Source organism: Bacillus rossius, chromosome 6 (assembly GCF_032445375.1).
Source record: "Bacillus rossius redtenbacheri isolate Brsri chromosome 6, Brsri_v3, whole genome shotgun sequence".
In the NCBI taxonomy this organism is placed as follows: Eukaryota; Metazoa; Arthropoda; class Insecta; order Phasmatodea; family Bacillidae; genus Bacillus; species Bacillus rossius.
Genome location: NC_086334.1, coordinates 53,483,894 through 53,555,982, shown reverse-complemented (window position 1 = coordinate 53,555,982; position 72,089 = coordinate 53,483,894). Strand labels below are relative to the sequence as shown.

The window sequence follows — 72,089 nt, the reverse complement described above, 5'->3', positions numbered from 1 at the left end:
TTAACGAAATTAAACTATATACTCAAGAAAAAAAAATTTTTTTTTAAAAATTTGGAATAATTTAAAATATAAAATATTCCGTTTTCATTACTTGAATTTCTAAGTATAAACGTTGGGTTTCTAACAGTCTACTGTCCCCTGAGATTCAATCGTGGCAACCTTTATTTAAAACCCAACTATAAAGAAAACTTACTCATAAAAAAATTATATAATATATGTACTGAACTCCTCCTTCTCAGAATCCTGGTTACGGGCCTGCTCCTGACTGCCACCCCTGTGAACAACTGCACGGAATTCATTTGTCCTATGAACCAGAACCACTTTCATGTGATATACAGAAAGTCTGAATGCAGGTTCATCACGTTGAAATAAGTTGAAAACATATAACACGACTTACAGTATAAAGTGCTTCCCAAGACTGGTATATTGTCTTTGGAATTAGAGCTATAAATAATATTTATTGTAAACAATATATAAAGTAAAAGTATTTTAGATATAACAATGAGCTTAGGGAATATATTTAACTGAATAAAGTTCTACGAAAATCACGAATTTTGCCACTATATCAAAATTTTTTCGTTGAAATAATTGTGGGTAGTTACACGCCACAAAAAAAATAATAATACATGAGTCACCCCCAAATATTTCAATGAAATAATTAGGTTACAGCGGTAAGTTTTGCTGATGTAGTATTGTACTCAATTAAACATTATCCAGACGGTCAGTGTTTCACTATAAAAAAATTATTATTCGCAATAAATGTTGTCCAGCCTCTACTTCAAAGACGTGTACCTTGTGAAGCACTTTAGACCACGAGTCGTATAGATGACTTAAACTTGTTGTGTCGCGATGAACCTTCAAGCCTAAGTTTGTCGGTCAAATTCAGACTCATTCTGTATAGCTGTTGCCTAGGTTAGAGTTATTTCACCCTTTTACCTGTGTCTCTCGTATAATGAATGTATTAATACAGTAGACACAAAAAAAAGGGTTTTCTTTCGTTTTCGTTAGATTTTGGGCAGGGAATACAAAAAAAAGATAGCCCTGGCATTCTAGACATCGCGTCTGTGCTCACAAGTAACATTCTTTGGCAATTTTTTTTGACGTGATAACGACTTATAAATCGATGAAATCCGGCTGCACGCACGAAAAAGCATGACTCATTCTCACGTTCCGCCTGAGCCGAGCGTGCAAGAACCGGCCAAACACCGTGTGAGAAAATCTTCTATAAATCAAACAGGTTAAGACGGGCTTTTAAAAAGCAGCAATTTAAATTTTTTTGATTTATTTGTCCAATTTCGTCATTTCAAACTAACAATTTATTGACATCGATTTGATTTCAGTTTATTTCTATAACTAATTGTTCGTGATTATATCTAAACAAATTATTTAAATTAAATTTTCAAAAACTGTAAATAATATAAGAAAATTAAAAATGTATGCAATTTTTCATCGATGTTTTCTTATGACGTTATCACGTAAAATTATCGTCCGTAAACCGACTTTACAGACAACCCCATTTTTTTTCTTCATATCGTGTGCTTGGTTCCTATCGTACAACGTGTGATGGTGAAGTATGGTGCAGAGAACGGCGGAGTGAGAATGCGGTTGTGTTGCAGGTAGTGGTTCTGTCAGCGACGCTGCTGCTGTCGGGGCCGGCGCGGGGCAAGCAGCAGCCGCAGCTCGCGGCGGGCCCCTCCTCGTGGAACGACGTGGGCGACCCCCCTCCGGCGGTGCGCCTGGACCCCGAGCTGCGCAGAGCGCTGCTGCGAGCCCTCACCCAGCTGGAGCTGGAGGCACAGACCCGCGGCGCCGGGGAACAGCCGCCTCCCGAGCACCGCGACGACCAGGTGCAGGAGAACCTCAAGCGCGACCTCAAGCAGCTCATAGAAAACTTCCAGACCGACGACGCCTTCAAAAACGCGGAGACGGAGGCAGACGTCGCAGGGGATCAGAAAACGCCGGACGTCGAGAACAGCTACGGCGAAGGCGTGTCCGACAAATACCGAGATGACCTCGGCGAGAGCAAGTACCCGGAACAAGAAAACTTTCAGCAAGTGACTGATTACGTCACCGACGAAAATTCAGCATCGCCAGGATTCTCAGCTCCGGATGAGGAATCGCCAGGATCATCAGAAGCTCAAGAGAATTTGAACGAGCCCACTCAAGCGGCCATATTTTACCAGAATGTGGGACCCGAAGATCAGGAGAAGACGAGCGAGTTGCAGCAAGAGGCCGAGAACGATCCTCACCCCAATGATGTGGTCGCATCGTCAGCTGAGACCCAAAACGCAATGGAGGCTCTACCTCGGGAGACTGCACCTGCAGATATCCTAGTCACGCCCACCGCGTCTTCGGCAGTGACCAAACCAGGAGCCGACGAGGGCGATGTTTCCATATTCCAAGCTCCGCTGGTGGCGGCGTTCACTCTGCACCAGGACGAGAACGGCCTTCCGACCAGCGTGATTCCCCTCCTCGCCCCGCAGCCCACCGCGGCGACGGCGCCGGGTCTCGGGCAGCAGCGGCTGCTGCTGCTGCGGGAGCGCGAGCTGCTGCACAAGACCAGGCTGCTGGAGCAGCAGCTGGCGCAGTTCCAGCAGCAGAGGCTGCAGCAGCAGGTGTTCCTGCAGCAGCAGTCCTCGAGGAGGCCCCAGCGCCAGGAGACGGGCACGGGGATCGTGGACTTCCAGCAGAGCATCGAGTTCCCGCAGCAGGGCGGCCCGTTCTTCCAGCAGACCCCGGGCTTCTCCACGCTGCTGCCCTCGGCGCAGGAGAACGGGCTGGTGCCCCCTCCTCCTCCTCCAGGCTTCTTCCAGCGCCAGGCGCCGCCGTCGCCCGCCAGCCTGCAGGGGCTGCTGTACCGGGCCGGCGTGCCCGGCGCGCCCCCAGAGGACCTCAGCATCGTGTCCAAGGTGCTGTCGCTCAACCACCTGCGCCGGCGGTCCTCTCCGTCCGACAGCTCCTGAAGAACAACACCCTTGTCCTGGGACCATACATGATGTCAGTGTACAAAAAACATATAGTTGTAAGATATATTACTTGTTATTAATTTAATTTAGTATTTATGTTGTAGCCTACTAGCAGATTTTTCAGTTTATCAGTGACACGTCAAGATAACTGTTATACAATTTTTTGAAAAATTTGGGTATTTAGCAAACTGATTACAATTACCTAGTTTAAATAAACTGTTTTTATTTTTTTAAGAAACACGGACGTAATTTTTAAGCTGTTATATATATATATACCAAGTTTAGTGGCGTTAATAATTTGTACTTTTCTACTCATCTGGATTAATGCCGTTACACAATATGTTGTTTTAGTCTCTAACCCAGGAATGATATGTAATGAATCTTGTGCCAATACATTACATGAAAATTACCAGATGGCATAATCAGGCTAAAAAAAAAATTCTAATCCGTTGTAGTATGTTTGCTTGCCAGTAGGTATTTTTATATGTCATTAAATTAATTTTATTATGTGTTAAATCGTGTCACAATACTGAGTTATTAACATTGTATTCATATAACATTAACAAAGAACGATCAAAACTATGCTGCTCCAGTTAAATTTTTTGTATTTGATGTATTAATATTTTGTAAATAAAGTTATTTCTTAAGATTTTTATTCCTGGGCCGTGATCTGTATTGCGATGGTGTGATTTATTCCTTAAATATTAGTTTAGTAACGCGTTGATTGAAGTCTGTCCCAGTCCTTGTTGCTGAAGGAGTCTTGCTGGATCCGCGTCACAGTGGTTGTTATAACCGTCGTTTCGTCGTGCATTTCAGTATCTTCAGGGTTGGTGTTTGGGTGTGCACATCTATATATTCATGCTGTATAGTTAACAACTTTTCTTTGAGTGTCAATTTAAACTTACTGCACCCAAATTCCTGACGGCAAAAGTGTTTTTAATAATATTTTATTTTCAATCATGTGCTACTCGTTGGAATTCACACACAAAAAAAATTAATTTACATTTACACTAAAATCTTTATTGTAGGTATAACTTCAAAATTAACTAACAAGTTTTACTATTTCTTTTTTTAACTACATGGAGGTAAAATAATATATAATTTTTTTATAATAAAACGTTTTTCATAACTCAATTAAATAGGCCCTACATATATTACCTCATAAATAGTGTGCTGTGCTACTGGCAACATAAAGTTATTTAGATCACACTACTACACTGTTAAAAATTTTCACCTTAAATTTACGAAGAACTCTGATTACACATTATTCAGGGATGTTCGTAAACACATTATCTTCGACGATAGGCCTACTTCACATACTTTGAAAACTTATCCACAAGTATATTCTTGCTATACAAGCAAGTAGTATAGGAATGGGGCTCCGGAAACTGGCGCTGGCGCGTGGTGCCGGTGCCGGTGTCCGCCATATTGGATTGTGACGTCACGGCGGCCATCTTGGAGGAGTGTAACGGGACATAGCGTAACGGGACAAGTTTGACCTTGACCTTTGACCCTCAAAATTCGCCAAAATTGGGCAAAATTTGCCCAAAATTCCTCAAAAATCGGCAAAATTTCAATTTCTTAGGAAAAAAAATCCACCAAAAAATCTCAAAAAATTCCACAATTCAAAAATTAGGATTTCGAAAATCCTCAAAAGTCGTTTTGCCTTAGAAAGAACCCAAATTACTTAAAGAGGCTTAAGCATCCATGTCTACAGCCTCTGATAAGCCTCTGACGTCATCATGGAATATGTCATTTTGAATAAAGACGTCACCGTTGCAATTATCGTTATGGTCGCCATCTTAAAATTTGGACGCCATCTTGAAAATCTTTAATTATTATCCGATTTTAATGGAAAAAATTCCAAAATTCATCAAAAAATTAACTTATTCGAATTCTGATTGATTATATCGATTACCGTCCTCGGTTCGAACCCGGTGAGTGCAAAAAAAACTAAAAATGGCGACAGGCTCCTTCCTCAATGGTGGATGCAGGCAGACTGACTCCTACCACTTTTTTTTTAAAGCATATATATCGTCACCTAGTATGACGTCATGTCTGCCATCTTGAAAATCCATAATTTTAATGCTAGAGATTCGGGAAAAATTTAAAAATCATTAAAAAAATTAACTAATCGAATTAAATAATAAAAAAATCCTTATAACCACCGTTGCACTTTTCGTAACGGCCACCATCATTTAATCAAGAAACTGGAGGTCACCATCTTGTTTTCATCCGCTAGAGTGTGCTGATACCATGTTAGTATACTTAACCGGTCACCACACCTTTAACCTTGACCTTGAAATTTGACCTTGACCTTGATATTTTACCTTGACATTTGACCTTGTCCTTGAAATTTGACCTTGACCTTGAAATTTGACCTTGACCTTGATATTTGACTTTGACCCTGAAATTTGACTTTGTCCTTGTCGACCATCATGGATTAGACATTTTATGTTCAGTACATGCTACCAGGAGCTACCACCTGCTGGAGTACGCCATCTTGTGTGTGTGTACTTGTATTATAGAGTAAATTTCCATCTGGATAATTTTATTCTAACCCGCTACAGTGCAGTAATCATTCATTATAGAGGTGCCCCCCGCCATCTTGAAATACGGCCGCCATCTTGAAATCATGTAATAATGTAGCTAGAAAAGCGGGAAAAAATCCAAAATTCATTAAATAAATCACTCATTAACTTACATATTGATTCGATCGATTCCTGTCCTCGGTTCGATACCCGATCGATGCAATAATAATTAATATTATGTAAAAAATAATAATTTCAATAAACCGTGTTCAACATCCGTAAAGAGACTCTAAATCCTCTACGACCATCATCCTATCAGACATCAAGACCAACATATTGGTAATTCATAATTTTAATGCTAGAAATTCGGGGAAAAATCCAAAATTCATTAAATAAATTTGTAATCCATATAATGATTGATTGGATCGACTAAGGTCCTTGGTTCGATCCCTAGCCGATACAAAACAACTTTAATTAAAAAAATACTAAAAAAGTGTTAGGTTTGAGAAAATAAAAACACCACAAGTTCTTTTAAAAAAATTTTATTACATAAATTCAATACACTACTACAAGTACAAAAAAAACACTGACAAATTAGCAAAGCCTTTTGGATTCCTCGATTCAAACAGTCTTCTTATTGTACGGACTAAGCCTTTTACATGACTTTAAATGTCTATCCGATCCGGTCATCACCACAGCCACAGACGGACTGAAGTCCATATCACCAGGGTCTCACTTATATAGACTCATCAGCCGGTACAACACAAGAGTCAAAACAATAACCATGTTCATTATACGCGCACTTAACTTTCTCGGAGCATTTTTTATAATAAAGATGTAAGCTATCAAGACGTGAAATTAGTTTTTTGCACTTATTGCACTGAAATTGTATTCTTTTAACATTACTAGAACAACTGCTTCTTTCATGTCTGCGAGCATTTGAGGTGATAGTAAATGATGCGTCACAGTATTTGCACTGACGCAATGCTGATGATGAAACTTCGGATGATGGTGGAACAGCACATATCGAAGTCTCCTCCAGTGTTGTCAGAGGCGTTGCCAACGGGATCTGCTCCAACATCGTCGGCGCTGGCGTCATGGTTCCCGTAGTCGATGGTACATCCTCCATCGAGTTCGACGTTAAAGTCGGTAAAGATGCCATCGAAGTCTCAAGAACAGGCAATTACACGACTTATGCACCAGAAGAAACAAACTAGGTGATCCGTACACCGTCGACGGCAGTAACAAACTGAGCGTCCTGCTGTCTAGGACTCGCTTATATACATGCACCGGATGGAATAATACGCTAGTCAAATCAAGAACAATTTATTATAATACTAGAGTCAAAACAACATTAAAAAAATAAAAGCACCATCAACAAAAAAAAGGCAGCACATTTGGAAGCACCGACAACGAAAAAGGCAGCACCATCATCGAAAAGGCCGCACATTTGTCATTGGCTCCAATATTCATTGGCTCCAATATTCATTGGTTCCATCAGTCTACTGATTCTATCAGTCTAGTGACTCCAACAGTCATTGACACCAACAGCCTTTTTCTTCATCAGCTCCAATGATATTTGGCTAGAATGCTACGAGTCTAAGAGACTATGAGGCTACAATTCTACGAGTGTACAAGACTCCTCCAACTACCTTCAAGTGTATAAAGCTCCAAATGCTCCAACAGCTCCAACACGCAATGTACGCAATGTACGCGCAATACATGCAATTTACACACAGGAAACGGAACGTTCACACAGTACACACAGGAAACGGAACGTACACACAGTACACACACAGGAAACGGAACGTACACACAGTACACACAGGAAACGGAACGTACACACAGTACACACAGGAAACGGAACGTACACACAGTACACACAGGAAACGAAACGTACACACAGTACACACAGGAAACGGAACGTACACACAGTACACACAGGAAACGAAACGTACACACAGTACACACAGGAAACGGAACGTACACACAATGACTACACTTCGTTCGCGCAGTATAAGCATTTAATGAGAACGAAGCACGTTTGGACGGAAATTCTATAAAACGAAAGCTCATTTAACGAAAAGGAGGCGCATTCTCTCGTTCATTCAACTTGGTAGGATGCAATCGTCAATGATAAGTTAGGATATAATCTCTCCAACAGTCTATGAATCCAACAGTTTATATTTCCATTAGCCATCGACTCCAACAGTCATTGACTCCAACAGTCATTGGCTCCAACAGTCATTGCCTCCAACAGCTCCAAATGGCTCGAACAGCTCCAAATGGATCCAAATGCTCCAAACGACCTCCAAATGCTTGACATCTCCAAATGGCTCCAAATGCTCCAAACAGCCTCCAAATGGCTACAACAGACTCCAAATGCTTAACACATCTCCAAATGGCTCCAAATGCTCCAAACGGCCTCCAAATGCTTGACAGCTCCAAATGTCTCCAGCAGCTCCAAATGCTCCAAATGGCTCCAACAGCTCCAACAGCTCCAAATGGCTCCAACAGCTCAAAATGCTCTAAACAGTCTCCAAATGGCTCCAACAGCTCCAACAGCCTCCAAATGCTTAACTCAGCTCCAAATGGCTCCAAATGTTCCAAACGGCCTTCAAATGCTTGACAGCTCCAAATGCTCCAAATGGCTCCAACAGCTCCAAAAGGCTCCAAATGCTTCAAAAGACTCCAAATGCTCCAACAGCCTCCAAATGCTTAACACAGCGCCAGATGCTTCAAAAGGCTCCAATTATCGCATCTGTCTTCGTCGGCATTTTCTCTTTTGCTCCCACTGCTCCAACAGCATTATGTTATATGATTCCATGGATACTTTGTTACGTAGCTACAGGTCTACGAGGTTCCAATGCATCATGTTTACGAAGCTTCCAGGACACGAGGCTACATGGCTACGAGACTACATGACTCTAACTGATTACAATAGCACCACTCAGTGGTGAGAGTAAGGTTATCTAATGCAAAGCAAATTGATGTAAGTAGTTCTGACTGTCATCAACAGATGTAGCCACGTGTTGCTTGCAGGTAAATATTAATTAGTTATTTTATGTGGGATGCGGGATGCTCACTAACGATCGCAAAAGAAGGAGGGCTTCGCTAGACACCAAGGAGAAGGAAGTTCGTCTTACATGTTAATGCTTCGCTGATGTCTCATGGCATATTATTTGACTGAGTAATGGTTGTTTATTTCTTTAATTCCACCTGGTAAAATTATTGCAAGTGTCAATTTATTAGCAGAAATTCACTAATTAAATGTAGCTCTGAATAAAATGACATGACTCATTAGGTAAATATCCTTCATTCAGAGATCGATTTCACACAAATAATCAGCAGCACTCAGAGAAAATCATTAGATGTCTAGCCAGGAATAACCAGAAGCACTTGGAGAAAACCATCAAATTATTAACAAGAATAATCATGAGCACACGGAGAAAACGTAATGACAAGAATAATCAGGAGCACACGGAGAAAACATAATAACAAGAATAATCGGGAGCACACGGAGAAAACCACCACACGTTTTCTCCGTGTGCTCCCGATTATTCTTGTTATTATGTTTTCTCCGTGTGCTCCTGATTATTCTTGTCATTACGTTTTCTCCGTGTGCTCCTGATTATTCTTGTTAATAATTTGATGGTTTTCTCCAAGTTCTTCTGGTTATTCCTGGCTAGACAAATGATAATTTTATCTGAGTGCTGCTGATTATTTGTGTGAAATCGATCTCTGCATGAAGGATATTTACCTAATGAGTCATGTCATTTTATTCAGAGCTACATTTAATTAGTGAATTTCTGCTAATAAATTGACACTTGCAATAATTTTACCAGGTGGAATTAAAGAAATAAACAACCATTACTCAGTCAAATAATATGCCATGAGACATCAGCGAAGCATTAACATGTAAGACGAACTTCCTTCTCCTTGGTGTCTAGCGAAGCCCTCCTTCTTTTGCGATCGTTAGTGAGCATCCCGCATCCCACATAAAATAACTAATTAATATTTACCTGCAAGCAACACGTGGCTACATCTGTTGATGACAGTCAGAACTACTTACATCAATTTGCTTTGCATTAGATAACCTAACTCTCACCACTGAGTGGTGCTATTGTAATCAGTTAGAGTCATGTAGTCTCGTAGCCATGTAGCCTCGTGTCCTGGAAGCTTCGTAAACATGATGCATTGGAACCTCGTAGACCTGTAGCTACGTAACAAAGTATCCATGGAATCATATAACATAATGCTGTTGGAGCAGTGGGAGCAAAAGAGAAAATGCCGACGAAGACAGATGCGATAATTGGAGCCTTTTGAAGCATCTGGCGCTGTGTTAAGCATTTGGAGGCTGTTGGAGCATTTGGAGTCTTTTGAAGCATTTGGAGCCTTTTGGAGCTGTTGGAGCCATTTGGAGCATTTGGAGCTGTCAAGCATTTGAAGGCCGTTTGGAACATTTGGAGCCATTTGGAGCTGAGTTAAGCATTTGGAGGCTGTTGGAGCTGTTGGAGCCATTTGGAGACTGTTTAGAGCATTTTGAGCTGTTGGAGCCATTTGGAGCTGTTGGAGCTGTTGGAGCCATTTGGAGCATTTGGAGCTGCTGGAGACATTTGGAGCTGTCAAGCATTTGGAGGCCGTTTGGAGCATTTGGAGCCATTTGGAGATGTGTTAAGCATTTGGAGTCTGTTGTAGCCATTTGGAGGCTGTTTGGAGCATTTGGAGCCATTTGGAGATGTCAAGCATTTGGAGGTCGTTTGGAGCATTTGGATCCATTTGGAGCTGTTCGAGCCATTTGGAGCTGTTGGAGGCAATGACTGTTGGAGCCAATGACTGTTGGAGTCAATGACTGTTGGAGTCGATGACTAATGGAAATATAAACTGTTGGATTCATAGACTGTTGGAGAGATTATATCCTAACTTATCATTGACGATTGCATCCTACCAAGTTGAATGAACGAGAGAATGCGCCTCCTTTTCGTTAAATGAGCTTTCGTTTTATAGAATTTCCGTCCAAACGTGCTTCGTTCTCATTAAATGCTTATACTGCGCGAACGAAGTGTAGTCATTGTGTGTACGTTCCGTTTCCTGTGTGTACTGTGTGTACGTTTCGTTTCCTGTGTGTACTGTGTGTACGTTCCGTTTCCTGTGTGTACTGTGTGTACGTTCCGTTTCCTGTGTGTACTGTGTGTACGTTCCGTTTCCTGTGTGTACTGTGTGTACGTTCCGTTTACTGTGTGTACTGTGTGAACGTTCCGTTTCCTGTGTGTACTGTGTGAACGTTCCGTTTCCTGTGTGTAAATTGCATGAATTGCGCGTACATTGCGTACATTGCGTTTTGGAGCTGTTGGAGCATTTGGAGCTTTATACACTTGAAGGTAGTTGGAGGAGTCTTGTACACTCGTAGAATTGTAGCCTCATAGTCTCTTAGACTCGTAGCATTCTAGCCAAATATCATTGGAGCTGATGAAGAAAAAGGCTGTTGGTGTCAATGACTGTTGGAGTCACTAGACTGATAGAATCAATAGACTGATGGAACCAATGAATATTGGAGCCAATGAATATTGGAGCCAATGACAAATGTGCGGCCTTTTCGATGATGGTGCTGCCTTTTTCGTTGTCGGTGCTTCCAAATGTGCTGCCTTTTTTTGTTGATGGTGCTTTTATTTTTTTAATGTTGTTTTGACTCTAGTATTATAATGAATTGTTCTTGATTTGACTAGCGTATTATTCCATCCGGTGCATGTATATAAGCGAGTCCTAGACAGCAGGACGCTCAGTTTGTTACTGCCGTCGACGGTGTACGGATCACCTAGTTTGTTTCTTCTGGTGCATAAGTCGTGTAATTGCCTGTTCTTGAGACTTCGATGGCATCTTTACCGACTTTAACGTCGAACTCGATGGAGGATGTACCATCGACTACGGGAACCATGACGCCAGCGCCGACGATGTTGGAGCAGATCCCGTTGGCAACGCCTCTGACAACACTGGAGGAGACTTCGATATGTGCTGTTCCACCATCATCCGAAGTTTCATCATCAGCATTGCGTCAGTGCAAATACTGTGACGCATCATTTACTATCACCTCAAATGCTCGCAGACATGAAAGAAGCAGTTGTTCTAGTAATGTTAAAAGAATACAATTTCAGTGCAATAAGTGCTAAAAACTAATTTCACGTCTTGATAGCTTACATCTTCATTATAAAAAATGCTCCGAGAAAGTTAAGTGCGCGTATAATGAACATGGTTATTGTTTTGACTCTTGTGTTGTACCGGCTGATGAGTCTATATAAGTGAGACCCTGGTGATATGGACTTCAGTCCGTCTGTGGCTGTAGTGATGACCGGATCGGATAGGCATTTAAAGTCATGTAAAAGGCTTAGTCCGTACAATAAGAAGACTGTTTGAATCGAGGAATCCAAAAGGCTTTGCTAATTTGTCAGTGTTTTTTTTGTACTTGTAGTAGTGTATTGAATTTATGTAATAAATTTTTTTTAAAAGAACTTGTGGTGTTTTTATTTTCTCAAACCTAACACTTTTTTAGTATTTTTTTAATTAAAGTTGTTTTGTATCGGCTAGGGATCGAACCAAGGACCTTAGTCGATCCAATCAATCATTATATGGATTACATATTTATTTAATGAATTTTGAATTTTTCCCCGAATTTCTAGCATTAAAATTATGAATTACCAATATGTTGGTCTTGATGTCTGATAGGATGATGGTCGTAGAGGATTTAGAGTCTCTTTACGGATGTTGAACACGGTTTATTGAAATTATTATTTTTTACATAATATTAAACATTATTGCATCGATCGGGTATCGAACCGAGGACAGGAATCGATCGAATCAATATGTAAGTTAATGAGTGATTTATTTAATGAATTTTGGATTTTTTTCCGCTTTTCTAGCTACATTATTACATGATTTCAAGATGGCGGCCGTATTTCAAGATGGCGGGGGGCACCTCTATAATAAATGATTACTGCACTGTAGCGGGTTAGAATAAAATTATCCAGATGGAAATGTACTCTATAATACAAGTACACACACACAAGATGGCGTACTCCAGCAGGTGGTAGCTCCTGGTAGCATGTACTGAACATAAAATGTCTAATCCATGATGGTCGACAAGGACAAAGTCAAATTTCAGGGTCAAAGTCAAATATCAAGGTCAAGGTCAAATTTCAAGGTCAAGGTCAAATTTCAAGGACAAGGTCAAATGTCAAGGTAAAATATCAAGGTCAAGGTCAAATTTCAAGGTCAAGGTTAAAGGTGTGGTGACCGGTTAAGTATACTAACATGGTATCAGCACACTCTAGCGGATGAAAACAAGATGGTGACCTCCAGTTTCTTGATTAAATGATGGTGGCCGTTACGAAAAGTGCAACGGTGGTTATAAGGATTTTTTTATTATTTAATTCGATTAGTTAATTTTTTTAATGATTTTTAATTTTTTCCCGAATCTCTAGCATTAAAATTATGGATTTTCAAGATGGCAGACATGACGTCATACTAGGTGACGATATATATGCTTTAAAAAAAAGTGGTAGTAGTCAGTCTGCCTGCATCCACTATTGAGGAAGGAGCCTGTCGCCATTTTTAGTTTTTTTTGCACTCACCGGGTTCGAACCGAGGACGGTAATCGATATAATCAATCAGAATTCGAATAAGTTAATTTTTTGATGAATTTTGGAATTTTTTCCATTAAAATCGGATAATAATTAAAGATTTTCAAGATGGCGTCCAAATTTCAAGATGGCGACCATAACGATAATTGCAACGGTGACGTCTTTATTCAAAATGACATATTCCATGATGACGTCAGAGGCTTATCAGAGGCTGTAGACATGGATGCTTAAGCCTCTTTAAGTAATTTGGGTTCTTTCTAAGGCAAAACGACTTTTGAGGATTTTCGAAATCCTAATTTTTGAATTGTGGAAATTTTTGAGATTTTTTGGCGGAATTTTTTTCCTAAGAAATTGAAATTTTGCCGATTTTTGAGGAATTTTGGGCAAATTTTGCCCAATTTTGGCGAATTTTGAGGGTCAAAGGTCAAGGTCAAACTTGTCCCGTTACGCTATGTCCCGTTACACTCCTCCAAGATGGCCGCAGTGACGTCACAATCCAATATGGCGGACACCGGCACCGGCACCACGCGCCAGCGCCAGTTTCCGGAGCCCCATTCCTATACTACTCAAGCAATACATTCAAAATCTGATTACGATTACTAAAAGAATCACAATTATTTATTCTACTTGTGTGTTTGCCCTGTTTTAATTCTAAAAAAAAATAATAATAAATAACTCGGAAGTCGAAATATGGCGTTGCGTCTACAAAGACCGAGTTATGTGAAGTTACTAAGAACTCTTCAACGAAGAATTCGTCTAAAATAAACGGAAAGTCCGTGATTTACTTTCATTTGTAGCAGTATCTTAATATATATAAATCCAGTGTCCTGATAATTGTTTCCTGTGAACTCTTCACCAAGTCAACCGATTTCGATGAAAATTGGCATTTATGTGTACTTTTTTCCAACTTGAGAAATATGATAGTTTTTATTTCGATTAATGGTCTTGATAATTTATAATTAATAATAAATAATAAATAACCGATCGCCATGGGTAAACAAACAATCATAGATCATAAACATACAAACAGTAATTGTGTGACATTTCTCTATGTCCAACACACTGTCATATAGCGCTATCCAGTTTGCTTTAACTCGCAGACAGTAAAGCTCCATGTGTTTAACCCGGGCAACGGCGGGTACTGCAGCTAGTATGATTATATTAAGCTATAGTTGAGTAGTCGAGATACGAACGGCCCGCAGGACGTCTGTCGCAGTAAGCGACTGTAATGCAGCTGACTGTGTCGCAAGGAAAAGCCGGCGACAGTTCCTTACGGCACTGCCACACAGTCAAACATTTGCCTCTATTGTATTTGACAGTATATTTGGACAGAAAATGGCTTCCATTTTTCCCCCCATCAAACATATTTGAACAGATAACCTCAAATATGTTTTTAATCATGTCACACAACATCAAAGTTTATTATTGGTCTGAGTTATCTCAAACATTTCAATTTTTATCTGATTTTGAAATCAACAAATGCAACACAGTGCTGGATGACAAATTTCTTTTGTTTAATTCTATTCGTGCTTTTTAATTTTTTTACAGGTGCAAATTTAAGTCACAATAATTTTCATTACATAATAAAAATATATGTTCATGGTTATTTTTTTAATTTATAGAAACATGCAATGTTTTCACACAAAAATGTTTTTTTTTCCATACGACATTCGTATTAGCGTTATGGTTATTTAACTTTTATAACCTCTTTAATCACCCATGTGCTCTTCGCAATTTTAAATAATCGTTGATACGGAAACGGATGACTTTTCCGTTTACGCTAGGCACGGTTTTGATTGGCCGAACGCATCCAACATCCAACATACTCTAGAACACATCCGATATGAAAAATATTTTGATGGGAACTCAAGTCATCCAACTTGTCGAAGAAACTTGACTGCGGTAGAAACGTTTTTCGGTGACGTCATAACCCTCCAACTACATTTGACACAGCATATCGGCAGGCGGTGGAAACTAAAATTTGACGGTGACAGATCCATAACCCAGGGCAGCGTCACGAAGCTGACACTGCTGACACTGCCGCCGGCGACCTCCTCGGAGTGCTGACAAGCGGAGAGGGATCACCAGGTGGCGTGTCTCTCGCCACTCGCCCAGGGAGGGGGGGGGGGGGGGCGGTCGTCTGCCGGGCGTCTAACCCAGGAAGGAGACATAACGGTCGCCGATATCACGGCTCCCCCCATCTCCACCATGGCACGTGTTACGACGGCGAGCGTCGCAGACAATCACAACAAACTAGGTTTAGAACTGTAGTTCTAATAACGTTCCTTTATCCCTATTAGTCCCTACTTAATATTACAATTCAAAAATTGTGTTTTTCTGTTTGTCCTTTCATACAGCAACAAAGCAGAGAATCGACAATTTTTTTTTTGCACATAGGTAGTTTATGGGCCGAAGAGTCACATAGACTACATATAATTATGAAATTCCATCCCTAAGGGAGGATAAAGGAATGAATTCAGTTTTATAATAGAAAATCATAAGAGGTAGGTCATAGAAAGCCAAACATTGAGCTTGTGTATTTTCTCTATGTCCACCACACGGTCATATAGTAAGAACTGGTAACTTCCAATCCCTACTTCTTGGCGAAACCCATCCACTTAATGAAGCTCGCGGCCACTAGTGAACTAAAGGCGCTAATAACAGTTTAGTTTAGAACTTTGTTAATAGATGGCGTTGCCTTGAATTAGTAACGTGCTATCGTTTGGTGCGTCCGTCACGTCTTGCCTAAGGGGTTACTTGCCTTCCCAGAAGTGAAGCTGAAAATGGTGTCCCGGTTTTGCTGATGCGTAGCCTTGATGCACCGAGATTGTGCAATCAATGGGACTTTAAAATCGAAATTCCACGCTTTCAAGTCCTACAGACTTGAGACTCGGTAGTGATGTTCCTTATATTATGATGTGTTTAGCCCGGGCAACGCCTGGTACTTCAGCTAGTAATTATTAAATTCCCCTCCTTCTCTTGGCATATTACATCTTAATTTATTGTAGAATATAGGCTAACCATGTGAATATAATAATTGTTTTACGTCAATATCAAATCCTTTGTACCTACATGTATTTTTCTTAAAAATATAAATCTCGTTAGAATTTAATAATAATGTTTAATCGTTTAAATATGAATAAAATATTTTTTTAATTAGTAAATACGCAAAGAAGCACTGAAAATCCTCACGTTTTGTGTTTGACAGTTTTAATTTCTTTGACGTTTTACGAATATAACTTATTCATTCCTGCAGGTGAAAGTGTAGCATCATGAATGAGAATTATATACAAGAGAAGATTATAATAATTTAATTTTGATTTATTTAATGTAGTCGAAATAGACGTAACATCATTTATTCATGTCACTATGTGTTAATCCAATGAATGGGCTACCTCTGTCTGAATTTATGTGTTAAAAACGTGATTGAGTAAAAAACATAAACACACACTAAAAAACTTTCACAACTATATAGTACTAGATTAAACCCGAGACTTCGCTCGCGCAATTTCAGATTATTACTAAAATCTTGCCATTGAAATAAAACAGACAAACAGACAAGCAGATAAAAATAATGTTCGCAGGCTTTCACGGACATTGTCTAAATAGGATACATAATTTAAATTCCACATAACATTCAAATCTTAGCACACAATCCTTCTTATGGATTCTGTGGCATGATCTGTAAAGTGGATAAATGAAATTTTCTCTTTTTTCCATTGAAACCAGTCATTTTCATACAGGACCAAAAACCCAAACTTAAGTACTGTAAATTCTATGACGTGATTAGTATTTTTGGAGATATTGTACTTTGGGACTTAAGAAATAAGTTCACATACTGCTTCATATTCAGAAAATTTATATTAAAGACTAAAATTCATTTTTCTTTAATTTCTGGGTTATAATAGGAAATTAAAATAATTATCAAAATTTTAACATCCTCGATGACTTTGTTACCTAAGGTTGTAAATATAAACAATTGTGTCATTTAAATGTTTATACGATAAAAATTTTCAATGTTATTAGGAAATATGTCATTTAGTGTCTATGTTAGTAAAGTACTAATATTTAAAATCGATTTAAACATTATTAATAACTTAAAGTCTAGAAGATTAAACATCTAAATGAAGTTTCTTAATAATCTGCTAAGCGAATCCAAAATGATAAGAGGTATCCAGTAAAAATGGATTTGGGAAAACGGGGTGGAGGGTAAATACACAAACATATACACATACACAGAAAACAAAAATAAAATTACCTCAAGGTTTCTTATTTCCTTACGAATATTTTTTTTCATTTAAATTTTTTATTATTTGTGTATATATGTACCATAGTTTTTTTTTGACCTCAAACAGTGACATAAGCAACATGCAGGCTTAGACAAAGCTATTTCTGGGATGTATTAATGGTGAAGTTTGCATTGGAGGCAGCAACTATAATACCTAATTTGTTCTTCTATTATCTATGACATAACTTTTGTATTGCTTCAAATAATAAACAAAACGTATTTAGTTACTGTGAGTGTTTGCAAAATTTATTGTTTTTATGCACCCCTATCATGTAGAATTATTTTATTAGCGTGCTTACTAATTTAATCTAACCGAGTAATTATGGCACGCAAAAGCAATAATTATTCGTGAAAGAACATTCAGGAAAAGCACGAACAGGTAAGGCATGAATCTTTAAATGGTAAATGAAAAAACCTTTGTCAAATTTAGGCTAGAATTTCCCCCTTTTTTATTATAAGAAGAAAGTTTGCAGAATGGTAAACTGCTTTTCTGTAGACGGATTTATGCGTGCATATTTTTGACTCCCCCACCCGTGAGTATCCAGTCGGTGGTCTCTGACCGTTCAGCGAATCAGCGCGCCTGCAACTTGGCCTGATGTAATGAAAGTACAGTCACACACGGGCGAGAAGAAATTATTTGTTTCCGAATTGTAAGGGTGCGTCCATTACTGACGCAGTCCTAATCAAATGATCCCTTAGTATATAAGTTGTATTTAAGTGAGAATCTACTTAGTCGCCGAAGGATGTCCGAGTCCTTTTGACGCTAACGCAACCAGGTGTATAGAAAAATTTATATTTGTATATTTTAGCAGGGTTTATTTGGTGTTCATACATTCATCGCGATGAATTTCCCAATAATTACGCAATCAAGTTGATAAGTCAAAATGTTATTACACGGGAAACAATACGAACATCAGTTAGTTTGTTCAACTGCCATCGCCACACTCTTGCTGAAGGTAGCGCCTCAAACCCCTCAGAGGTCTCAAGGATGCGAGGAAAGGCAGGATTATCACCCTTTCCCGAAAGGCTGCAACGGAAATTCTGTAAGGATTCTTACAACCATCCGTAAGGTCCACTAAAATGCCTGGAATCCTATTAAGATGCACTTTTCACGGATTTAGTCGGCTAAAGGCTCCTTTAAGGAGGTGTTCGGAAACAGCCAATAAGTAGCACAACACTCTTCATGCCAGCCAAAATTGCGTAAAGTTCCTCAAGAGTACTGGAATGTCTCGCCAAGAAACAAGAAACCCAGCGCTGTTCGTTTGAACTGATTTTTTTAAAAATCGATTTCACTTGTTTTAGCTAGGCTTCGTTCTACAAATAGGTATATTTACTCTCGAATTACCAAAAACTTACTTTGCAAGAGTCAGGCTTTGTTCCAAGACGGATCCAACCAACTCAAAGCTTACAGCCATCCGGTGCACAGTTTAGCCACGACGAGGTAGCAGTGACCTAACCTAACAAGTTAACAAGTACTAACCGGACTTGTTAACCGAAGTGTGAAAAGAATTGGACTTAGGTTTGGATATGTGCCGTATATCTAAAAGTGCACATATTGAACATTTGCAAAAAAAAAATAGCTTAGTTTATCTTCAATTGGAGGTCTGATTTGTTGCAAATGGTCTAAATTAAACTTTTGTAATATGCCGTTGAGACTGTGACATTCATTTATGTACATTGTGTAGACAGTGGCGTAGCCAGTATTTGTGTATTGGGGGTGTTAAGAAGCATGGCTCCCCCCCCCCTACGTATTAAGGCGGGGGGTCCGGGGGTCCTTCCCCGGGACGATTTGGATTTAAAGGTGCAAAATAGTGCTATTTTAGCAGTTTTCGGTACTTAAATATAAAAATTGTAATGGTAAAAATTTAATTAATTTTAATATGAAATTTGTTTGAGTGATGAATAAGAAATGAATTAAAGGTTTGGTGCTAAGGGGGGTTCTGAACCCCTGGCTGCGCCCCTGCGTGTAGAAGGAGCAACTAACAGCAGCTGTACCCGCGAGAGAGCATGGCGCTGTGGACGGGCGAGCTGCTGGCCACGACGGGCCGCCAGCTGTGGGCCTGCGCCAAGGAGGCCCTGCTGTGGTCGCTGGCGGTGGCCGTGGCGGCGGCGCGCCTCTTGGACCTGGGGCTGCACCGCGACCCGCCGCCCCCGCCGCCGCCGCCGCCGGCCGCCCACGGCCCGCCCGCCGAGGTGCCGGACCTGTACTGGGAGCGGCTGGCCGAGGCGCCCGGCCACCAGCAGGGCGGGGCGGAGTCCCCGGGGGCGGCGCCCGCCCCCGGCCCGGCGCCCGTCGACCGGGACGACCCCGAGGCGCTGGAGGCGGCGCTGCTCGCCATGGACAGCTGCGGCCGGAGGCGGCCCAGGAAGCGCGCCGCCGCCGTCCCCGCCGCCGACACGGCCCCCGCTCTAGCTGTACAGTGACTTCCCCGGCAATAAACTAACTGCAGCCGTCATTAACTCTTTCGCCCTCTGTGCTGATACCAGCTGGAGTCGCAATGCCGCGGCGGACAGGCCCGACACGCTCGGTAGCCAATGAAATACAAGGTCACCGTGACGTCAGCGCGACGAAATACGCGCCCCGGTGGCCCGCAAGAAGTAGATTCTATTAATAATTTCGTAGTGTCGTGCCACACACGACGGAAAGCAAAACGGAAATCTTACAGAACTAAAATTCAAAAAATATTTACCTACTTTATGCTGAGAAACGAAATTTTGTTTGACGTTTGGGTATACTTTCACATTTGTAGTGTGCCTTCAACTGTTTATTACGTTTATTTTTAATTTTTATCATAACTGACACGGAAATTATTTCGGTGTCTCTTACACACACACACACACCAACACACACACACATATATATATAATGATTGTATCTAAAATACTATACTTTATCTCACTTTGTGCAATAGACGACTAAATTATATATTCTTATGTGCTTCAACTATCAACAGGGAATAAAAGGGACCTACATTGTTTACAGCGCATTCTATACTGTATTTTTGACGCATTATCTTAGAAAGACTTGCCGACAGCCAGGGGCGTCCCTAGACTCTGTGGGGCCCTGGGCTGTTGTTTACTTTTATGGAGGCCCTTCCCTGGAACATTTGGTAAATTAACACTTTCCTACAAAATTTTAAGCTAACTAGGAACATTATTTTCGACGACGGGTTTTGCTGATTTATCTTAACAAATGTTAATAATCAATTGTGATGAACTATCTTCGGGTTGGGTTTAATAAACGTTTACGATCAAATTTCGGTGACATTTTGAAAATGTACGTGGCAATAAAATATTTAGTAAAAGGTTTTCTATAATGAAATCGTGAATTGAAGTTGTTGTTGATCAGTACTTTAATTTACATGCTAGTAAAATTGTAATTTTCCTTTTCCCCTTGGCGTCCTTATTTTTAAGAGAACATTAGACAAAACCAGTAAAACAAAAATGGAAAGCACCAAGCATCAGCGCGGGGCTTGGCCTGCCGACAGCCATAATTAGAGTTGCTCGTGTTGTGTTGTGTTGAGACCCTGCGCTATGAACTCTGTCGTGCTGGGACGGTGTGCGAGGCCTGATCGGATCTGTCGTGTGGTGTTCGTCGTGGCATTGTACTCCAGCTTTGCAATACGGGAATACCCGTCTCAGAATGTTCTCAGGTATGAGGAGTAAAGCTGGGTGCACAATCGAAGAAATAACGGTAACAGTGACCGCAGGTCTTACGCACAAGATTCGACCGCCATGTTTTCGAACCCACCGATGCACAAGAGCACACGGGATGGTCGTATGCTATGGGAGAGAGTTCGTGTGCATAGGAGGGAAATGAATATATTATATTTCTGTTACGGACGCATGGCGCAACAGCCAATGAGAGTAGAGAAAGGTGGAGTTTTGGCGGTTCTAGAGAACTGTTTTTAATTATCAATAATATTGTGGCAAGAAATTGTCGGAATATTACAATGCTCGGGAGTAGTATAGGAATGTATGTCCGGGCACAGGCGCCAGGCGCTGGAGCCGAGAGCCGAGCCACATATCTGATTGCGACGTCACGGTGGCCATCTTGGATGAGCGTAACGGGACAAGTAGGACATTGACCTTTGACCCTCAAAACTAGTCAAAATTGGGCAAAATTTGCCCAAAATTCCGCAAAAATCGCCAAAATTTCCATTTATATGGAAAAAAATTCCGCCAAAAATTCTCAAAAAATTCCACAAACCAAAAATTAGGATTTCGATAATCCTCAAAAGTCGTTTTGCCCTAGAAAGAACCCAAATCCCTAAAAGAGGCTTAAAACTCCTAAGAGACAGCCGCTTTAAGCCTCTGACGTCATCTAGGATTATGACCGCCATTTTGAATTATGACGTCACCGTTGCAATTTAAGTTACGGTCGCCATCTTTAACTTTTTAATTTTTAATCCGATTTTAATGAAAACAATTTTAAAAATTACAAAAAAATTCAATTAATAAATTTTAATAAATTATTTATAAAAAATGTACTTTTACGACACGCAGTTCGGAGTCCTCGGTTCTAACCCGGTGAGGGCAAAAAAAATAAAAATGGCGACCGAACCTTCCCCCCCGTGGTGGATGCTGGCAGACTGACTCCTACCACTTTTTTTCAAAGCATATATATCGCCAGTGAGCATGACGTCATGTCCGCCATCTTGAAAATCCGTAATTTTAATGCTAGATATTCGGGAAAAAATTTAAAAATCATTAAAAAAATTAATCAACCTAATTAAATAATAAAAAAATCCTTTAAACCACCGTTGCACTTTTTGTGACGGCCGCCATCTTGAAATCACCCGCTGGAGATCACCATCTTGTTTTCGTCCGCTAGAGTGTGCTGATACCATGTTAGTATAATTATCTGGTCACCACACCTTTGACCTTGACCTTGAACTTTGGCCTTGACCTTGAAATTTGACCTTGACCTTGAACTTTGACCTTAACCTTGACCTTGAACTTTTAAATTGACCTTTGAAATTGACCCTGACCTTGAAATTTGACCCTGACCTTGAAATTTGACCCTGACCTTGAAATTTGACCTTGACCTTGAAATTTGACTTTGTCCTTGAAATTTGACTTTGTCCTTGTCGACCATCATGGATCCGACATTTTATGTTCAGTACATGCTACCAGGAGCTACCACCTGCTGGAGTACACCATCTTGTGTGTGTACTCGTATTATAGAGTACATTTCCATCTGGATAATTTTATTCTAACCCGCTACAGTGCAGTAATCATTTATTACCGAGGTGCCCCCGCCATCTTGAAATTCGGCCGCCATCTTGAAATCATGTAATAATGTAGCTAGAAAAGCGGGAAAAAATCCAAAATTAATCAAAAAAATCACTCATTAACTTACATATTGATTCGATCCGCTCCAGTTCTTGGTTCGATACTCGATCGATGCAATAATGTTTAATTTTATGAAAAAAATAATAATTTCAATAAACCACATTCAACATTCTTAAAGAGACTTTAAATCCTCTACTACCATCATCCTATCAGACATCAAGACCACCATATTGGAAATTCGTAATTGTAATGCTAGAGATTCGGGAAAAAGTTCAAAATTCATTAAATAAATTTGTAATCTATATACTGATTGATTAGATCGACTAAGGTCCTTGGTTGGATCCCTGCCCGATACAAAACAACTTTAATTTTAAAAAAGTACCAGAAAAGTGTAAGATTTGAGAAATAAAACACCACAAAGTCTTTTACAAACATAATATTTATTACACAAATTCTATCCTACTACAAAATCACTTGCGAAAGCCAGCAATCTTACAAACATTTAGCCCTGCATAGACGTGCAACGACTACTTCTTAGATCCAACAGCTCAAAATGCTCCAACAGCTCCAACAGCTCCAAATGCTCCAACTGCCTTTTCTTTCAACAGCTCCTAAGATATTGGGCTACAATGCTAAGAGTCTAAGAGACTACGAGGCTACAAGGCTACGAGTCTAAAAGGAACTAGCTGATTCCGAGTTATACATGGCTGCGAGACTGCATGACTAAAAGACCGCATGGCTACGAAACTACATGTCTATGAAGCTACATGGATACAAGTCTACTCAGCTCCAACACGCAATGTACACACAGTACACACAGGAAACTGAACGTACACATAGTACATACAGGAAACGGTACGTACACACAGTACACACACAGGAAACGGAACGTACACACAGTACACACAGGAAACGGAACGTACACACAGAAAATGGAACGTACACACAGTACACACAGGAAACGGAACGTACACACAGAAAACGGAACGTACACACAGAAAACGGAACGTACACACAGTACACACAGGAAACGGAACGTACACACATACAGTAGCGGAAACACAGGCTTAGTTGGAAATCAGAATACAAGAAATAAAAACATTAAATTTTTTTTCTTTCAATATTTAATTTATTTCTCAACATTACACAAATACAAGTAAAAGAAGCCATTATTGTATGTAGCCAGCTTTCCTCAGTTCTTTGAGTATGACGGATATTTCATTGATGCACGAATATTTTCCTGCACAAAGTGAGCCATGTAGAAGTCTTAGCCGGTCAACCAATATGTTTGGATCTTTCCATGATGTGTAATCAATCTCTTCTACCATCATCTTACTTGCTTGTTTATTATACATACTTTTAATATCACAATCGTCCCAGTGATCATAATAAGCATTATCATATTTATTTATTATAGCACGTAGTTTCCATCGTTTCGGTCTCAGGACATCGCCACATTCTTCGATCTTGTCAGCTTTAGGTGCTTCATCACAGTCTATGCCTTTGTCAACAGCCTCAGAGTCACTGTAACAATCACTGTAGAAGACATCCTCTTCACCCAGATTACCGTATGAATTCGCTATCGATGATGTCGAAGTGTCTTCATCGTCTTCATGCTTCCTTTTTAGGAGTCCATCATTTTTACAAAGAATGGAGGATCTACGGAATATAGGCTTGAATGTATTCTCACTTTTCACGGTGTTGATACTTCCATTAGTTTCAGTCTTCCCGAAGCCATTAGCATCCTTCAATTTATGTTCTTCCTCACGATCGGGTGAGCTAATACCATCACGCTCAGGACAAGGAAAATTTTTGTCGTAATGCAGATCACTCTTCTTTAGTCTAGTGGATCCAACGGTGTCCTCTATGCCGTAAGTAGTCTTGACTTTACATGTTCTACCATGTCTTTTTAAGCTGTAAATTCGTGTTAACAACCTACTACAACGATTACAGCTTAACATGTTGCGTAGTGGGTTTCTAGCACAATCATTCTTCTCATGACGTCTAGCATTCCTTCTCATGACAAAATCCTTGCCACAGTATCTACAGCGGCTTCCTTCCGATTCAGCTGCAGATAACAAACCATGATCCATGGTAGCTTCTGTGACTAATGTTAGATACAAACTGTCCGTTTTCTCCAATTGGAACCATTTCTTAAATAGAATTTTTTAAATATTTCATCAGTGAGAGTTAAGTTAATGCAAAGCAAATTGATGCAAGTAGTTCTGGCTGTCATCAACAAATGTCGCCACGTGTTGCTTGCAGGTAAATAATATCTATTTCATTAATGCGGGATGCGGAATGCTCACTATCGATCGCAAATGAAGGTTGGCTTCGCTAGACTCCAAGGAGAAGGAAGTTCGTCCTTCCTATTAGTGCTTCTTAGATTTCTCAGAGATTATAATTATTCGACTTAGTAATGATTTTTTTTTTAAATTTCCACCTGATAAAAATATTACAAGTGATGATTAAGTAGCAGAAGTTCACTAATTAAATGCAACCTTGAATAAAAATGAAATGCCTCATTAAGTAAAAAAATCCTTATTGCAGAGATCAGTTCCTCATCAGTAACCAGAAGCACTCGGAGAAAACCATTAGATGTCTGGTCAGGAATAATCAGAAGCACCCAGAGAAAACCATCAAAATATTGTCAAGAATAATCAGGAGCACACGGAGAAAACCACCATAATATTTTCAAGAATAATCGGAAGCACACGGAGAAAACCATCAAAATATTGACAATAATAATCAGCAGCACACGAAGAAAACCACCATAATATTGACAAGAATGATCAGGAGCACCCGGAGAAAACTACCATAATATTGTCAAGAATAAACGGGAGCACACGGAGAAAACCACCACAAGTTTTCTTTGATATCATAAAAATACAAAAAAAATTAATAAAAATAACAAAAAAATTCAAAAACTGGTTCTGGCTTGTACTAGAACTCTAACTTTGCTCAACAATGAGAAGTTCACAAGCTAGCAGAATCTTATGTATTTTTGTATTTTTTACATTTTAAATATTTTATTATTTATTAAATATTTTTTTCCCTGTAATTTTATGATATCAAAGAAAACGTGTGGTGGTTTTCTCCGTGTGCTCCCGATTATTCTTGTTATTATGTTTGCTCATGAATATTCTTTTCAATATTGGTATGGTTTTCTTCGTGTGCACCCAATTATTCTTGTCATAACGTTTTCTCCGTGTGCTCCTGATCATTCTTGTTAATAATTTGATGGTTTTCTCCAAGTGCTTCTGGTTATTCCTGGCTAGACATCTAATGATTTTCTCCGAGTGCTGCTGATTATTTGTGTGAAATCGATCTCTGCATGAAGGATATTTACTTAATGAGTCATGTCATTTTATTCAGAGTTACATTTAATTAGTGAATTTCTGCTAATAAATTGACACTTGCAATAATTTTACCAGGTGGAATTAAAGAAATAAACAACCATTACTCAGTCAAATAATAAGCCATGAGACATCAGTGAAGCATTAACATGTAAGACGAACTTCCTTCTCCTTGGTGTCTAGCGAAGCCCTCCTTCTTTTGCGATCGTTAGTGAGCATCCCGCATCCCACATAAAATAACTAATTAATATTTACCTGCAAGCAACACGTGGCTACATCTGTTGATGACAGCCAGAACTACTTGCATCAATTTGCTTTGCATTAGATAACCTAACTCTCACCACTGAGTGGTGCTATTGTAATCAGTTAGAGTCATGTAGTCTCGTAGCCATGTAGCCTCGTGTCCTGGAAGCTTCGTAGTCCTGTAGCCTCGCAGTCTCGTAACCTTGTGTTCTGGAAGCTTCGTAAACATGGTGCATTGGAACCTCGTAGACCTGTAGCTACGTAACAAAGTATCCATGGAATCATATAACATAATGCTGTTGGAGCAGTGGGAGCAAAAAATAAAATGCCGACGAAGACAGATGCGATAATTGGAGCCTTTTGAAGCATTTGGAGCTGTGTTAAGCATTTGGAGGCTGTTGGAGCATTTGAAGCCTTTAATTTTTTTGGAGCTGTTGGAGCTGTTGGAGCCATTTGGAGCTGTTGGAGCATTTGGAGCCTTTTGAAGCATTTGGAGCCTTTTGGAGCTGTTGGAGCCATTTGGAGCATTTGGAGCTGTCAAGCATTTGGAGGACGTTTGGAGCTGTTGGAGCCATTTGGAGCTGTGTTAAGCATTTGGAGGCTGTTGGAGCTGTTGGAGCCATTTGGAGGCCGTTTGGAGCATTTGGAGCCATTTGGAGCTGTTGGAGTCATTTGGAGCTGTTGCAGCTGTTGGAGCCATTTGGAGGCCGTTTGGAGCATTTGGAGCCATTTGGAGCTGTTGGAGCCATTTGGAGCTGTTGGAGCTGTTGGAGCCATTTGGAGCTGTTGGAGCCATTTGGAGGCCGTTTGGAGCATTTGGAGCCATTTGGAGCTGTTGGAGCTATTTGGAGCTGTTGGAGCTAAGAAGTAATCTAGTACTCGTGTAGACTTGTAGTCCTGTATTCTCGCAGTCTCGTAAACTTATGTTCTAGAAGCTTCGTAGATCCATGGAACTGAGGAAAGCTGGCTACATACAATAATGGTTTGTTTTACTTGCATTTGTATAATGTAAAGAAATAAAATAAATAATTTAAATTATAAGAATTTAATGTTTTTATTTCTTGTATTCTGATTTCTAACCAAGACTTAGATCTCGTAACTTGTGCATCATTTTTGCCTTTTTTTTGATGGAGCTTCCAAATGTGCTGCCTTTTTGTTGTCGGTGCTTCCAAATGTGCTGCCTTTTCGTTGTCGGTGCTTCCAAATGTGCTGCCTTTTCGTTGTCGGTGCTTCCAAATGTGCTGCCTTTTCGTTGTCGGTGCTTCCAAATGTGCTGCCTTTTCGTTGTCGGTGCTTCCAAATGTGCTGTCTTTTCGTTGTCGGTGCTTCCAAATGTGCTGCCTTTTCGTTGTCGGTGCTTCCAAATGTGCTGTCTTTTCGTTGTCGGTGCTTCCAAATGTGCTGCCTTTTCGTTGTCGGTGCTTCCAAATGTGCTGTCTTTTCGTTGTCGGTGCTTCCAAATGTGCTGTCTTTTGGCTGTCGGTGCTTCCAAATGTGCTGCCTTTTCGTTGATGGTCCTTCTATTTTTAATGTTGTTTTGACTCTAGTATTATTGTAAATGGTTCATGATTTGACTAGCATATTATTCCATACGGTGCATGTATATAAGCGAGTCCTAGACAGCAGGACGCTCAGTTTGTTACTGACGTCGACGGTGTAAGGATCACCTAGTTTTTTCTTCTGGTGCATTAATCACGTAATTACCTGTTCTTGCGAACTCGATGGCATCTTTACCGACTTTAACGACGAACTCGATGGAGGTTGTACCATCGTCTACGGGAACCTTGACGACAGCTACGACGGAAAAGGAGCAGATTCCGTTGACAACAAAGGCGACAACACTGGAGGAGACTTCATCAGACGCGATACCACCAGTAGAAGAGACTTTAATGCCGGTAGTGTTGGCTGTGCAGGAAAACTCGACGAACTTCGTTTCGCCCTCGATGGAGACTTCAATGGATGCCGAATCGACAACAACTAACGAACATCGGTGCTGTTACTGTGACAAGATTTTCTCAAACAGCAGCAATGCTTGACGGCATGAGAAGAGAGAATGTGCCAAGAACCTATATCGTAAAATGTTTGTTTGTGAGAAATGTCATAAGCAGTTTGCCAGAAAAGATAATATGAAAACGCACATGAAGACATGTAAAGGTCCTGCTGTGCGGCAGAAAGTAAAGGTTTCGGTGCAACAGCGATGCATCGATGTCCATAAGAGTATGCCTGGAAATGGTACTACTGTTGCAACGTCCATATCTGGATCGGGTCTGAAAGGTTCGTCTACATCACCCCGGTATCCTTGCAGCTACTGTGATATGACGTTCGCATTTGCTCATGATGCACGAAGACATGAGAGGAGCAAATGCAAGAAGAATCCATCTCGCATGAAGTTTCGCTGTGATGATTGTCATGTATGGTTTACTCGAATTGATAATTTGCGTCGACATGCGAAAAACTGTAAAGGTGAAGTCCGTGTGCCTACTGCTGAACTACCTGCAGAAATTTCGACTCTTCGGTTTAGGTTGAAGGCTCGTGAGCGTACAAGCAAGAAAACCGATGTGCAGCAACCGATTGGTATGACGTCTGAACAGTAAAATAAACCTAAGACTGTGTTCGGAGCATTAAAGTGAACGATAATGGCTTCTACTTGGCGCAGTCTGCATTTCGTGGAACATTGAAGGACTACTATTATTTAAATACGTTAGGTGAGTCGAAAGACATTTGTACTTTTCTTGATGATATCAGACAGGACATAATCAATCAGCTTACTGATGACGTAGCAACAAACGGTTCATTAAAATATAACTTCTGGTTGGACTGTCTATATGGAAAGCCGTATCCGTTAGATGACAAAGTGAAGAAGTGTGCTTTCAATACATCGGCTGCAGTAATTTACAGTTCTGACGATGTGAAGCAAACTGTTAAACATGATATCAAGAAACTCATCAAGAAGAGGAGGACTATGTCTGTAAAGGTTCTGGCTGGACTCTGTCTAGTATAAACCGATTGGAGCTAAGAATTAGTCATTTCACACCGCTGCGGAACTAAATGATTGTAAGATTGCTGGCTTTCGCAACTGATCCTGTAATAGAATAGAGATTGTGTAATAAATATTATGTTTGTAAAAGAACTGGCGGTGTTTAATTCCTCGAACCTGTTACTATTATGTTAAATTGATGTTATATTTAATTTTTTTTATATCGGCCAGGTATCGAACCAAGGACCTTAGTCGACCTAATCAATCAGTATATAGATTACAAATTTATTTAATTAATTTTGGAATTTTTCCCGAATTTCTAGCATTACAATTACGAATTTCCATTATGGTGGTCTTGATATCTGATAGGATGATGGTAGTAGAGGATTTAAAGTCTCTTTACGAACGTTTAACATGGTTTATTGAAATTATTATTTCTTTTTACATAAAATTAAACATTATTGCATCGATCGGGTATCGAACCAAGGACGGGAATTGATCGTATCAATCTGTATATTTAAGGCCAATTTATTTAACGAATTTAGAAATCATTCCCGAATTACTGGCATAAAAATTACGGATTTTCATGATGGCGGCCAAATGACAAAATGGCGGGTGTCACAGCAATAATAAATGATTACTGCACTCTAGCGGATAAGAATTAAACTAACATGGCGTCAGCGTACTCTCGCCGACGGTACAATGATGATGGCTTCCAGCATCGAAGATAAGATGGCGGACATGACGTCATACTACCTGACGATATATATGCTGTGAAAAAAAAAGTGGTGGGAGTCAGTATGCCTGCAGCCACCGCGAGGGAAGGAACGGTCGCCGTTTTTTAATTTTTTTTGCCCTCACCGGGTTCGAACCGAGGACTCCGAACTCCGTGTCGTAAATGTTTGTTTTTTATAAAAAATTTATTAAATTTTTATTATTTAATTTTTTTTATAAATTTTAATTTTTTTTATTAAAATCGGATAATAAATTTAAAGATGGCGGCCGTAACAAAAATTGCAATGGTGAGGTCATAATTCAAAATGTCGGAAAACACAACTCCGGAATGTTCGAGAAAACATAATGACGTCATCCGAAATGGTGGATCCAAGATGGCGGATCCAAAATGGCCGTCGGGGTCAAGGTCAAGTCCTGATAGAGGCTTAACTGAGGCTTGAGTTAAGGATGCTTAAGCCTCTAGCCGCTGGGATTTTTACGGACTAAAATGGGAAATTTTTCCTCGAAACGGGAATTTTTGAGTCATTTTGAGTCATTTTTGAGGAATTTTGAGGAATTGTTGCCGCTGTGACGTCACAAATCCAAGATGGCTGACCGACAATCTTCAATCCACATCCAGAAGCCAGATCTCGAAGGAACATTTACATACTACTTCCATGCAAACCACAATTGATTAGACATTCATCTGGCCTGGCACCCTCACAGACTATGCTGGCAATCCCACCAACGAAGGCTTTAATGTCCAAACTGCAAGTGATGGCAACTTAATTTTGAAATAAAAATTTTAAAACCTAAAAACTTTTGAAACCAACATGTATTACCATTCCTATTTTCCCCCTTAAAGTCATTTTGAATGAAAACACTTGCAATTGGGCTTTTGCCTGGTGGTGTGGAGTCCTTCCCCTACTTCACTCTCCCAATCCTTTTAGCTTTCTCTGTAGGTCTATCACACTCCTCACTTCCAATACAGTCCCCTCAACCTCATTCTACTCCGACACTGACCTCACCAGAAATGAGTGTTCTCTTTTAATTCCCTCTGCTAGCTCTGTTTTTTTTTTTTTTTCACTCATGGTCTCTGCTCAATCTGGAGAGTTCATTTCGAACCTATCTCCCAGCTTACCCCAACCTCCCTCCATCTTAAACAACTTGAACAGTCCCACAGCCTTTCCACACATCTTCTTTCTTGTTGTGTTTGATTATCACTGATAGTCTTGACGTCGTTCCGACCATCGCCTCTAAGCCTGTGCTCCGCACCGCTAGTACCAGATCCCGTTTTCGGAGCGCACCCCTAGCCCAGCGGGAATGAGTCAGGCGAGTGCCTCGGGTGTAACCCCACTAGACTCAAATAAACTTAAGGGCACAGAACCCCGGGGGCTCGAACCCATAAAACAATTAAGGTACAAGACACTAGGACACACTTATTCATTCACAGGCAATTAACAAATGCGTCGTAGCCACTCTGTGCGAGCACCGCGCGCACAGAGCAGACAACGAACCTCATTATCAGTCACCGCGGCCCCTGGCCTTAATCAAAGTGCCCGTGACAATGATTAAGTCTGATTAGGAGAAATCCCACTAATAAAGTTAACAGGGAGACAACATGTTAATAAATTTACAGTCGGCCACTTGATGCCACAATTCAAATAATTAAATACTCTAAAACAAGCACCCAATTACCAGCTGCTAACTTTTAATTGGGCACCTGGAACGTGGTTTTAGCTTATAATAGAGCAAATTAAGTTAATGTAAGATTTGGCACCAACTCACAAAGGAGGTGAAAGTTTCCCTCCCTTGCGAGGCGGCCATGTTCGGCAATCTCCAACCACTCCGCGCCGGGTCAAGACGTGTGTCCGTGAGCAGCCTTCAATTTTGTTCCACTGATCATTCACTCTGTACTCGCTTTAATATCCAAACCTTTTTTACTTCATAGCTGCTCACATTGACTCGGCGTGTATTTCGCGGACCCGGGATTATCTCGACCGTTTTCCTTATAGGTTCCGCACCGCGTCGCGGACCACGCAATTTATGGCACTGGCCGACTCCAGCCAACTCGCTTTCGCTAAGATCGCCGCGCGCATATGCCTGCCGGCTGCAACCTCAAGTAAGTGTAAAGTGTAATTTAGGATCACGCTCACTGAGCCCCCCTAAGACAGTTAACTTTCGGTACTGGCCGTCTCCAGAACACTAGTAACCGCGCCCCGCGAGACTGCCGCGACAAATTCACAGTGTTATGTTATTGTCGTGTTTTGTTCTGTAATCAGCGTGTGTTAATGTAACTGTACAACGGATAAAACGCCACATTAGCGCATTCGCATAGTTTTTGTAGTGGTTCTGCCACCGCGTAGAGTATGTATAGGGAGTACCGCGTACCCATGCGTCCGTGAATTAAACGCAAATTAACATAAACGGTGTCGCTTACGATTATTTCGCACCACCCCGTCCTCCACACGGCCGAGTGGCCTCACCACCAAGTAGGGAAGTTTAGGATAGATTTCAAGCCGCGTACCTGGCGGGGCACGCGGGGGCAGAGTACCCACGACCCATCACCAACGGCCTAGTGTCCCACTAGCCTGGCGCCCCCTGGACAACAGCAGCACCGCGAAGCCCGTAGCGCCCATCAGGTACTTCCCGGGCCTTCTACAGAGGCCGGGTGACGGCAGTCTATATGTTTACCCTTCTTCTTCCTTACTCCTGCACATACTTATTACTCATTTCATTGTCCTGCACTGCAACTTCTCCAGCTCTTTTTTTTTATATCACCAGATATGGATCCCAAATCACTGCAGCATGCTCCATCATCGGCCTCACAAATGGGTAGTAAACTTTTATCTTTATTTCTGTTTCCGCGACATCCTGAAAATCAATCCCAGCCCCCTACTCAACTTCTTTACAACCTACTGTACTTGCTTTCCTCATCTCAGGATGTTCTGTAGGGTAACCCCCAAGTACTTGTAACTTTTCGGTCTCCTTAATCTACTGGTCCTTGCAGCAGTAGAATTCCTTTAAAACTGTCCTACTTATAAACCTAACCACCTTAGTCTTGTTTACATTTAACACATATCATTCTTCATTGCCCAGCACTCTGATAGACTGTACCCCCTCACCCCCTGACCCACTGTTTCACACGTCACATGTGCTTCCACAAACACTGGCATTCACCTGCTTCCCACCACCCAATGCTTCTACCATGCTCCTGTAGACCAGTCACCTGTGTCTCACAAGAGAAACGCCTCCTAAAACAATGTAGCTCCTCATTCATCCAACCCATCTATTTCGCCAACCAAATATCTGGCTAAGAGTCTCCCCATCACCTTTCCCACTCTATATGTCAGGCTGACTGGCCTGTAGCTTACAGGATGTGCATTGTCACCTCCATTGAACATAGGCACCACCACTGTTTCATTCTGCAGCCTCGGTAACCTCCCTTATTTAAGCGACTGCGCAAAGAACAACTTGAAATATATATGTCTCCTTACTCCATAGCTTGAGGCTGTTTATAATAACATCGGGACCAGATATTTTCCTCCAATTTAGATTATTTACCTCCTTTATCATATATTACATCCATATTTTCTTTTTGCACCATAACAAGCTTCGCCATTCAAACAAACCAACAGATACTGTTACGTGCAGCAACTGTGCCTTTTCCAAGTCCCCCATAATCTCCTAACCATCTCTCCCCATCAGTAAAGGTAAGTAATCCGTCTTCTCCCTGCCTTGGTTTAGTAAGATATACCCAATTTCTCTACACACTTTTGTATATCAACATGTCCATGTAAGCATCTCTTGCCACCAACATTTTCTTTTTCAGCCCCTCCATCTCTGTTTTTTTTTTCCTCTTACCTCCTAGTTCTTGGCCCTAACATGAACCCTACTGCACTTAAACTTCATAACCTTTATTTCTCTTCCATATTAGAGATGGTTCCTCCTTTTTTATTCCACCACTTCGAGAAAAAACTAACCCATCCAGTTTATTTCTCACAGACACCAATTTGTTTTCTAGTTCCACAATCAATGCCCACCTACTTAACACATACTTCCCCATTTTCGGAGCTTTTTGATACACCATATATTCCATATAATAGACGAGACTTAGTCACAAAGCAAGTAAAATAAAGAGTGACAACTCAATACTATAACGACCGCGATTATTTTATTTGGAAATTCAGGAACTGTGCGGTATTTAGAATCAACTCAACAACCATAAAGTCGTTAACATTTCGAAAGTAAATGTTGGTAACCTTGATTTTTGTGCGCGTTTTTTGCTGAAAATATTAACCATATTATGTTTAAGATAATTTATTTTTCAATATGGAACTACCAAAACACGATGCAAAAATTCTTTGTCTTTTGTTTAAACTAAAACTATAACCATAAACTAAGAATGTTGAGAATCATAACTTCAGTTTAATTTGGAAAAATATACACGTGCACAAGTCTGTTAACTATAACTTTCACAAAGAATTATTTTTTTTGTTATGTAAACAACATTCAAATACAAATAATGTGCAAATATATTTAATTTAATGCAATGCACTCTACTTAACCCTGTAAAATGAAAGAGCACAAAAATTCAAAAAGGACTGGATTCAGATTTTGAACCATTTTCTTAGTCAATGTCAGAGTTTATAAAATAAAATAACAAACCAAAGATATTGAAAAGAGGTAATAAGATAATATAGGCCATGACATTAACTCTATAAACAAAACATTGTTTTTTTTTGTTTTTTTTGTTTTTTCAACCATTGCTCACGGAGCAGAAAAATTGTGTTAAGTATTCAAGAGTTAATAATGAAAAATGCAGAAAGAATATTTTAAGTTCAGGCCATAAGAGATTCTATAATTTAAATTTCTAATTTTTTTAACATGCAAAATAAAACTCTTAGTAATATATTTTTTTTAGTGTTTGGCACGACCAATTAATAATAATAAACCAATAAAATATCGAGCACACAATCTTTATTTCATTTTAAGACATCATTGATCAATCCTTTTTTTAACTATTACTTTGATAAATTTCAAAGTTGGCTGTGTCGTAGGTTTCGAAGCAATATCAGCTTGCTGGCAACTCATTTGATCATTTTTTTCACTTCTAGAATTTTTGCGCGTCTTCTGCGAGGAACACGGAGTGACTTCTTCTGGTACGGTACATTCTTTTTTTGAGAAATCTTCAGTAATGACCATTTTCGGGTAACGCGGTGTTTCTGTTGAAATGTCTGTCACATTTTTTAACAATGCTGCTGGTGGTCTCATGCAGACTGATGAAGTCCTGATGAAATTCTCATTTTGGATGTGCATACTATGCTGTTTTCGGAAATCACCCCTTGAAGTTATTCTTTCGTTGGAATGAGACGCGTTGTAAATGTTATCACCTGTAGCTACAAAATATGCAAATTGCTCCACAGGCATATTCCCTCTCATCGTAGTAAGACTTCGGTGCATGTGGAAGCCGCAGAACTCATTTGATTGTTTGGGTGTTGGCTGAATATCTCTTGGCTCTGCTACAGTTCTGTGTGGCTCTCCCTCAGTACCAGTTAGGGTTACTTGGGTCAATACCTGTCTTCTCAGGATCTCCAGACGGTCTGGAACATTCTCTTCATCGTAGGATTTGACGTAACGAATGAGTTGGTTTTCCTCTGTTATTGGAGGAATTATTTTTGTTGTGTCGTCTCCAATTTCAGTATTTTCGTGTGGCAAAATATTTCTGATTTTTGTAAGTCGTTTTCGCTGCAAATGGAAGCCACAAAACTCATTAGTTTTTGCAAGGGGTGGCTGAATATAAAACTCTTTTGGCTCTTCTACAATTGCACTTTGAAATGTTATTGTACCAGTCAGAATAATTGGGGTTAAGACAAATCTTTTCAGGAGCTCCAGATGGTCTGCCACATTCACTAAATCATATGAAAAGACTTGACGAATTGTTCTCTCTTCCTCTATTACTGCAGGAAAAGTTTCTACTGCGCGACTTCTCTCAACAGTTTCGATCTCAGGAATGTCCTGTACTTGGGCAAGATGAAGATTGGCACATACGTGTGTCCCTTCACAGCGGTGCACCACCACTGCCATCTCTACTGGTGCCCGCAAGTATTCTGCTTCTTCTAGTACTTGCACAGTTGTCTCGTGCAGATCTGAAGGAGCTCTTGCATACACCTCACCGTGGACTACTGCTGCAGTAAGAGGCATTTCATCAACCCACGTCTCTTCTGATTCCTCTTCAGCTGGCTCTTCCTGGTGATGTTGGTAAAATTTTAGCCATTCCTGTATGTCCTTGTTTGTGGCGATAAGAAGAAAAGGGACCTTGTGTACATACTGGTTTTCCACTACGAACACAACTACTGTCTTGAGGACTTCTAGAATTGACAAAGGTAGAGTTTTTAAAAAACTGTCGTCAGCAGGTGTCCTGCGAGCCAATCTTTTTGCCTTCCATTTTCTAAATTTTTTCATTAGCCGCTTCTTGAAGCTTATTTTTGTATGACTGCTGTCTTGCAAGTCCGTGGAAGAGTTCTCCATGTCATCGTCCTCGTGAAAGGGCATGATTTCTCCAATCACGTATTAGACTTGAAGGTATGTAGGTTTCGGCTATTTTTAAGTTTGTATTGATGTTTATCTGAAAAAAACAAATCAAAGGTAATCGTAAATCTAAAACTTAAATCCTATTTGTTTCTGAAAACGCAGTTTCATTAATTATGTAAAACCATTTTTAACGATTTACATATACAAATTTTGAAAACAAATAACAAGGTCATAATTTCCTAATAAGTAATAACATTTGAGTGAAATGGCTCTATATAACCATGAATTATTAACAGCTTCTGTAATTATTAACAGATTCTTTACTGAAACGAATTTAATTATTAAATACGCGAAACTTTAAATGAAAATGAAACTATCATTTATAAACCTACAAGGTGCAGTTAGCTAAATATCAAATATCCACAACGCAAATTACGGGAAGTTTTTCATTTGAGTAATCGGATGTAAATAATTAAGAAAAAAATACAAATTTGATTATTTAACTTTTGGCAAGCAAAACACCGTTTTAGGTTTCTATCAGAAGTATTGATTTTGCCGCTGTCTTTTATGTGAGTATGTTAAAGCATGAAATTTCATAAAAATTAATTGGAAAAGTACTTACATATTTCTTGAAACAATCCGACCGTTATTACTTCTTCGTAAATCAGTAATCCGCAATTAAAATCGCATATATTATTTCACTGTAGACATAAAATCTAACCACTGAAACTAGTGAAGTAACCAAGGTAACAATCTGTTGGTATGTCTGGTGTTTTGTTAATCTATCTGCATAGACAAAACTGTATGTGTATTGGTATGTTTATATATATATCTGCATATCTTCTTTCTTTATAGGTATTATGTTTTAATAGAAACTGTAACCAGAAAAAGTCAATCAATTTTTAAAATATATGACCACAAGTGCTTTTTTAAATTAAATTATCACTACTAGGAGAGACCATAAAAATCGTAAATGTATCAGATTTGACAGGATACCGCAAAATAATATATAAATATTTTTTGTTATTGCAACTCCTCAGAATATTTGTATTATTTTATTTTAGTTAATTTTAATAAAAATACAGCCAAGATATACATGAAAATATGACTTATTGTTTACGTGTAGTCATTAATTTTCTCCATTAAGACTTAATATTATATAAACACATAGATATGTAACAAATGTGGTCCTCTTACAACAACACAGCCTAAAATAGTGAACATATTTAATTATGCATATAACCACGACCTTCAAAATACAGAAGTCAAAATTGTTTAAAAAATTCCGATCAATCAATAAAAGATTCAAAATAATTTAATTTTTACATTACACCTGGCCACGATCTATCTTGATTTTTGACCAGTTCAAGTCGTTTAGGAAAATAAAACACAAATTTTAATATTTTCACTATATAATTTATGAATCTGCTGCCATATTAAAAACATAAAATCGAAATAAACTATGTAGTTTAAACCTTAGTTGCAAACAGTGCGGGCCAGCTTGCACTTTTAACTTCATCACGAATCAGTTATTGTAATATAATATAGTATAAGAGCAGGAAACCAGGGAAAATAAGCAATAAAAAACATGAATGCGTGGCCGTACGCGTATTAGAAGTTAAATATTATACAGATAGAGGTATAACACTCAGAAATGTTTAAATGGTAATTTTTTATATATTTGCCAATATTTACATAAATTTAAACAGCTGCCAATAACGATGTATAAGAGCAATCAGAAATTTACTTTGAAATTAAAAAAAAACTAGTATCAATTATTATGTTATTATATTTTTTAGGTACGTTTGGTATTGTATTTAATTATTCATATAATTTTTTAAAAAATATTTTGTTTGCTTGTATGTATTTATATGAGTTAAAAATCCATTCACGGGATATTTAATAATACATGTTAATAATATTGAAATATATTATATTTTTCTATTAATATATTTATAACCGCATAAGTTGTATAAAAGAGGCAGGCAATCGCAAATCATGAAGTATGTAAGCATTGTACGGAGTGCGTTCATATTAAATAAAACATATTTTATTTAGTTAACACCTGCTACTTGGTAGTCCTTAAAATTTGTCAGAATTTATTTTCAATATTCACAGGCTGGCATATAAAGAGCAGCTATCATGTTAATCACGGTCATTTACTAGTAGCTGTTTCTAGCGATTATAATTTGCTAAGTTTTGGTGACCGCGTGTAAATGTGGCTGCTCCTAGCAAGTCGTGGGGACTGTCACTGCCTCTGTCGTCGCGGGGGACAGTGACACCTTCACTTCCACACTGGGAAGGCCGCAGTTACACCACGCGTGTATCACTCCTGCCACACCGTGGTCACTGCTCCGTTGCCATGGCAGTAGTATGTAAATGGGGCCCCTGCGCCAGGCGGCAGGCGGTGGAGCCGGAGCCGGTGTCCGCCATCTTGGATTGTGACGTCACGGCGGCCATCTTGGATGACCTTGACCTTGACCTATGATTTTGACCTTGAATTTGATCCTCAAAACTTGCTAAAATTGGGCAAAAATTGCCCAAAATTCCTCAAGAATCGCCAAAATTTCAATTTTTGTGGAAAAAAATTCCGCCAAAAAATCTCAAAAATTTTGATAAATTGAAAATTCCCGTTTTCGAGGGAAAAATTTCCCGTTTCGAGGGAAAAATTCCCGTTTTTAGTCCTTAAAAATCCCAGCGACTAGAAAGTCCTAAAAGAGGCTTAAAACTCCTAAGAGATAGCCGCTTATAAGCCTCTGACGTCATCTAGGATTATGACCGCCATTTTGTTTTCCACCATTTTGAAACATGACGTCACCGTTGCAAATTCCGTTACGCCCGCCATCTTTAACTTTTTTATTTATTATCCGATTTTAATGAAAAAAAATAAAATTTATAAAAAATTTAATTAATAAACTTTTAATAATTTTTTTTAAAAAAAACAAACATTTACGTCACGGAGTTCGGAGTCCTCGGTTCGAACCCGACGAGTGCAAAAAAATTAAAATGATGACCGATACTTCCCCCGTGGTGGCTGCTGGCATACTGACCCCCACCACTTTTTGCCATTCATATATATCGTCACCTAGTATGACGTCATGTCTGCCATCTTGTCTTCGATGCTGGAAGTCATCATCATTGTATCGTCGGCGAGAGTGCGCTGACGCCATGTTAGTTTAGTTCTTATCCGCTAGAGTGCAGTAATAATTTATTACTGTGACACCCGCCATCTTGAAATTTGGCCGCCATCTTGAAAATCCGTAATTATTTAGCTAGAGATTCGGGAAAAGTTCCAAAATTCATTAAATAAATTTGTAATCTATATACTGATTGAATAGATCGATTCCTGTCCTCGGTTCGATCCATGCCCGATACAAAACAACTTTAATATTTTAAAAAAGTACCACTAAAGTGACAGGTTTGAGAAAATAAAAACACTGCAAGTTCTGTTAAAAAAAAAAAATTATTACATTAATTATACACTACTACAAGTACAAAAAAAATACACAGTCAAATTACTAAAGTTTTGTGGATTTCTCGATTCAAACAGTCTTCTTATTGTATGGACTAAGTCCTTTACATGACTTGAAATGTCTATTCAGTCTATCAGGTCGACATATTGGTACACCACAATTTTCACACAAAGACGAATTATCGACTTCATTAAAAGGACAGTGATATATTTCATGTTGTTTTGCACTTCGAATAGCTGCTAATGTTTTGTTACAAAATATACAGCTTGATTCTGATGAATGTACACCTAGTCTGTAACAATTCCTGAGGTGCCATTTTAATCTTCCATAGTGTATAAACTTGCTTAAACACCTGTTGCACTGATATTTAATGCGTTCAGAGTTACTACTACAATTGTGTATTACATAATCACGTAATTTCAAGTTTTTGATCTTCTCGCAGTACGTGCAGTCGGGTGATGGAACACCGTTGGATGCTCCTTCCTTCATCAATGCCACTGGAACTGTTGACAACCATTGTAACACTGCTGATATGTTAACTTCTGAAGCCTTTGAGGTCTGCTCTGCGGAAGATGTTGCACGTGTCGAAATCTCCTGCTGTGCTGAGAGAGCAGGTGTAGCTGTAGACGTCGTTGTCATCGTACTCTGCACTGATGATGGTAGACCTTCGATCCAGGTTGGTGTTGATACTGGTAATGATGCCATCGAGTTCTCAAGATTAGCTAGATACTGGTCTATTATGTTATACAAGTCTAACTATCCGATCCGTTCATCACCGCAGTCAGAGACAGACTGAAGCATAGAGTAAGTAAAGGGACTGAAGTCCGTTTTTTTTAATTTTTTTAATTTTTTATTTTTTTTCCTAACCTAACTAAAACTAAGTGTATTTTGTTTGGGAGGGTCTGGGTTAGGGAAGACCCTAGGTGCGTCCCAGGCCGAAGCCTTTACGCCTATTCATGCTGGGTTTAAGCCATGCAGACAAGGGAGCATGCATCGTGTGCTTGTTCGGGGATTGGCCAGCCATGGCTGTGATTGGCGCCATGACTAACTCCCCTTCTTAATACTAGACTATAACTAGATAAGTTGGGCCCAGGTAAAATCTCCATAGACAGAGGGAAAACCCTGGGCACTTTCATGCGGGATGCAAAATTTCGTGCATTAATTACAAGCAGGTTGGTTACAGGAACAGAAGGATGGTTCAGGAAGAAGAGTTGGTCAGAGTAGAAAGAGTCTACCATGCGGGGGTTGGGCTCTTGGACGGTTGTGTCCGCTTGTGGTGTTTAGGGGCACTGGTTTTTTGGGGGCGACTTAGTCGTTTCCCCCCAGCTGCCAGCCAGCTGAAAATTAATACTATTTTGTATTCTAAAACTAGATGACATGTGTTGTAGCGCATGTGTGAGCATTAAATGTTTTAATTACGTTAATTACCCGCGAGCTGAGACAAGGGCCTTACTCCGGAGAAACTATAGCTTCAGGTCGCCTGTCGCCTGTCAATGGCTGTCGGCACTTAGAGAAATTAGTTCGTCCGTCATTGCTTAACCCACTATCCCAGCATCTACGCATCCAGAGCTACGAGTAATTAATTTAAATAGTGTATCCGCGAGTTGGTGCAACAAGGAACACTCAGGAAGAGGGTACAGCCCATGTTGCCTGTCGCAAGTAGGGCAGACGGTCTGTTAGGGAAACTACCCAATTCCTTCATCGGAAGCCCTGAGGACCCAACTTCTACGCTTTAATTATCTACGAAGTTGTGTGCGCTTAGTGTTAGCTGTAGTGTGTGTAAGAACTGCCAGCATACTTGTGTGAAGTGCACTAGGATATCTGTGTAGTTTAAAATCGCGACTTGCCCTCGCTATGTTAAAGGATAGGGCAGAATTTTCTCGCCAGTCCGCAACCATTTGGTCGGGGTATGGCTTTTTCGGGAAAGCTGCAGAAAAAGAGGAGAGTTCCAGCTGCGCTGCGGAGGTGGACAGACGTGTCCCGGAGCTGCTCGCCGTGAACTTATATATCGTCGACGCCCAAGCTGTGGTTAGCACTTCTTAGTGCTACCCAGCGTTTTTGAAAGGTGCCTGTGTGCTACATGCGCACAGGCGGTAAAAGTAAGCTGCGCCAGGAGTAAGTGTGTGACGTCCAACGAACTCGGCAACACCCAAGGAGTTAGATCCCCTATAGCCTAGCCTGAACCCGGCTAACTAGCCCAGGGGGACGGTCAGTGGGTGGACCCGAGCGTCAGGTGACCACGGTCAATGAGTGATACTGTCGAGATGGTAGTTAGCGAGGCCCCTTCAGGGCCGACCAACAGCGACGAATCCAGCGGCTGGACAGTGGCCGCTGGCAAGCGTGCCAAGCGTCCGCACACGGAGGTGTCCGGTGCGGGCAGCAGCGACGACGAGGCGGGCCCCACCCCCCGCCCTCAGCAACCAACCGCGACCGCGACCGAGAGCGCCAAGAGGGCGCCGCGAATCAAGCCCCTGTTCGTTTTCCTCGACCAGGGGCACCAGTACCCAAGGGTGTACACCGCCCTAAAACAGGCCGTGCAGGAAAAATTCACCTGCCAGAACCGCGGCCGAGATGAGATCCAGGTCAATGTGGCCTCCGTCCCCGATTACCACAGGGCAGTCAAAGCACTGCAGGCTATCGGCGCCCAGCACTCCGTCCTTCTTCAGCGGGACGAAGTGCCGAAGAAATTTGTATTGCGCGGAGTGCACCGCCACACCCCATCTGAGTTCCTCCAGGAGGAATTCAACTCACTCAATCTGCCGGTCCAGAACCACTGGTTCCTGGAGAACCGGCAGCGCCGCGAAAAGTGCGATGCACTTGTAATAGAGGTGCCTCTGAGCTGCGACTCTGAGCGCATCTACGGCCTCAAAGAGTTCGCCGGCATGCTCGTGCGTGTCGACGACTACCGTCGCCCCTCAGGCCCCTCCCAATGTAGCGTCTGCCAACGCTACAACCACGTTGGCAAGGCCTGCCACGCGGCCCCTGTGTGCCGGTGGTGCAGCGGGCCACACCGCTCTCCCGACTGCCCCAATGGGGGCAACCAGGAGTACAAGAAGTGCGCGCATTGTAAGGAGGCACATTGCGCAAACTACAAGGGCTGCCAGGTCTATAAAAAAGAGACCCGCAGGCACCTTCCGCCCCAGGTGCGCAAGCAGCGCGAGCAGCAGTCTCGCCGCGACTTGCGCGATAACAGGCGAGCTGCAATGCAGCCCCAGCCGCAACCGATGCCACGGCCCCCTCCGGGCTACTTCGGCCCCCCACGGCAAAACCCCTGGGGTCCACCGAGGTACCCTCCTCCCCAGAGCTTCGGCGACTACCTGCAGCAGGCAGGTGGAAACCGATTTGCGCCCCTGGAGCAGCACTGCGAGCCCAGCTACAACGAGCTGGACTACCCAGTGCTGGCGAACAACCCCTGGCAGCGGAAGGGGTTCAAAAAACACCCGACGGGCCACAGAAATGGCCAAGGCAAGCCCCCGCGACCCACTCAGGACAGGCTCCCACAGCCTGGGCCGGACAGGCCGCGACAGCCAGCCCAGGATAAGCTCGTGGCAGCCAAGGCTGCGCCAGCCCCGGCGAGGCGCACGACCGCGCTCTCCCGACCGCAGGTATCCCCGGCACCTGAGACGAGCATGGCGGTAGACGCAGCTCCAGTGCTGCCAACTGCACCGCCCGCGCCCCAACAACAGCCAGCCTCGAAACCGGGCCTGGCTGACTTCCAGAAAGTGCTTGAGCAGTCGCGCACTTTCAACACAGATGAAAATCTGGCGGCCAAAATTGTCCCCATGTGCCAGCTTATGGTTATATGGTGCGACCCATCTGTTTCCCTAACAGAAAAAGTCCATGCGATGATGGGCTTCGTCCAGTCATTGGCTGCCAAGCTCAATGGCAGCCACTAGACAGGCCCCGAGTTGCGTATCAACCCCGGCCGATAGGTTAAGCCTACACTCCCTCCTCTTCTGGAATGCGCGTGGAATCAAACATAAATTACCGGAATTTATCCACCACCTGGAAAAATATAAAATCAAAATAGCTGCGATTAACGAAACATACTTGCAGCCGACCGACCGACTGACAATACTAAACTATATAGTTTATAGGCGCGATAGAGAGCACAATAGAAGGGGCGGAGTAGTGTGCCATTGCAGCATTCAGCTGGGCGTACACTCGTTTTTGCTTAACTATTTGTGTGTTGTTTTTTTTGTTTCGGCAAACTGAACGCTGGTTTATTTTTTTTTAAGAATTTCTGTTATGGGGGTAATTTATTTGTAATTTTGTCTTTAAGTGAAGGTATGTTTTGTTCTAACCATTTGTATTGTATTTTATTATCACATAATTATTATCCAATTTAAGTGCATCAAGAATCAAAGAAAAGAACTCTGAACAAATTTAATTATTTTAAAGTTTAATTAATTATATTTTCGTCAAGGCAGTGTACTATTCAGTTTTCGGAACTATTCTTTAAATTGTGCATTTGTAACTATGTTTGGCTAACTGTGTTATGCCATCTATGGTCACTTCCTTCTTCTTGGTGACCATCATGTGAAAAACTGTATTAATTTTCTGCTCTTTATTTATCCACCGCATCCATGCGGTAGTTTCAAGTTTGGGTAGCCGCCTATTGGGTGAGTTTTCGCAGATTTCTCTGGAAATCATGCTGGACATTTATTTTTAAATATTTCACCATGTAATTAGTCTTTTGAAATGTTTTTATAGCGGCCCACGAGTCATGGATCTGGAGTGCTTCCCTATGCCGGCCATGCTATGAACTACTTGTAACCCTTTGTTTGGAGTAGAGGATGTTCTCCTCTCTTTTCTGACGGCTACGGGATTCACTCACTCATGAATTCAGGAAAGTGATTCTTCGTTTTCATACTTCGCATAAAGCATGTGTTCGGCAATAAATGTGGAAAACCTACCTAAATTCATTTTATAAATTTTTCATCGTTTGTTTTTTTATTTTGTTTTGCTGACATAAATTTATGAATTAAAGTAACGTTAATATTTATTTAATGTTTTGGAGCCCCATATTTTTTTTAATTTTTTTAATTTAAGTAACAAATGTAACAAGTAACAAATGATATTCTATTTATTGTTTATGAAGATTTATAAATAACTAAGTAATACTGTAATACTCATAAAGTTTTTTTTAATATATCAAATATAACTGATGGTCTGAAAATGAGTTAGTTTCTATTTTAAAATATTACCCCCAAGTTAACCTAAAAAAAATATTTCTTATTATTTTGTGAGCTGGTGGCCTACCTTTGTGCCTAACTACTTTTTCAACCTTGAGTTAAGACACCATTGAGCCTAAGGTTCAGGGCAACTTCCACTACGAGCCTTTCTCGGAATGGTCAAACCTAGCCAGGCTGGGAAAGGTTGGTAGAGTAGCTCTAGTAGTTCACCGTAGCATAAAACATACTGTATGCCAGCTACCCATTTTTCAAAATTTAGAAGCTGTTGGAATAAGCTTAAACATTAACCAACAAAACATTAAACTCATTTCAATGTATGCTCCACCAGGTAGGTCCCTCAGCGTGGCGGATCTGGATGCCCTGTATGGGGCCGCTCCGAACTTCCTCGCTGTAGGTGACATTAATGCGAAACACCTGGAGTGGAATTGCAGGCGTGCGACGGCAAATGGCGGGCTTCTCTATGCGCATCAGCTTGATAAAAACTATCAGGTTCATGCTCCTACTGAGCCCACATTTGATTCAGGCAGACTGAACCAGCTGCCAGACATATTAGACATCGTGCTTAACAAGCGTGTCACCTCGGGGTTCGAACTCAAGGTCGTACACGACATGTCGTCCGACCATTTCCCTGTTCACTTACATTTCGACAGTGCAAACACGGAAACCAACCCGCCTCGTAAAATTCGGGACTACAAACACGCCGACTGGGAAGGATTTAAAACCCAAGTCGCGCAAAATTTGTCAGACATCGCGGACATAAATAATAGTGAAAGTTTAGACACCGCAATAACTAAATTTACTGCGAAAATCCAGGATGGTATAAGCCAGTGCATCCCAGAAAAGGAGGTTAAGTTAGTACACGACGAGCTGCCAGTATACATACGCGACTTTATATCGCGCAAAAACAGACTGCGTCGTGAATACACACGACGACGCACTATCCAAACAAAACAAAGAATCAATGAATTACAAATAATTATTTCAGACGAAATTTCACTGTGGCGAAGCAGCCAGTGGGAAGCAAAAATCGCTCGTTTAAATATTCAGGACGGGAGTGCCTGGACTATGACGAAGCGATTTTTAAATAAATCTGAAAAAATTCCGCCCCTTCAAACCAATAATGGCCTAGTCTTCAAACCCCTCGACAAAGCACAAGCATTCGCAAATACACTGGAAACAGCCTTTCAGCCAAACATAGTGCCTTGCGATAGGCAATACACAGCGCAAATTTACCGCGAATTGCGCGAAAAATTGCGCCAGCCCACTGTTTCTGAGCCTCTATTAACTCAGGCACAGGAAATCAAGCGAGCTATTAGGAAAATGAAGCCGCGAAAAGCACCTGGGAATGACGGTATACAAGCCATCGTTCTCAAACAGCTCCCAGATGAAGCCCTGGAATACTTAGCTGAATGCATTAATGCAATGCTCAGGCTCAGTATTTTCCCCTCCCAGTGGAAAGAAGCTAACGTAATAGTTTTCCACAAACCAGGCAAAGATAAAAAACTGCCCCAAAATTACAGACCAATAAGCCTGCTTAGTACTGTGTCAAAAATAGCCGAAAGCATAATATTGCATCGACTAAATTGCCACATACACGAAAATAACTTGCTGCCAAATGAGCAATTCGGCTTTCGCGGTGCTCATTCGACCGTTCACCAGCTAGTGCGTCTCACTGAAGAGATTACTAGTGCATTTAACGTGCAAGACTATGTTGTCGCGATGTTCCTAGACGTAGAGAAAGCCTTTGACAGAGTGTTTCATGCAGGGCTTCTCTATAAATTATACCAAGCTGATTTCCCTGACTGCTATGTCAAGCTAATCACGTCATACCTAGCAGGCAGAACCTTCAGAGTATCAACTGAAGGAGCCACATCAGACCTAAAACAGATCAGAGCAGGAGTGCCACAGGGCAGCATCCTAGGCCCTGTTCTATTCAATGTATATGTGCGTGACATGCCACGCCCCGCACATAGACTCGTCAAGTTAGGCTGCTATGCGGACGATACTGTCCTATATAGCAGATCACACAACCTACAGCTGGCCACGACTAGGCTGCAAGTTGCGCTCACTGAAATAGAACAGTGGTGCACAACGTGGCGCATTAAAGTGAACACAACGAAGTCAGAAGCTATTGTGTTCACTCGTAAACACCTCCCGCCAATAGACCGCAGGCCGCAACTGAGTCTGTTCAACGAACACATCCCGCATAAAGATGTGGTTAAATAGTTAGGTGTACACATGGATAGGAAATTAACATGGCGCCATCACATCGACACTAAGCGAGCACAGGCTCAGACTAGACTGTGCTCCTTGTATCCAGTTATGAGTAGACGATGTGGCAGCAGAGTCAAAACCGGCCTACTGCTCTACAAAGCCCTCATACGACCAATAATCACGTATGCAGCCCCTGTATGGGCCACTGCAGCAAAGACACACTTAATAAAATTACAGCGAATTCAGAATAGATGCATTCGAATCGCCACAGATGCCCCAGTGTACTGCCCTGTCGAAGCATTGCATCGTGAAACCAGATTGGAAACTTTGCAAGACTTTTACATTCGCACAACTCAGACTTTTTACGATAAATGCGTAAATAGTCTGAATCCACATATTACTTCTCTAGGAAACTATGATCCGGAAGTAGATCAGAAGTATAAAAGACCAAAATCAATCCTGGCGCACCGCCCGCCGTAGCTGCGGGCGAGATGCCCTCCGATTGGCCGCGACAGACAGCCAATCAGCGCGCGACCCCACTCCAACAAAACTAGTTCGCCTCCCGCGCTGCTCTGACCAACTCTTCTTCCTGAACCATCCTTCTTTCTCCCGTATTCAACCTGCCTGAAATTAATGCATGAAATTTGGCATCCCGCATGAAAGTGCCCAGGGTTTTCCCTGTGTCTATGCAGGTTTTACCTCGGCCCAACTTATCTAGTAGTTTAGTCAAGAGTTAAGAGTGAGGGGAGTTAGTCATGGCGCCAATCGCTGCCATGGCTGGCCAATCCCCTCCTAGCACACGATGCATGCGACCCTCTCCCTGCATGGCTAATCCCAGCATGACTAAGGCGTATAGGCTTCGGCCTGAGACGCACTTAGGTCCCTCCCTAACCCGGACCCCTCCCAAATACACTTAGTTTTAGTTAGGTTAAGGAAAAAAAAATTTAAATCGCGGAGCTCAGGCTCGAAAAAAGTCCGAGCTGCGCTGCCGAGGAGAGAGGACGTCTGACGGAGCTGCTCTGCCAGACCTTCCAGACCTTCAAGGAGCTGCACTGGAGTAACGTGTGAAGAGACTCGCCAAGTTGTGCTAGCACTCTAGTGCTACACAGCCACCAAACTCAGTCCCTGTGCGCCCAGTGCGCACAGGCGAAAGGTTTAAGTTGCTGTTAACTTGACTCAGACTAAAATGCGCCCAACTCACTGGTTACACCCGGGGACTAGTCCCCCTTGGCCTAACCGCTTGCGGTCAGTGGGTGAATCGGTGTAGATAGGCTGTGACGGACTAAGACAAAAGAGCACCGAAATGGACACTTCTGAGATGGCTCCCATACCCCTAGGCGACGGCACGAGCGACTGCCCATGGCAAACGGTCCAGGACAAGCGGCCGAAACGGAATCATGACGACATGACAGGCGTGGCCGGGGGCCCCTCACCCCCCGCGGCCTCCGCAGCGCCCTCAGCGCCCGGCGCGCTCTCAGCGCCCGCACAGCCGCAACAGGCAGCGACCAAACCTGGACGGAACCAAATCAAGCCGTTGTACGCACTCGTGGACGCCACCCACAACTACCCGGCGATCTACCGCGCCCTGAAGGGGTCCCTTCAGGACAAGTTCACGGTTTACAACCGTGGCCGCGATCAGCTACAGATACAGACCGCGAGCGTGCCCGAGTATCAACTGACAATCAGAGCCCTTCAGGCCATAGGCGCCCAGTTTTCAGTCCTACTTCAAAAGGACGAAATACCAAGCAAATTCGTGTTCAGGGGTGTCCACAGGGAGACCCCAGCCGAATTTCTCGCCGAAACGTTCCAGGACATGCGGCTGCCCGTGCAGTCGTTCTGGTTCTTGGAAAACCGGTATTCGCGTCAGAAATGCGATAAGCTCGTAGTCGAAGTCCCTCAGACTTGCGACAGTAACCAAATCCTTGCCATCCGGGAATTCGCGGGTATGAGTATCCGTGTTGAAAGCTACCGCCACCCGGAGGGGCCAAATCAATGCAGCAATTGTCAGCGCTTCAGCCACGTGGGCAAGGGCTGCAATTCCAAATCTGTCTGCCACTGGTGCAGCGGCCCGCACCGCGCTCCAGACTGCCCGCACGGGGGCAGCCGCAAATACGTATGCTGCGCCAACTGCAAAGGGAAGCATGCAGCCAACTACCGGGGCTGCCCGGTCTACAAGGCTGAATCGCGCCGTCACCTTCCGCCACAGACACGACGCGAGCGAGAGCGGCAATCGAAATATGACATGAGGGCAAATCGGCGTGCTGCAGCGGCAGCACAAACACCGCCCCAGCCACAAGGCCCCTCAGGCCAGCAACCTGGCAACCCGCGCCAGTACTCGGGCCCACCGGCACCACCCAACTCTGCCCCTGGGGCCCCCCTGCGCCCACCCAACTGGGGCAATACGTCCCCCAACCAGCACCAAACAGGTTCGCGCCCCTTGCGCAGGATCCGAACTACCGCGAAACAGAATGGCCAGTCTATGCCAACGACTACAGGCCTCGCCGACAGTTCCAAGGCCAGCCCGCGCCACACTTCAAGAAGCACCCGAGCGGCCACAAAAATGGCAAGGGTGCTGCACGCAAGCCGCGCGACACACCTGCGCCTCCCGCACCGCAGACTCCGGCCCAACCACGCAGCGAGCCGCAGAAGGCCCCCCCTGCACAGCCGCAGCAGGCCTCACCTGCACCTGCCGACACAATGGCAGTTGATGCCGCCCCGGGGACGTCATCGTCACCCCAGCCCACCCCCGCGCCCACACTAAAAAAACAAGTGCTGGAGGACTTCCTGCAGGTCTTGGAGAAATCTGAGACCTTCAAGTCAGACCCCAACCTGGCAGCGACCATCATGCCAATGTGCCAACTCATGGCCATATGGTGCAACCCGCAAACGGAGCTGCCAGACAAAATACAGGCCACAATGGGCTTCGTAAAACTTCTCACTGCTCGCCTCAATGGCAGCAAATAATTCCGGACCGTACCAAACGCAATCGGCCGGAAACACTAATAATAGTCTATACAAAATCCTTTTCTGGAATGCACGTGGAATTAAGAATAAAATATCAGAATTTACTCATCACTTAAATAATTATAAAATTGATATCGCGGCAATCAACGAAACATTTTTGCGTCAGGCAGACCGACTTACTATATTAAATTATGTCATCTATAGGCACGATAGGGCTAATGATGCCAGAGGCGGAGGCGTTGCTATAGCTGTACATAGGCGAATTAAACATGCAGAATGCCAGCTCCCACAGTTCCCTAACTTGGAAGCTGTAGGCATTAACCTGGCCATTAATAGACAACAAGTTAAAATAATTTCCATATATGCTAAGCCAGGCCGATCACTTACCGTGGCAGACCTGGAGGCTTTATACAATGTAGGTCCGTGTTTCCTGGCTATCGGGGACATAAATGCTAAGCTTATAGAGTGGAACTGCAGGCGCACTACAGCGAACGGTAGACTGCTCTATACGCATCAACTTAACAGAAATTACCATGTGCATGCTCCCTCAGAGCCTACTCATGACACAGGCCAAATAAATTCTTTACCTGACATACTGAACATAGCTATTAATAAGCGTTTTAATACAGGTTTCGAGCTGGAAGTAGTGCATGAAATGTCCTCAGACCACTTCCCAGTTCACATTCTATTCGACAATGCGAACACAGAAACCAACACGCCCCGCAAAACTAAAGACTATCACCGCGCCGATTGGAAGGGCTTTCAAAATCATTTAATACATGCCTTGCCTGACGCTACAGAGCTTAATATTACAACAGGCAATGAATTGGAGGCGGCGATAGTTGACCTCACAACAAAAATACAAGACGGGATAACCACGTGCATACCAGAAAAGGAGATTAGGTTAGAGCATGACGAGCTGCCAGCATACATCTCGCAATTAATAGCACAAAAAAGCCGCCTACGTAGACGGTACACGAGACACAGACAGGCCGAAACCAAGCGCCGAATAAATGAATTAGAGACAGTAATATCGGAAGAAATAGAACTCTGGCGCGCCCGCTCATGGGAACACAAAATTTCTAAACTCAAAATCCAGGACAATAGCGCCTGGACTATGACGAAACGCATACTTAATAAATCACAGAAAATTCCTCCCCTACAAACTGACACGGGAATAGCTTTCAAATCCGCGGACAAGGCAGAAGCCTTTGTAAAAACACTGGAAACTGCATTCCAGCCGCACAACCAGCCTTGCGATAGGTAATTCACTGCCCACATATATAGGGAATTACGCACTAAACTACAACAACCAGTGCTAGTGGAACCGACACTCACCTTCGCACAAGAAATTAAAAGGGTCATTAAGCAAATGAAACCCAGAAAAGCCCCCGGAAATGATAGCATCCAAGCTATTGTTTTAAAACAACTCCGAGACGAAACGCTGGAATACTTAGTTGCATGTATTAATGCAATATTAGTATTACAACACTTCCCCACGCAATGGAAAGAGGCAAATGTAATTGTCTTTCACAAACCAGGGAAAGACAAATCCCTCCCGCAAAACTACAGACCAATAAGTCTCTTAAGCACGCTGTCAAAAGTAGCCGAACGTATTATATTACATAGGTTAAATATACACATACGTGAACATAACATCCTGCCCAACGAGCAGTTTGGTTTTCGCGCAGCGCATTCCACAATAAAGCCACTAGTTCGCCTCACAGAGGAAATAACTAGCGCATTCAATGTCGAAGATTATGTAATTGCTACATTTCTAGATGTTGAAAAAGCATTTGACAGAGTCTTTCACGCAGGTTTAATACACAAATTGTACGAAACAGGTTTCCCTGACTGTTACGTAAAATTAATAGCATCATACCTGGCCAATAGAACATTTAGAGTAACTGCAGAAGGCACTAAATCTACACTCAAACACATACATGCCGGCGTACCACAAGGCAGCATTTTAGGGCCAGTATTATTCAATGTGTATGTAAGTGACATACCCAAACCAGAACACCGCCTCGTGAAACTAGGCTGCTATGCAGACGACACGGTTCTGTATAGCAGATCACATAATCTGCGCCTAGCTACGACTAGACTGCAAACCGTGCTAGATGCAATGCAACAGTGGTGCACAAAATGGCGCACTAAAATTAATACCACCAAGTCAGAGGTAGTAATATTTACACGCAAAAATCTACCGCAACCAAACAACAGGCCACAGCTCACCTTATTTGGCGAAAATATACCGCACAAGGATGCAGCTAAATACTTAGGAGTCATTATGGACCGCAAACTACTATGGCGAAACCATATAGACACCAAGCGTGGCCAAGCATATGGGAGAATGAGCTCACTCTACCCAGTAATGAGTAGGCGCCTGGGGGGCACTGTGTACAATGGCCTGGCCCTGTATACTGCCCTCATCAGACCTATAATTACTTATGCAGCCCCCGTGTGGGCCACAGCAGCCAAAACACATTTACTAAAACTGCAGCGAATACAAAATAGATGCATTCGTATCGCCACAGATGCCCCCAGATACTGCCCAGTAGAGGCACTCCATCGGGAAACGGACATGGAGACATTACACGATTTCTACATTCGAACTACACAAACATTTTACGATAAATGTGCGACAAATCAAAACCCACTTGTTTCATCCTTCGGACAATATGACCCGGATGAAATAATTAAGTTTAAGCGACCGAAAATGGTACTCGCGCACCGACCACCGTAGTGATCTGTCATTGGCCGGACCCTTCGGCCAATCACAGCGCGCCTACGCGTCCACCCGGCCACGCTTGACGCAGCTTTCCCGGTCGCTTCAGGAACGCGAGAGAGGACGGACGTGAGAAGAGGAGCTCCGCGCACTAGTATAGTCTGTGTACTTGTACACAGGCCAGAGGTGGTATAGAGAATATAGGCTAAGAGTGTAAGCACACAAAACGCCCGGGGCGTAGCTGCCCCTACAGCCTAGCCGCAAACCCTGATTAATTTCAGGTTTGTTGGTCAGTGGGTGCGAGTGTGTTGTAGGATGTCTACTGTACAGAGAGATAACAGTACAGAGATACAGATGGAGGGAATTAATGTGCCCTTGCCGAGTGAGGACGAGGCAGAGATGAGCAGCGATGACGGATTCATCACAGTCTCGAGCAAGAAGGTGAAAACAGGGGAAAACCGCGACATGCTGCGTCCCCCCCCCCTCACCAACCCCGCCATCGCGCGCCAGCACGCTGAGCGTGCGCGTAAACAACCGCGGCGACAGGGTGGCGCCTCAGCCATCCAGCCGGCTGCGAGTGCAAATACAGGCACGATCCCTGCGCCACAGAACCCTGCCCCTCAGGCAAAGAAAGTACAGGTAAAACCCCTGTTTGTATTTGTAGACCAAGGCCACAGCTACCCGGTCATCAAAGCTGCACTGGACGCAGCTCTCCATATGACATGGACGTGCGTAAGTCGAGGCCACGATCAATTAATGATCCACACTGCCACGATAGAGGACTACCATCGTGCAGTACAGGCATTAGAGCAGGCAGGTGTGCAGCACTCTGTTCTACTGCAGCCAGACGAGATCCCTAATAAATTCGTCTTTTGTCGGGTGCACAGCAGCATCGACAAAGAATTTATCCAGGCAGAGTTCGTAAAAATGGGCCTGCCCGTACAGAACTTCTGGTTCCTATGCAACAGGCAAACCAGGCGCCCAATAAATAAACTTGTGGTCGAGCTCCCGAAGGCCGTAAACTCAAATAGGATTTACGCCATAAAAACATTCTGTAACCTCAGCATTCGTGTCGAGGACTACCGCCACCCGAAAGGTCCCATGCAGTGTGGCAACTGCCAGCGTTTTGGGCATCCCACGAAAGGCTGCAGAGCATCTCCTGTGTGCCGCTGGTGCAGCAAGGGCCATAAAACAGAGAATTGCCCCGAGGGAGGGGACAGGAACAAGGCAAAGTGCGCGAGCTGCAAGGGCCCGCACTGCGCCAACTACAGAGGGTGCCAGGCTTACAAGCGTGAAAACTGGCGCTATCTCCCGCAGGAGGAACGCAAGGAAAGGGAGCTGCAGTCAAAGCGTGCAATTCGCGAAAACAAGCGAGCTGCAGCTGCGGCGCAAACACACTTTCAGTCACAACAAGCTGGGTCGTCCAGCTACCAGCCCCAGCCCCCCAGACAGGTATGGCGCGGCCCCAGCTGCCCTGCTCCTCAACAGTGGCAGAGACCCAACCAGTACTCGGTGCTGGACGACAGGTACGAGTTGGAATACCCTGTTGTGGCCAACTCTTGGAGGCCCAGAGGGCAGCCTCAGCCCCAGAGAGCCCCGAAAAAACACCATTCGGGACATAAAAATGGAAAGGGGAAGAGGGCCCCGGAGGAACAGCCTGCTCCAAGGCAGGTACAGCCTTCCCCGCAGCACCCCGCCCCCCCCCCCCTCCCCCGTCAAACCACGCACGAAGCCAATCCCAGTGGCGTCCCGGGTGAATCACGAGCACGAGGACACTGGAATGCAGATCGAGTCAGCGCCTGCAGTGTTTCCAACTGCTCCGCTGCAGCCCAGCTCCACTCGTAAGCAAGGTCCCGACCCTAAGGCATTTCTAAAGGTCGTGGGCCAGTCCAAAACATTTATTGAGGACCCAAACCTGTCCCAGGCCCTTGAGCCGATGTGCCAACTCATGGCCATCTGGTGCGACGCGGCCATGTCCCTTGAGGAAAAGATACAAGCCACCATGGGCTTCGTGCAGACACTAGCGGCCAGCTTCAATGCCGCACACCCCTAATTTAGGTCCTGTCACGAACACTAATCCCGTTGACAGTAGTTTAGGTACCATCCTCTACTGGAATGCACGAGGAATTAGAAACAAAATAATCGAGTTTACAGATCATTTACTAAAATATAAGATTAAAATCGCGGCCATCAATGAGACTCACCTAATACCAACAGATAGATTAACGATATCAAACTATAATGTTTACAGGCGCGACCGTGACACCAGAAGCGGAGGGGTGGCCTTAGTGGTCCACAGAAGCATTAGGCACACAGAATTTTATTTACCTGCATTTAATGAATTAGAAACTGTTGCAATAAATATTAAAATCAACAACCAACACATAGTACTTATTTCCATGTATGCACAGCCGGGTAGGTCTCTCACTTTAAATGAGCTGGACATATTATATGGCTCAGCTCCTGCATTTTTAGCAGTTGGCGATATTAATGCCAAGCATAAGGATTGGAACTGTCGGAGCAACACAGCCAATGGCTTCCTGCTGCAACGGCATGAGTCTAATAAAAATTATCAAGTATATGCTCCCTCAGAGCCCACACACAATATCGGAGCACTAAGGCAAACCCCCGACATACTAGATATCGTTTTACATAAGAGAGTCCAAACGGGATTCGAACTCAGAGTCGTCCATGAAATGTCGTCTGACCACTTCCCAGTACATTTAATATTCGATGACGCGGACACTGACACCAATCCGCCGAGAAAAATCAAAGACTATAAAAAAGCTGACAGGCGAGGCTTTCAGACGCATCTATTAGATAACGTGCCCGCAGCCGATGCTGCCAACCTAGAAACTAAAGAAAGTATTGAAACAGCAGTAACAGAACTCACAGTAAATATACAAACTGCAATAAACTCGTGCATCCCAGAAAAGGAGGTTAAGTTTAAGCAGGGAGAGCTGCCGGCATACATAAGGGACTTAATATCACAGAAAAGTTGACTAAGGCGCGAACATACTAGGCATAGACAGCGTGACATTAAAGCGCGTATTAATGAATTACAAAGAATAATTTCCGATGAGATAACTCTGTGGAGGGACAGCCAATGGGAGGCGAAAGTCTCCCAGCTCCAGGTGCAAGATGGTAGCACCTGGAGTATGACAAAGCGGTTCCTCCACAAGACAGATAAAATTCCTCCATTACAAACCCATACTGGAGTCACTTATACACCAATAGATAAAGCACAGGCATTCGCGGACACATTAGAAGAAGCATTTAAACCTAATATCGAGCCCTGCGACCCAATATTTAATGCAATGATATATAGGGAATTAAGAATTAAACTAAATCAGCCTATAACTTCATAGCCTTATCTAACTCAATCGCAGGAAGTTAAGCAGGCTATTAAACGTATGAAACCGCGTAAAGCTCCGGGAATAGATGGCATACAGGCAGTTGTCCTTAAGAAACTGCCTGATGAAATTCTAGAGTACTTAGCTGAATTAATACATGCCATGTTTAAATTGCAATATTTCCCTTCACAATGGAAACAGGCCAACGTAATGGTATTTCATAAGCCTGGTAAAGATAGAACAATGCCACAAAACTATCGGCCAATTAGCTTACTAAGTATAATGTCAAAGGTAGCTGAGTACATAATTTTGCAACGACTCAATACTCATATTAAAGAACGCAACATATTGCCGAATGAACAATTCGGATTTTGCAGCGCGCATTCCACTACGCAACAACTAGTACGCATGACGGAAGAAATAGTAACAGCGTTTACATGAAACAGTTATAATGTAGCAACGTTTCTAGATGTAGAGAAAGCTTTTGATAGAGTCTTCCACGCAGGCTTAATCTATAAACTATACCAAGCCGATTTCCCCGACTGCTATACAAAATTATTAGCCTCGTATTTAGCCAATCGCTCGTTCAGATTCACTACAGAGGGGGCACTGTCAGACGAGAAACGAATCAGAGCAGGCGTTCCGCAAGGTAGCATACTGGGACCTATTTTATTTAACATTTACATACACGACATGCCTAAACCTGAACATCGCCTAGTACAGTTTGGCCTATACGCCGACGATACAGTATTGTTTAGTAGGTCACGCAACTTAAATCTTGCAACAGAAAGGCTTCAAACTGCGTTAAACTCACTAGAAAATTGGTGCACGAAATGGCGAATTAAAGTTAATCCTACAAAGTCCCAAGCCATTGTTTTTACGCGGAAACATCTCCCGCCACTAGAAAATAGGCCGCAATTAACGCTATCAATGCAGAAATACCGCACAAAAACGTAGTAAAATATTTAGGCGTACATATGGATCGTAAATTACTATGGCGCGACCATATAGAAGCAAAAAGAAAGGCGGCATTCACGAGATTAATGACACACTATCCATTCATGAGTCGACGACGAGGTAGCTCAGTTAAAAACGGATTGACCATATATAACGCGCTAATTAAACACATTATTACCTATGCGGCACCAGTGTGGGCAACAGCAGCAGAATCCCATCTGAAAAAGCTACAAAGAATACAGAATAAGAGCATTCGTATCGCGACTGAAGCACCTGTGTATTGTCCCGTCAGGGCCATGCATAGGGAGCTAAAACTCGAATTATTAAAGGATTATTATGTTAGGACTACTCAGAAATTCTATGATAAATGTAAATTAAGTGAAAATCCGTTTATTTCCTCCCTTGGCGACAAAGATCCGGATTTGCATCGGAAATATAAAATGCCGGTTTCAATCCTGGCTCACATGCCCCCGTAGCTGCGCTGTGGTTGGCCGACTCGCCCGGCCAATGAAAATACTACTCGCGAATTACAATGTAACTTCAAGTTAATTTATACTTAATTACAATAATAAATAGTTAGGCTACCAAACGTAGCGACAAAGAGTGTCGTACTGCATTGAACCTGCCCTCTGCCCTCGCATTCAGTGAAAGTAAACACCGATCGAGCTGGGGATGCCGATACGAGTGGCATGCTGCTTGCTGCCGGGCATGGTAGGCCTGTGGTGCGTCGCGACGATATAATTTAAAATTAGTGGTAGAAGTCGTGTCCTGTGATACGTGTTTGCCCGGATTGTCAGTGCAAATAAACACCGATCGAGCTGGGGATGCCGATACGAGTGGCATGCTGCTTTCCGTTGGGTAGCACTGCTGCAGGGCATGGCTACTTAAAATTTTAAATATTTAAAACAATAATACGAGTGCTCTGTTCTCATTCGCCTGTGACGTTATATGTTGGCAGTTCTACCACTATATTTAAGTGCGTAGATATTAAGATACTAAATAAAGTAATATAATATATTAGGCTAAGAGAGAAAAATTAAAAACAATAAAAACAAAAACAAAAAAAATCAAATAAAATACCAAAAATATAATAGTTTAATTCATATTAAGTTATTAGCTTTAAAATATCTTAAATTATGTAGCCTACGTTCCGCACTAGCAGAGCGTACACATAGTGAAATATGTTCTGTTTGTGTATGTTTAGTAAGTAAGGTGTTCTAATTTTTTTTTAGTTTAGGTGCTACTGGAGGCGGAGTGGGTGGCCCGGTGTGGCCAGCCACCACCAGGGGCGCTTGCGTCCCTGGTCAGAAGATCCAGAACTGCAGAACAACAAACAATGCGGACATTTAAGTCCAAGCGCCCAAACCCCGCATGGTAGACTCTGCTCTGACCAACTCTTCTTCCTGAACCATCCTTCTTTCTCCCGTATTCAACCTGCCTGAAATTAATGCATGAAATTTGGCATCCCGCATGAAAGTGCCCAGGGTTTTCCCTGTGTCTATGCAGGTTTTACCTGGGCCCAACTTATCTAGTAGTTTAGTCTAGAGTTAAGAGTGAGGGGAGTTAGTCATTGCGCCAATCGCTGCCATTGCTGGCCAATCCCCTCCTAGCACACGATGCATGCGACCCTCTCCCTGCATGGCTAATCCCAGCATGACTAAGGTGTATAGGCTTCGGCCTGAGACGCACTTAGGTCCCTCCCTAACCCGGACCCCTCCCAAACACACCTAGTTTTAGTTAGGTTAGGGAAAAAAAATCGGAGTGGGAGTCAGTCGTGGACCCGGCACGAGAGGCAACGGACGTGTTGTTGACGTCACTCCGGGACGGTGAGATTTAACGGGCGCGGTATTTGCAGGAGCTCTAGACTTTCCCATGCCGAAGCGATTTCAGCTCTGCAGTCGAGTTTGTTACTTTGTCATTCAGTCGCGTGCTCTCATCTTGTCATTTTTGCTCACGTGTGTTCTTCACTCAATTTTTGCGAGTCGCGGTTTATTTTTGCAAACTGGACATTCGCCGTCGTATTTTCTGTGATTTTACATCTCCTGCCGGTCATTGCCGTGTACAGTCAGACAGACATCCTATTGCGCGCGGGTCTTAGAGAATTCCATTCCTTACAGTGTGAGTAATACTCGTCACGGGCGGGACGTCCCGTATGTTCATTACCATATTAGTGCGGGGAACCGGGCTTCGCCCAATAAAGATATAGTCACGGGCGGAAACGCGGCAGCCCCATGTAAAGTGTTCATCTTCTTGAGGATAAAGAACCAGGAAACTTTATTCGATTTGTTCTCATTTCATTTCTGGAGACTAAGTCCCTCGGCCACGCGGCCCGGACCCCTCTCTACCGAACCCTGAGTAGCCGGCAGGATGGAAGCATGTCAGGGACTAGTCGACCAGCCGACGACAATTTAGTTAAGATAACTAATTATCTCTCCTGGAATTATTCTGGGAAGCCTACGATTCACTCGTCCTTCTGGACATACCCGAATACTCACGTTGGCAAGCCTTCTTTTCACAGACGAGAGAGCCAAACCCGAAGTTCCCCAAAGTTCATGCTCGCTTTTTTTTTCTTCCGTACCACAACATGTGTATTTATTTGGGGGAAACCGTTTACATGATTTGACAGTATCTTTAATGTAGCTATCCTAACCAAATCAACCGTCCACAATGTTTTAAAGTATTTATAATGTAGCTAACCTAACCTAATTGACCATTAGTTATCATGAGTTGTATATTTATTTACAATGAACAAAAAAAAAAGCCCCGAAGATGCACAATCGGGCGTTTGAGACATGTCGAGAGGTGTGTTAACAATATGTAACAAACATTTACATATCCAAAATAACCTGTTTGACGAAGGAGCTTCAGTTATAATCAAAGATTAAGATTATGTAAGCAGAGTTTGCGCAGACAATATGTGCCGACCAGGAATGACATTTTCTAGTTCGTTGGATGAAATTAAAAACATAATCATACACCAACACATCATAGCAAAATTCAAAAGTGATACCCTCGATTTAGAACATGAGATTAACAGTCCACAAGATTCAACGCGATGTCTAGAATATTGCGACGGGTCCACTCATTCGTTATAAATCAAGCCAAACGTCGAGGAATGGGCCCGTATAGTATCGTGAATAGGGACCTTTGTGACGTGTACTGCATCAGTGTGTGACTACTAATATTTAATTCTTATAATTTTCTTTTTTTTTTTACTGTACGTAGAAGTGATAAACTTGCCTAATATGGTAAACCCAGGTAACTTGTTCGGGGTAAATTTCTTGTAAACGTTTTGTGAAAAAAAATATTGTAAAATCGCAGTAAAAAAAAACAAACATTGTATTTAATACCCAGACATAAAAAAATTTCTATGTGCAAAAAAAATGTACAAAAAAATGTATTTTACTGTGTACCAATCATTTCAAACCAAAACCTATGGTGATTTATTCTTAAGTTTGTGTATTAAAAAAATTTTCAATTTGATTAAAAGTATTGAAAAAACTCCAAAGTCTTATAAAAATTGTAAATAAAAAAAGTTAGGTAATAAAATAGTAAACTTGAAAATTTAATACGAAATAAATATGAAATACTTAGCAGAGTAATATTTCAGGTTACAAAAAAACTTTGAATGTAAATATGAAAAATATAGTAATCTTTTAAGTTGGAAAATGTATTCTTATATTTTAAAAAAAAATCTTTCAAGGTTGGCAATACCTGTGAGAGCGGTCAGTTAGCTTCGCGGTCTCACGGTCCTAGCGAGCCTGGAGGGGGGCTTGCGCCGCGGGTCGGAGAGGAAGAAACTGCAAGCACAGACTGGCAAGCGCGATGCGTCAGAGGGAAGCTGTCGGTCAACTCCAAATGACTGGAACTTAACTCTATTTTTTGACTTTTGGACAAGTTTATGTCTTTTGGCCCCACTGTGGGTTACTACACCTATTCGCGGCGCAGGCGGTTTTTGTGTCAGATTATGTAATTGGCAAATGTATGATAGTATTCATCGTGCACTAACCTTATTTCCTTTTCTGGGATGCACCTGGCTATGACGTCCTGGATCTTGTCTGAGTTCAGTGATCGCAGCCTCGAGGCCGTCACTGTTTGTAATGTTAATTCCAGTCACGTCTGAGATTATTTGTTGGCTACCCTTATTTTGAAAGCCCTTCCAAACAGCATTTTTTAGTGTTTAATTGTGCAGGGCGGGTTCGATTCTGTGTTCGCATCGTCAAATATGATGTGAACAGGGAAGTGGTCTGACGACACGTCATGTGCCAACTCGAGCTCAAATCCAGTGTTAACTCGTTTATTATTTGAAATTCAAGGATATCTGGCTTTCATGCATGGGTCCAACACACCAAGGGGAAACATTCAGAACACACGCGAAAGTCGCATTCCTCACCTCCAGGACTGTGCAGGATTCTCTCGAGACACACACTCGGAATAGTGGCTCAACGAGGCAGCGACTGCGGTCCCGAGGCCGATGCCTGGCGGGAGCACCACGCCCCTAACCACCAGTGTTCGGTCAATTAGAGCTAGGTTTTGATGGTTCTGTAATAAAGGATAGTATGGCTGCTAAGTAGCATATTGAATTTACTTCTGACGTCCCGGCCGTGGCATGTGCCTACAGTTTGTTGAAGCGAGAGGAGAGAGGGTTGCTGCCACCTGTGATAATAGTGACGGCGTGGTTGTCACGAGTCACCACTGAGGTGCAGTGTCTCCAAGGCAGCAGGCGCCCAGGGTCGCACGCTACTGCACAAAGTAATTGGTCTACATCAAGTAGGCAGAGATTGGCAGAGATTGGAACACATGTGTGAACAGGTTGATGAAGAGTTTTGGCCTTACACAGCATTATTGATCCACAGTGGTGGGCTTATGATGCTGAATCTAACCCCTTCCCTCTCCAAATGGAGATACGAAAAGTACCTACTTTTAAATACATCAGAATTACATTAAAATAACCAAAGAATTATTTTTAAAATTCCTGACTCCATTTAACTAGTAGGTATTTCATACCCCATAGTGACTCTACATTTTGCGGGGCCCTGGGCCTTGGGCTATTTACTTTTATGGAGGCCCTAACCTGGAAATAAATAAATGAAAACTCTTTCATTATTAACCGATCCTCTAACTTCAATTTCGACGATGGTTTTGCTTACTTATTTCAGGATATTTTGACATTCTTTCCTAAATAAAATATCCTCAGTTCAGTTTTATGATTGCTTACAATCTAATTTCCTGTTGAATCATGTCATTATACACAGCAATACAAGTTTTGAAAATTTTTTTTTGTAATACGAAATCATGAATTGAAATAGGTATTGATTGACCAGCAATTACATTACAAGATAATATAAATTTAATTTTCCTTTTTTCCATTAACGTCAATATTTGTAACCGGACACTAAACAAAAAAAAAGCACCAGCACGGGGCCCTTTGCGATTGCCTGGCTGGCCTGCCCTGGAGCCGCCCCTTTTCATATCTATCACCCAAATAATCCCTCCCAAAATTCGAAGCTTGGTCCGCCCTGTGTCTACCCAGAAAAGAACACACTAGTGGGAGATCATGTAGATGATACTGTTGCAGTAGAAGCAGAACTTCAATTGAAACAACTCAAAGGAAAATTGCAGACATCTTTGGACATTAATGAAATAGGTGAAGTTTTTTAACTTGCTTCTTCTTTACATATTGAAGCAAAATTTGAACACACTTTCAAATGATGAAGTGAATTATGTTGGAAATGTTCTGCAAGATTTCAGAATGGAGAATGCCAAACGAAGTTCAGCTTCTTTGGAAACAAAAAACTAGAGGGAAAAATGATACTCTTCAATGAGTCTGTATACAAATGGTGTGTAAGCAGAGCCAAATGTGCTAGTAACCAAAGCGGGATTGGGAAATTGGGAGAATGTGAAACACATTAATTCTTTTTATGCGGAAAAAGGAAATGCAATTTTTATCCAGAATGTGTAGTAGTCAGCAAGAAGCAGCCAAGGGTGGCTGACAAAAATAACATGGGGAAATAACACACAATATTTAAATATGTTTTTCTATGAAAAAAAATGGCTGATTCAAGGTATTGATTTTAAAAATTGTATTACCAAATAAGAACAGGTTTGACCAGTCATGCATCGTGGTGTAGGAAAACATCCCATCTGACAAAAGTCATGTGCCACGAGTAAACAATAATTCATGGATTTGAGATAAATCGAACGACGCATGTCAACTGAACATATTAAATTAGTGTCTGGGGAAAAGGAAGATGAAGTAAATGTGTTATGTAGATGCTGATTGGGGAAATGACAATAATAGTGATTGCAAATAAAATCAGATTTTTTTTTTAAATTTTGTTTTGCTAGTGTTGTGTATGTTGTGAGGTTGGTAATACGAGACAGTTGAGGGAGAGAGCAGTTTTCAAGATGGACACTGGTGAAGGAGGAACTAAGTTATGTATGTGACAAGTAAATGTTAAAATAAACGAGTTTTAAGAAATACATGAAAACATGATAAAGGGTAAACAAAACATGGCGCAGTCGAGTGACTCGGACCTAACATTTCCCGCATAATCGGCAAGGATACAGTGCTAATTCGCTCACGTGGCATTCCAGTGACAATGTCGGACACAAATAAACCGAGTGCGTTGGATTTATCGGGCAATGTTAACGAAAACTGGCGGAAGTTCAGGCAGAACTTTTTATATTTATATGTTGGCGTCGGGGAAATCGGAAAAACCTTCGGATGTGAAAGCTGCAATACTTCTTAACCTCAGTGATGATGATCGAAAACAGTTCGACGCGGTGATAGCAGCATTTGAAACGTATGCTAGTGAGAAAAGAAATGTTCCGTATGAGCGTTTTGTGCTCTATTCGCGAAAACAAAAGGAAGGTGAGCCATTTCAGCAATTCATCACGGACTTGAAGAAGTTGGTGCGCAGCTGTGAGTTTGGGTCCCAAACAGATGAAATAATTAGAGACTGTGTTTTCATGGGTGTGCGTGACAAGACTTTGCAGAAGGAAATGCTGCGAACCAAAGATTTAACCTTAGAGAAAGCATGTGATTTAGGGAAGCTAGCAGAAATCAGCGATCAACAACTTCAGTGCCTTCAGTCTACAGAAACGCAAAAGTCGTCTGTGCCGCCCGAGTGGGGTGCTTCTGTAGCAGTTAACACAGTGCAACATAAGGCTAAATGGAACAAAGAGTCGCCGAAATATTCCCCACAGACCAGTAAACAATTGCACAGGAGCAACTTGAAATGTAAACAATCAACTTCTAGCATGAAAAAAATTAATGCTTTGCATTCGGAAAGCAATGTTTTAAGTGTGGCAAACTGAATCATTTTGCCAATATGTGTAGAACTAATGGTGTAAACATAGTGAGGCGTCATCAAGAAGGGATGACTGCTGATGAAAATGAAGAATGCTATCTTGTGAGCGGCATAGAGAGATGTCTGGAGTTAAGAAATGTAGACAATGTACAAAATGCTGAAGTAGGTTAACAAGGTACAACAATGTGGTTTGAAGATTTAAAGGTCAAAGTTAAGCTAGACTCAGGCTCTGAGGTGAACAATATTCCTGAAAACAGTTTCAGAAAGATCAATAAACAATTTAAGATGAGAAATACCAGTGAAGTTCTTGAGTGCTATGGGGGGTTCAAAGTCAAACCCATAGGAGTTGTTAACCTACGATGTGAAACCAAACATGCAGTTCAGTATATGGATTTCAGAATAACTGATGAAGACAGAACTCCTATATTGGGGTTACAGGCATGTGCTCAACTCAACCTAGTTAAAAGGGTTCATACAATGGAGAATAACATCATCAAAACATCTATAAAATCACCATTAACTGAGAAAGAAGTACAGAGTAAATACACTTTCATCAAAGATGAGGACATTTTTACAGGGCTTGGAAAATTTCCCTATGACTGTAAGATCAATGTGCCAGCCAATGCAGTGCCAAAAATGTACCCACCACGACTTCCTCCTCAAACTATTGCAGTTAAGCTGAAGGAAACACTAGCTGTGTTAGAGAAGAAAGGAATCATACAGAAAGTGGCCAAGACAAATTCATGGGTTAGCAATCTTGTCATAGTTGAGAAATCTGATGGAACTTTAAGGGTGATCCCCAAGACCTTAACTTGGAAATAAAGAGAGAGTACTACCAAATACCAACACTGGAGCAACTAACAGAAAACTTTCAGGGAAAAGGTTGTTTTCAGTCTTGATCTTAAAGATGGGTTCTGGCAAATACCACTAGGCGTGACCTCGTGTGACCTGTGCGCTTTCTCGACTCCGTGGGGATGTTACAAATTCTTACGTTTACCATTTGGAATATCGTGTGCAACTGAGAAGTTTCAGGAACTAAATGAACGTGCATTTGGCGACATTAAAGGCATTGTTGTTTACCTTGATGACATTCTTGTTGCAGCAGAAACTGAAGAAGAACATGACAAAATTGTGATGCAACTTGTAAACAGAGCAAGAGAAATGAATATAAAATTTAACCCTAAGAAACTTCAATATAAGATACCAGAAGTAAGTTTTCTGGGACATGTGTTTTCTGCAAACCAGATTAAACATGACCCTAATAGAGTTGTAGCCATTCAACACCTACCAGATCCACAAAATCGGAAGGAGCTACAGAAGTTTCTCGGAATGGTTTATTACTTGCGGCCATTCATTTCAAACATGGCAACACTTACTGACCTCTTAGAGAACTGTTAAAGGCTGATGTCACCTGACAGTGGCTTAAAGGCCACTCTGATTGTGCTACTGACATCAAATCTGCTGTAAGTAGTGCGCCAGCCTTAGGAATATTTGATCCAGCAAAACCTCTTACGATACAGTGTGATGCATCGCAGAATGGCCTTGGGTGCTGCCTACTTCAAAATGGACCGCCTATTGCATATGGGTCACGAAGCCTAACTGAGTGAGAAAAATTGGGCTCAAATCGAGAAAGAGTTATTGGCAATTGTGTTTGCTACTACAAAGTTCCATTACTTTATTTATGGTCGTACTGTGGAAATTCTAACTGATCACAAGCCACTGGTACCTATTATGAAAAAAAACTGTGGCTAAAATCATGTCCTCGTGACTCCAACGGCTGAAGCTCAAATTGCTGAAGTACCACCTGGATGTACATTATTTACCAGGGAAAATGATGCACAGTGTGGATTTGCTGACACGAGGTTACATCAAGGATGGAGTAGATGAAGATGATGAAGACATGAGTGAAGTGGTACATAATGTGAGTAAACAACTACCAATGAGTGAGACACAAAAACTGAATTTCGACGTGAACTAGCAGAATACCGCATGCTCCGGTAAGTTGTCATCCATATTGGCCAATTCAGAATGACTTGTATGTAGAAGATAATCTCTTGTTCTATGAGGACCAAATTGTTGTCCCTAAAAAATTAAGAGGGAAAATGTTACACATGCTTCATGAAGGTCACTTTGGCATTGGTAAAACCAAATCCAGAGCACGCTCTTTGTTTTATTGGCCTGGTATGAGTGTGGACATAGAGAGGTTTGTGTCAGAGTGCAAGGTCTGTGAAAAGTACAGGATCACTAATAGGAAAGAATCACTTATCCCACACCCAGTCCCTACATTACCCTTTGAAAAAGTAGGAGTTGATATTCTGGAGTTCGAAGGCAAGAGTTACCTTGTTGTATATGATTATTTCTCGAAGTGGTTGGAAATTGTGCTATTATCCAGTAAGCAGTCACATAGTGTAATTAGTGCTCTGAAAGGTATCTTCTGCACTCATGGGATACCTAGAACTATAGTTTGTGACAACATGCTTTTCAATCTTATGAATGTAAATGCTTTGCTTGTGAATATGAGTTCGAGTTTTGCACATCCAGTCCCCATTATCATCAGTCAAATGGCATGACTGAAAAAGGGGTTGGAATTGCTAAAACCATATTACGCAAGAGCAAAGAAGCAGGAATTGAATATTAGCTGGCTCTAATGGAATACCGTAACACTCCTCTTGCTGGTCTAGAGTATGCACCTGCACAGATATTAATAAGTCGTCTTGTTAGAACACAAATTCCTATAGCAACCAATAACCTAGTTCCAAAGGTATTTACAAATGTGAAGACAAAATTACTTTCCAAGCAGTTACAGACCAAGCAGGAATATGATAAAAGGGCACAGAGAAAGACCCTAGAATATGCCAGGGGTCAGCCTGTCGTGGTTCAAAAAGATAAATTGTGGGAGCCAGCCACCATTGTGAAAAAAACATGAAACACCCAGGTCGTACATAATAAGTGACAAGTCAGGCAAGCTGTTGCGTAGAAATACTAAGTATCTCAGGCCATCCTGTCAAAAGGTATTGCCAGAGGACCAGTGTGCTGGTCCAAGTGGTGATCGTTTCAGTAAGGGCGATGTAAATGAAAATCGTACAAGCAGTGAATATGTGGAAGACGACAGGGACATGTGTGTGATTAATAATGCAAATTGTAGAAGCAGAGAATGTGTTGAAGATGACAGGGACATGTGTGTGATTACTAATTCAGACAAAAGTGAGTTTGCGGAAGTAGTGAAAAAGGTAAAGGGACAAATTAGCTCCCCGGACTTTAAAGGTTTTGATAACAGTTCGTTATCAGGAAATGTACCAAACAACATTGATAATGATTTCATGGTTGCTACAGAAATAGAATCTTAGAATTCCCTGACTTTTCCCTGTTTTCCAGAAATTTAATAGAATAATTCCCTGACTTCTTATGAAGTACATACCATAAATATTAACGTGCATATGATTAAATGTAATATAAAAATTTCAACATGAGGTAAAATAAGTTTTTTTATTGTGTTATTTTGACGGCAGAATTGCGAATGTGTTTTTTTCCTTCGACATGGCTGGCGAGAGCTCTTCGGCCCATATCGCTGAGTTGAATACTTTTGTAGCACAAAGTGCAGTACGCAGAATTTATGTTTTTAGCAGAGGGTTTGATATGCTGAAACTGTGACTCCTTGAGCCAATTCTCCTTAAAAGTAGTTTTCTTCGACATCTCTAAGCTAAAAAAAAAGTACATATTAATATTTTCAGGTTAGGTTAAAAATTTATTGTTTTTGAATTCTTAAAAAAATATTACTACACAAATACAAAAACTACTACAAATTCACACCTAGCAATATAACGGGCCTACTTAGATAATTACAATAGCAGCATTACAACATGCAATACTCTTACATTCTTACAATTACCTCGTTTAGGGTAAAATATCAATCCGGATTGAACTTGGAGTGGAGTGAACTCGTAGTGAATGTGTAACGAACATAGACAGACGAAATGCGTTTATGGTAAATATCACAATCAAGATTTTAGTGTAAACAAGATCGAAGTTGGAGTCAACATGGACTGAAAAAAAACGTGCCTTCAATCCTTTCCATTTAATTATTATCTGTTCTGTTGTTCTTTTGAACCCCGCACTGTCCATTTCTGCCTAAAACTCAAATATCTCACCTTTCCTATACTTTTTTCCGTCCAGCAATCTTAAAATAGGTTTTTCAATCTCATTACGTCCAACAATAACTCTACTTCCATCTCTGTCCACACATTTCTCTGCTCTTTTTTTTTTTTGCCATTTTCACCAATTATGCCTGAAATGCAACGAGACCAATAACAAACAATGCAATATGGCGGCGGCTTGCTCGTGCGTGTTTTCTTTTCACTCCAGTCCGTGTTTAGAGTAAAATCTCAATCCGGATTCTTCAGTCCAGTCCACCTCAACAAGTGGAGTGGATTATCTCACTTCACTCCAACTTCAGTCCACAACAAAGTGTTTTAAGTAAAATTTCAATCCAGATTCCTCACTCCACTCCAGGTTCAATCCCGATTGAAATTTTACCCTAAACGAGGTAAATGTTAACTAACGATTCTGGGGTAAAACATGTTCAGTTATGCATATTTTTTTCTACACAATGTAAGCGTCACGCAACAGAACTCACGGATTATAACGGTTGAAAAAAAGTAATTAAAAAAAATAGTTAGAAAAAATGCAAAAACATAACCGCACACAAAAGCCACGTGTTTTCGTATCAGCTTGGTAGTTTTCAAAATGAGAATTGGTATTGCTTCTTTATCAAAATGCACTTTATTTTCTTATGATCGCATCAAAAACTAACTTCACCTGAAACAACGCCTTTAAATTCACGTAATAAGCTTTGTACTCATCTTATTCCACGTGAAAATAGCCTTCAAAAGATTAACGACGCCATGCCCGTTCTGTAGTTCTTGCATGGAACGGAACAAAACACAAAGTCTCAAGGGCAAATTAAAAAGGATCAAAACACGAACAAATGAAGGCCGGGTTCGCTAGTGAAAAAACGAGTGCCTGGATTGGCCAGAAGTTATGGTGGGTGGTTGTAACAGCCTATTGCAACGGACAATCGTAGACCAAGTAAAAAAAAAGTTGCAGTTGCCGTGTGCCTTAAGCAGCAGCCTTTTAGCGGAGTCGTTCGGTAGCAGTACGAGCGCATCAAAACAAAGCTTTGTTTGAATTACCAGCAACTTTAAAATTTCCAGAATTCGTAGAATTTTCCCTGACATTTCCCGGAATTCCCTGACCATTTTAATTTCCCTGACATTTCCCGGTTTTCTAGTCCTGTAGCAACCATGGATTTGAATGTTCATGCCACTCCTCTGAATGAGTATATTACCAGTGTAGGTCGCAAAATTTGTAAACCAATTATATATCAGTAAAGGGAAGGTGTTCTGTATGTTGTGAGGTTGGTAATACGAGACAGTTGAGGCAGAGAGCAGTTTTCAAGATGGACACTGGTGAAGGAGGAAGTAAGTTATGTATGTGACAAGTAAATGTTATAATAAACTAGTTTTAAGAAATACATGAAAACAAGGTAAAGGATAAACAAAACAGCTAGCACAGCATAAAAAAAAATTGCCTGCTCAACAGTTGAAGCACGGTTCATATCTGTGTTAGAGGTTGCCAAGGAAGTATGTACTGTGGATGCAAAATTTTAATAACAATATAAGACACGAGATATTCATACAACATCCTGGTCATGACTAGTAAATGAAGGTGCTATCAGTCTGGCACAACACAAGATAACTTCAGAGATAAGCAACCAACCATTATGTGTGTGCGTGTGTCAAGGGTGGACCAAACTACGAATTTTTTGGGAGTGGCGATTTTGCCAGAAGGGGGGAGGAGAGAGAGGAATTTGTAAAAGAGGGTAACTGGAGTGCTTTGGATGGTAAAATGTTAAGTCAGAATTTTTTAAAAGATATAGTACCTTAGGCTATTTAAATGCAATTCTGCCATCTTGAAGTTATTTATTATGTCTCTCAAGTTACTTTGAAACGGGTGTGTCTTCAGAGTTCGTACATGCGCCTTCCTTCCACCCCTCTCCTCACGTCATTATACTCCTCTCCTACCCCCTCCCTCTCGCCAATAATTTTTTACAGGTGAATTCTCATGTGTCTGGTATGCGGTGCGCTGTTTCCCCTTAATTTCCCCTCCGCGCATGCGCCATTGTGTTAGGCTCTATTATTTAAGGGCTCGCAGAGCTCATTGGAGCCTCTTATTAACTGAGTTTTAGTAGAAACAACATGTATTGTTGTTGCCGTTCTGTCAGATTTAATCACTTCATAGCTGTTGGTCGTCATAATGTTTTGTAAATTTGTATCTGTTAAATTTTTGTTCGGGCACGTCTGACAGAACTTTACTTAAATTCACTTTGGGAAATAGACGTGCTGGTGTAGCGGGGTTGAGAACTCATGTCTAAAGGATCATCACTTTTAATAATTTTGAATTTATGCTAGCCAGCTTATAACCTTTTGCAACGACGACCACGGTGAATAATTCGCGTGTACGGCCATGCAATCTCTAGTCCGCCGCGTCGAATGAAGTACTGTCAGGTTTGGTAGAGTAATAAACCTTCGTGTAACTTGTACTTTGTCTCGGTTTGTACGTCAATGCTTGAATTTTTGAGAGTCATTGTTTGTAACTGAATTTGTTGGGCTTGCGCGCTTAATTGGGTGCGCAGTTTTTTTTTGGGGCGTTTAGTCCTTTTACCTTGGTCGTGGTGATTTGCTTTGAACTAGACCCGGGATTGCATGTGTCATAACGGTTTTTTTGTTGTATATTTGGCGTATGTAAATTGATCATTATTGTATTACGTATCTAATCAGTTTATTGTTAATTGCTTGTTCGAATACGTATAGAGTTTACTAAGCTATAAATGGTTTTGCTATTTTGGTTATATTTATTTGTTTTTCTCTCATACCACGTAAGGGTTTCCTCCACAGTGTAGCTACTCATTTCCTATCCAGCTAGGAACTTCGCATTAACGTGAGGTGTTATACACCGAGTTTGTAGTCTCTTGCGAATTCCGTATCCCAAGGGGCTGCAAATAAACTGCGCTACTCTGCTTGCGTAGCTTCTGTGCTGTGTTGTTCCCTGTTACAGTATCACTACCATCATGGCTGCTCCGTCCGTGGGCTGGGTGTATAAATGTTCTAAGAGCGAGCTGCTGCAGCACTTTGAGGACAACGGCCTTGTCTACGAGCCTTCCGAGACCGTGGCGGACTTGCGCGCCAGGCTCGTAAAGTTCGTCCGGACGTCATGGGACGCGGCGAGTGCGGACTCTCCTCTGCCCGCTCCCGTTAGCGTGAGTGCTGCGCAGAACTCATCGTTTAATTTGAAACTT

General features: G+C 41.9%; 2 protein-coding genes across 2 annotated transcripts in view; both read left to right on the top strand.

Annotated features, from left to right (window-relative positions):
- Nucleotides 1–3,621, top strand: part of LOC134533442 (uncharacterized) — a 60,410-nt gene extending 56,789 nt beyond the window's left edge. The window contains exon 5 of the mRNA XM_063370965.1: nt 1,617–3,621. Coding sequence (XP_063227035.1) covers nt 1,617–2,963 — 1,347 coding nt within the window. The 3' untranslated portion in view covers nt 2,964–3,621. The remainder of the gene's footprint in view (nt 1–1,616) is intronic.
- Nucleotides 3,622–48,825: 45,204 nt separating this feature from the next.
- LOC134533441 (neurofilament heavy polypeptide-like) lies at nt 48,826–59,286 on the top strand. The gene is made up of 7 exons (XM_063370964.1): nt 48,826–49,274; nt 49,386–49,533; nt 49,688–49,846; nt 49,929–50,272; nt 53,427–53,553; nt 54,517–54,783; nt 59,278–59,286. Exons 1-7 carry the CDS (start codon nt 48,826–48,828, stop codon nt 59,284–59,286), a joined length of 1,503 nt encoding a protein of 500 aa, XP_063227034.1.
- Nucleotides 59,287–72,089: the final 12,803 nt, after the last annotated feature.

What these genes read in the sequence shown, in the direction of transcription:
- LOC134533441 (XM_063370964.1), top strand. Translation starts at nt 48,826, where the DNA reads ATGACAGGCGTGGCCGGGGGCCCCTCACCCCCCGCGGCCTCCGCAGCG. An exon ending in TTCTGGTTCTTGGAAAACCG is followed by an intron (nt 49,275 to 49,385) that starts GTATTCGCGTCA and finishes CCGTGTTGAAAG; the next exon opens with CTACCGCCACCCGGAGGGGC. An exon ending in GCAGCGACCATCATGCCAAT is followed by an intron (nt 50,273 to 53,426) that starts GTGCCAACTCAT and finishes AGTGTGTTGTAG; the next exon opens with GATGTCTACTGTACAGAGAG.